The sequence below is a fragment of the Achroia grisella genome, unplaced genomic scaffold, assembly GCF_030625045.1.
Source record: "Achroia grisella isolate CSIRO2021 unplaced genomic scaffold, CSIRO_AGI_Agris_v1 utg152, whole genome shotgun sequence".
NCBI lineage: Eukaryota > Metazoa > Arthropoda > Insecta > Lepidoptera > Pyralidae > Achroia > Achroia grisella.
In genome coordinates this window covers 885,715-957,803 of record NW_026712648.1, presented here as the reverse complement: position 1 = coordinate 957,803, position 72,089 = coordinate 885,715, and the positions used below count along the sequence as shown (strand labels likewise).

At 30.9% G+C, this 72,089-nt stretch overlaps 1 protein-coding gene and 1 pseudogene across 1 annotated transcript; both read right to left on the bottom strand.

The window, feature by feature from the left end:
* Positions 1 to 33,412: 33,412 nt before the first annotated feature.
* On the bottom strand, positions 33,413 to 34,248 carry LOC131840955 (uncharacterized; annotated as a pseudogene).
* A 17,781-nt stretch (positions 34,249 to 52,029) lies between these two features.
* On the bottom strand, positions 52,030 to 53,568 carry LOC131840954 (uncharacterized). Its single transcript, XM_059189175.1, has 2 exons — positions 53,272 to 53,568; positions 52,030 to 52,932 (listed from the first exon to the last, which is right to left on the bottom strand). Exons 1-2 carry the CDS (start codon positions 53,566 to 53,568, stop codon positions 52,150 to 52,152), a joined length of 1,080 nt encoding a protein of 359 aa, XP_059045158.1. The 3' UTR covers positions 52,030 to 52,149.
* Positions 53,569 to 72,089: the final 18,521 nt, after the last annotated feature.

The following is a 72,089-nucleotide window of genomic DNA, read 5'->3' as shown; positions in this document are numbered from 1 at the left end:
TTGTCATTTTCTTTATTTTTAATATTTATCTAGATGTGTAATCCGTTTATTTAGATAAAAATATTTAACACAATTCGCGATAACAACATATACCTACTAGTAGTATATGTATTTAATCTAATAATCCTCTAATAACCTCCACAGCTTCACACTATTTATTATAAGGAATGAACGCCTATAAGTTATCACTTTCATTGGGGCGGGCTTTGTCAATCTCAGCTATAAAAGAATTGAATAGTTTAGAGAATTTCTAAATGCACTGTATACTATTGAAATTAATATTATATATACTTATATGAAAGTGTTTAGAAAAAAGTCAATACAGTAACAGTGGAGAACAAGATTCTTAGAGTACCTACGGTAGCGTTAAAAATATTATCAAAAATATTAATAACTGCATTTAATTACGATATAATTTTACGTTAATGAATACATTTTAACTTTCCTTTAAATAAGTACTATGTATCTACGAAATCACGGTGAATGTGTAACTCAAAGCTTCAAGAAACCTTAATTGACGGAAAGGAATAATGTGATTACGCTTCCGGCACGTACGTATTCTAAACTCACGTATCTAATATACGTATATATATATATTAATTATATATGTATATCATATACACATATAACGAAATTGTAAACGAGCAGTCTGTATGTGATATTAGGAGAAAGAAAGATTTCACTTTACATTCTGTTTTAGTTCCATATCAATCGTTTAACAAACAAAAAACATTAATTAATTGAAATATTAATAAGTTATTTAGATACGAGTCGTACGAAATCGCGGGTATAGCTAGTATCTCATAATAATGCCATTACTATGAGATGTGTTTGCGCAATAGAGCTCTTTTACAATACAATTGCTCTATTTTAAATAACAGCATTTTATTTTATGTTTAGATGACTTTTTATAAAGTCCATCTCAGTTAAAATATGATTATATTAGCACCCATGTAACTTCGTCTGTGTCACTTTACATTTATCATTATATTTCGCGTAATTTGCAATCTTTTTAAATTATAGCCTATGTGTTATTCTCATGTATAAGCTATATTACTGTAAAATTTCATCAAAATCCGTTCAGTAGTTTGAGCGTAAAAGAGTACAAACATCCACCTGTACTCACAAACTTTCACGTTTATAATATTAGTACATAACATATTTTACGTATGTATAAATCTTTTGAATTCTTGCAGTGATAAAATGAACCCACATGTAAATGGCTCGGCTCATAATTAGAGTAAAAGCGTCACAGAGAGTGTAAGGCGGAGGTCTTTGAGGTGCTTACACACTGGCGGAGTGTGTAAGCACCTCAAAGAACACTTACAATAGGTAATGTACTTAACGCGCGGTAGTGCCTAGTATCGTCATTACTTTGAGGCGTCATATAGAATAGAGAATGTATGGAGTAGACGTGATTTAATAATATTTGTTACTTAGTATTCACTATATCATAAATGTGAAACGTTTTCACTTTACACTTAACGGATCTTAATATTAATAATATTTGGTGTGAAGACACTTTCATTATCACGAAAACAGAAATAAGTTAATTTTTATTAAAAAAAATAGACTTCATAACGAACAGGTGCTAGTCTTCTATTAATTATTATAATAAGAATATAAAAAATTATAACAAAACAAATCCAACTCTTAACTATACAGTTTCACAAATGCATATTAACGGCATTTGATATAATATCAATACAAAATCTATTAAACTATGAATACTAATAATAATAATGCCTATGTAATTAAAAAAGGAATATAATGAAGGCCTGTTATAAGAAATTATGTTTTATTCATTATTAAAACCTCAATCAAACGACTGAAGTAGTAACCTAAACTATATCATGATTATAGGTTTAAGTAATACAAAGAGCGATAATTTAACTCTTTGTAGTAATCTTTTTAATGAATAAGGTGCTTATTATGTACAACACTTATCTGCATATTAAATGATTACAATGGGTTCTAAATAGAAAAGAAATAATAACTCCCTATAATTTCTTTCTATTTTAGAAACGCCCCTTTCGGACAATTCTGTAATAAATATATTTAATTAATAAACTTACAGTCACCTAACTGATAGACGCCATCAGATGTATTTACCTGAAATTTAAAGAAAAAATATTTATTAAAATATATTTATTAGTATCGCAAGCGTTTCCTTCCACGCAACCGGTATTGTTGTTATTTTACTTATCAATTGCCACAAGTATATTTTTTTGTCCATACACATTTAAAGTAAATAGGGCATTTGAGGTAATAAACAAATAATTTGCCTTATATTTAAAACTATAGTAAGTTTTATTCTTATCAATTAAACAGGTCTTTTGTCTAGCGACTCTATACTTTGTTAGCCGGTTGCGCCCTCGGCAAGATAAAGTACATTTAGATAAATGGAAGAGGCAACCTTCAGCCGGGTGGGCACTCTGGGCTAAACGACAGTCTTAATTTCCCAAAGTAATAATTAAGAGTGAAGGCTGCTAGGGGCGCCAACAAACTCCACTACAGAATGGTGCTAAATTTTTAAACATGCCCTAAGCACCAAGCGGGATACATTGAAAGTTAATTATTGAATTAATTAAAACGTTTGTAATACATTGCTTTTTGCAACGAGGATTATGCGAGTAACAAATATAATACTATACTAATACGCCGATTAAAAAAAAACTATGGGCTTATGAAAACTACAATCAATCTGTATATTTTTACCGATTGCCTATAGCGGCGACCGTTTGTAATGTATAATTTTAATTTACTGATTTTGTTCTTTATTTGTTGTCCGTAACCAATAAATAGTCATTACTATGTTTGGATAAATTAATCAAAACAATTTACTTTTCTATAGGTCCAATAAAATTGTATGACAATGGAAAACTTCTAAAAAGTGGTCTCCGTGTGACGACTGGTTTTCGTTTGGTGATAGAATAACAATACCTACTCTAATTCTTTTTATATGAAGGATATGGTAAGGGATCAAATAAAAATTAATATTTTACTTAGAAATTTAGCTGACAGCCCGACACATCATCAATAATTTACTGAGGTTAATTTGGACTAAACAAATATGCCAGGGACGTTTTACTATGTCTTATATGTAGCTTTTAAGTAAATAATTATAGGATTTTTAATTTCATATTGTTCGTTTTGTATATTACAAATAATTAACTAATGTTACTCTTTCAAATATATCAATGTTGTTATTCCCGTCATTCAGGTGAAGCAATATGTTGAATTATGTTAACAACTATTTCGTATTTTATCCCTAGCAGCCTTGTACTGTTGTAATTAAAAATTATAACTATAGTAGCAAGAAAACAACAATTTTGTTATACCTATTTTCATAAATTTCTCTCTCTTTTTCATTCTCAAAATAGTATTACTGTTAACTTTAAACTCAGAGAGTAAGTACCTTTATACCAATTGTGAGCAAGTTTAATATTCGTCACGCAAACCGAACTCATGGAGTAATCTCATAACATAAGAAGAACTAAATCTATAGAGGACTTGTAACATTGAAGTAAGTTGGAGGTCGTGGTTTTACCTCTGTTCTGAACAGACAGTTCGTTCACACTATCTCAATGATGGTATAATATATTGTTTATATATATGTACATATGTTAAATTACATCATTTCTATAGTTTCCAATCAGATACATTTGATTTAGGACAGTTCTGTAAAAATCGCCTGAAATCTAACGTAACTCATAAGCTTGGTTACAACAATACACACAATAGTCGTACACAATTTTATTCTAATTGTATACAACTGGGCATCATTATTTGACAAGATTTAGTAGTTTCTATAGGGAAATAAAAGTACAATCGTCGTTCACCTTTTCTTCAGTCAGTATAATATACCTATGTAGATATCATCGCGTCTAGATAATACAAGCACATTTAATTAAAAAAATGTTTTTGTAAAGTTACTAATTATTTTACTTTAGTATCATAGCTGCAATGACTCGTTTAATTTCTTTAAATATTTTCTCCTTCGTGTTTCTAATTAGATTAGTGATTGCACGAGATAGGGAAATAGAGCCACCCCATCGCTAGTCCTCTTAACTCTACAACTCTGATCATAATCATTTTACTTTATATTAAAATTAAGCCCGTGAGTACTCGCGAAATTTAATTTCAAGGGTTTCGTATTAATTTCACGAAATATCAAGGTGCCGTTTAATTACTAAAGGACCCATTTTGTACCAATGAATGATTTAACGATATTAATGGCAGCAGGATTGGAAAGTTTTGCAAAAGTTTTTAATGAGTTATTACGTTAGAAAGCTAATAATAAATATTCCAAACTCAACTCCCTAGATATTACCATTTACGTTATTTACATTTAATAATTTCTAGGCTGGTCTTCAAGTTACTATAATAAATCTTGTATATTCATTAGATCTTATTGTGTGGTGAAGTTTAGTTAAAGTTATAGTATACAGTTATTGATCGTCATCAAAAACGTTTTTTTAATAAATATGAAAATCATGTACGAAAGAGTAAATTCAGTATAGAGTACATTAGTATACATCTTTCTTAGTACGAAATAAGTAAATCATATCAAGAACAATCACTCGAATGATTAATGTATTATAGATCTTTAACAACTTGTATTACAGACTATATTTCTTAAAATTCCTAAACGATCTTTTTACTAATTTAACATGAAGTCATCCTAGTTCTACATTATTTAATTTGTCTTCATGAAATTATACATTAAATTTCATAATGTACCCAGTTCAAATCAAATTAGGTTACTCAAATATACTTTTATCTGCAAACTTCATGATATAATAAATTAAGCTTCTTTAAACAGATCTGATATTTAACGGAACAGTATTCAGACTCTTTGCAAAGTTTGTTTGTTTTATTTTATAGTTTTTTTTATAGCAGCCTTATTGTGTACCTCTGGGAGACAATTTGTACAATGCGACATTGAGAGCGAGGAGTCGGCAGTAAATTATCCAGTTTAAAACGTGTTCTCGTCACGGATACATTTGTACGTATCCTACTTACTGTTCTATTGATGAGAGCCATTTGTTACAAAGTGTTCGCAGATAAAGAAAATAGAGGTAGGTTTGTAGTAACTAAGTTTCCACAAATTTAATAATTGTCAAGTACCTTACAAAGTACTTACCTTTTTAATACAAAAAAAAAGACTTTTAATTAATTTATTTAATATGGAACCAATACAGAAAAAAAAACTTAACCTATAATTTTTAAAGAGAGTGATCGATATCACATTGTACGAGGATATTAAATTGCCAATTTATGACATGTACATCGAAGATATTAGGTACTTAACTTAATAACTATGATAATATAGTCAAAATGACAACTTACTTTTTCTGATGTTATTTTATTAGAAACATTTCTTTGTTACAAGTTCTAAAAATTTTAGACTTTATTTAAATCTCAGAATAACTCAGTCGTACATAGGCAGGACCATTTCTTTTTAATTTCCGTGTCTAGTACAATTTATAAAACATCTTATTCTGTAAATAGTATTCTAAATATTATCCGATATACATAATCATATGTATCAAAATAACTTAAATTATAGGCACATGTTATACATAGGCTGATACACTTTTAACTGAAATGAATTTATAATAAAAAATCTTGAAATACAATCAACAATCTTTATAAAATGTGTACACACCTAAAACAAACGCAACGTGCAAAAATATTTTCTTTCCTGTTGATTGCGCAGCTCTTTGATCCAAAAATGAATCTCGCAAATCAGGCGACTGAATTCAACGAAGCAGACCAAGTCAAATAGGCATTGCGTGTACCGAAAGACTTCCAATAAGTGAGGGACGGGCCAATATGGGTATATTAATCTACTAGTAATGCGGTGTTCGGTGCCCTCTGGCGGCATTTGAACCGAACTAAACTTGGTTATATTGATGACCTCGTTTTGTCTCTGTCGGTTGGTCATTTCGTCTGTGTAACTTTGTACGTGTTACAGTGGTAACAGTATGCGACCTTTTGAAACGGACGCCGAAGGGTTTGTGGGCATTTAATTCAGCTAGATTCGATTGTAATTTGCTAGTGGGATATAAATCACCAGCTGAAATTGTAGGTGAATGTACAGTTAGAGTCATAATGGTAGCAAATAGTTATAAACAAATTTTCACCAACGTAGAATTTGTACAAAGCCGTCAACGTTGAAGGGCTGAAACCTTTACATACAACTTACAATACAATCTCTTTAATGGTAAACATAGTTTATAAAGTAAGCTATTTAGCAACAGATGTAGTAGGTGACCAAGGGTCCTTAGTATTTACTCAGACTTGGCAGTGAAATTACAGGTTTTAGAGGCATCGCATTTTAGTCGTCAGAAATAACACATGTCAGTAACAAAAACATTGCAAATAAATTCTATTTTAACTACAAAAACAAAACAATTATAAGTATAGAAGATATGTTTTAATTAAGATCACTTAATGAGTTTACAGAATACGAGTACTGCAAAAGAGTTAATTACGAGTAGCCTTCGTAGCTAATTTAAATATTGCACTTGTCGTCTGTATGCCAACTATTCTCATTAAGGAGAAGTGCATGTGTGGAAATAATGCCTGTTCTTTTTAATATGATGGAGTCTTGATCCTTAAGTCTATACGTGTAAGATTCATATTTATATATACGCATTTCTCTTAGTCCTGCTGCATGTTCTATCCGAAATGATGTATCTACATGGATTCAAAAAATGTTCAAAGTATCCATAATATTGACAGTTAATTTTATGGTATTCAATAATAAGTGTTGTAATTAAATATCGTTATACGATTACACCTGAGTATATTTTCAATTACACTACGAACCTACTTTCGCATTGCCAAATTAAATCTCTTTTTTAATATTTACTATTTTAATTGTCTTTTAATTACTATTACCAATTTATTTAGTCACAGTTATTACCAATATATGCATATACAAACGTAACTCTTTTTTTCCGAAAGGGCATAGAGAAACAAAATGTTTTTTTTAATCTTCATTAATTTAGAAATTTTGTCCATTTTAGTATGTCAGTCCCATTGCACCTTAATCTTTAATACAAACAAAACTAATATAAACAAAAGACAGCGAAATCAAGAGATTTATCTTGATTTTTCAAATAATTTTATTCATCCAGGCTCTTTAGCTTATTCTTCTGGTAATAATAATAAGAGAATTAAATATCAATTACCTTTTCTTTACGTCAGCTGTTTCGTTAACGAATGTCTCTAAACTAATAAAATAAAACTTCTTCAATATTTGCCACTAAATCAAATTTTAGCAAACGCTCTGATTAATTAAAATATTCCTTATTTATTAATACCCAAAAATTCTATTCAAAATTATATGTACGGTTAATTTTCGTAGAAAACACAAATAATATTTTACATTTCTATGAGAGAATAAATAAAAACTTCTGAAGTGAATATTCGAATCGTTCCACCTCGCTTGGTTTAACCCCAAAGCGGCATACGTTTTCATAACGTTTCGAAACCTTTTTATCTAAGAGCAAAGCCGTCGATAATGACGCTCAGGACTACAGCCGCTGTACTTTCATTAAGTTTTCTAGTCCACAAACGTTCTATTAAAACCGCTACCCCTATACCATGAATGACAGAGATAGAGCAACTCTTGTTCTGGGATAAAAAGGACAAGAAACACTCCCGTAAGTTCCCGCACTTGATCCTATTTATCATGCGCGAGACTTATTAAAGCGACCTATACGCGTGTTGTTATTCTACAGGCGAAACTTTAAAATGGACATAGAAAACTCGGAGTGGAAATTTTGTAGAATCATTCAAAAATAAAATGGAAGTTAATACTTACATTTTATTTTTTAAGTAATAATTTAAAAGGCATATAAAATTAAGTAGTATTCTAATATCTTTAGAAATTATATGTTTAATCTAAATTTAAACTATGTCGAAGTAATAACTATCTGTTTATCTGTTGCTTTGATTATCATCAATAGATTGATGCTGATTTACACGCGTACGGAATCATGGATTAGTACCTATTGTTTTTTTTTATTCTTACGTTTATTTATTTTTATATTATAAAATATATTTTTATATATAGTACCATATAATACCTATTAACCAGTAGTAAGTATAACTGGATGTAATGTATGAATTTATATAAAAGGTTAGTCTTAATGGATAGTCAAAATAATTTAGTCACTTCCTCATACGAATAATTTATTCTATAGATAGGTACATATTATAAATTAGATGTGCTGTATTGTTTCACCGCAACTTATGTAGCTTAGACTACATAATAATAAACTACCTGAGTGTGAAGAGAAATCTTACTAATATTACAAAAGCGGAAGTTTTTGATTATGATTGATGTCTGTTACTCTTTTACGCAAATACTACTGAATCAGAATAGAATAGATAATAGAGAATCAGAATCACATAGGCTATAAATTTCGGATAAAACCGCCGGCACAGGTATTTAAACTGATAAAAGAGTATTCGACTCAATACTTTTCAATGTCCAACAGATTGTTGTTACCATTCATATGTAGATTGCAACAAAAAATCCAATAAACAAGACACAGGGTACTCAGATCTCCCCTTCATCATTATTGAAAGAATGTTAACATAGCAGCCGGCTTATTCTGGGGTTCATTTTACCAAAAGAGTTGGACTAACGAATGGTTACCCTACCGCGGAGTGACTCTCTCGTTACGCTTGACACTTCAATTCGGATTAAAATTTAGTTGGAAATTTAAATCGCCAATTGCGCGACTACGGTCGTTAACATTTCTAACGTACGTACTTTACATTGTTTTTAATTAAATTCCGAATGATTGAAAACATCACTAAAGAAAAAACTGAGTATCTACACATATTTCAATTATTTAACATTTCCGTGCAACTTTTTAACGTCACTTAATTACAAACAAGAACGTTTTATAAATTGTAAAAATAAGTGAATAAAAGATTATTGAGAACTTCTTGATTGTTTTTACAAAAGAAACAATTTTATCATTATATGTGATAATTTTTATTTTATAAATTAATAAAATAAAAATTATCACATGTAAAAGTATAAAACAAAATAAATCGATACATTTGTGTATAATACAAGCATATACAAAACAAGACACTTACTGTTTGGTATTGATCAAAGCAAACGGTACTGTTTATAGGTAATAACGTATCGTAAAACTGCTATTACCCACGTATCGTCATATATCGGAATGCGAAGTATTCGCATATTAGCTGGCAACCTGGGTTCGCTTCTGTTTTTCCACTTCCATGCCACTTAGCACAACTTCACAGAGGTGGATTCATATTGCCGTAACCGATGCGTTTGTTTTGTTCAAATTTATTTTATCAAGTAAACGTTGGCATTCCGCTCAGTGGGCTGAATCTAATACGGATGCGGGCGAGAGAGAACCCGCGGGATTTTAATGGTAACTAATGAGCACAGTTATTTGGATAATTGTTTTATAACGTTGATTCACTCATTACGACGTACACTCGTTTCAGCTTTATTAAATCTTACGTATGAAACCTACTGAGTAATACTAACGAAGATAATTATTCTGTTTTAAATAAATTACCTCGCGAGTTTGTTTTAACGTTTTTTCATATATAAGTACTTATATTGCATTATAATATTCGTCAATTTGTTATCATTATTAATTCATTGTTAAAAAAATATTTTGAAAAACTAAAATAATATAGGCATTAAAATAGTATGTCACCTACAATCAGTATAAATAAATTCGTTTAATTCCGTCGTGTTTAATTTATGCTCTGTCAAAATGCATTACGTATATGAATACCCGTCAATAATTACAGCAAAATAGCGCACTCAACATCCAAATTGCAGTATCATGCGTCGCGTCCACGTCGCCTACTGATCGAGTGAACGCAATGAGAGTGTGCCCAGTGATTAATCGTGTTTTCATTGCTGTCGCATCCATAATGACATAGTTATGAGTCGCTTGTTCAATCAAGCCGGTTTCAATAACAATTTTTCATTCTCGACATACTAATTAAGTGCTTTTTCATAAATTTCCCCGCACCACAATGTTATCCACGAACAAATTTGAACTTTACTCTTTTGGGGATAAGCCCGAAATTCTGTAGCAATTAGTGTCGTGTAATGGCAGACTTGAAAGCGACATCCTTAGTAACAAGTGTAAAATATTTTCCCCAATCGTTGTACCTGGTGCCCCCTAGGGATATTTCAAGGGTGAATAAGCTCGAATAATGGCAAAGGGTACAATATTTTAAATTTCAATCGCTGCGGGCGTCCAGACTCCCCGGGGTGGCGGGAAACAAAGATTTCACTGACTTTTGCTAAGTGTTATAATAAGTTATTGCGTTTGAAAATGAGTAGTTGCATACATTACATGTATGTATATAAATATATGTACATATTATTAAAAGACATGTAACTGTTTTATTAATTAACTGTTTAACCTTTGGGATAAAGGGTAGTGAATCATTAGGGCACTATGCTATCAAAAATGTCTTATAATTATAAGAACTACAGAACTTCGTAAGGAAATAATAAGCTAGAATAAATAGCGCTTTCTAGACCCAAGCTATTCGCAGCTTATATTATGGGTACTAGACATTAATGTAAATGTTTGCACTGCGCGAGGATTCGATTCCGCGATCATATAGGATGTAAGGCGGTGCGCTTAACCGTTCACCACCGAGATCTACAACATCGTACGCAATTTATATACATGCTTATGTACTTATATATGTATTAGACTTCTCAAACTGCATAACTAACTACTTGTAATTTGAAATTCGGTAACATTATATATGGGATAAAGTTTAACGTATAAATATAGATAAACATAAAAACTTAATGAATATTAATAATTTTGTATATGTGAGATTTTCTAGATGATGTCACTAGTCACCCAGTGACATCATCTAGAAAATCGATACTGAACTAATAATATTGATCGAATGATATAGTTAATGGCTATGCAAGTAGTTATATGGACGTAAAGTTGATGGAAGAGACTAAATACGGACTTCACTTTCGTTGGGGTCATGTGGAGGAGTTGGTGGCATGTAGACTATATTGCGACTAGTTGTGTGGAAGTTCAATGCTGAGTTGGAGAAACCGTCATGTTTAACTCACAGCAGAGGACACGTCTCTTCTGAGTATAGTGAAACTAAAGTTGGTTTCACGGTAACTATACACTTGTAAATCGTAATTACATAAAAACCATGTTAACATGTTATTTACTAAGAACATTTGCGTGTAACAGGGTAGTATGTCTATAGACAAGGATAGGTATATATGTTCAAATGTAACAGTGCTGGCAACATGTGGGAACATGTCCATTGTATCATTATTTATTACATTACACGATCTTGCTTACGGTACATATGTATAAGACAATATTGTATACGGTTAGTAACCATTATATATATATCATTTCGTACAAAGTTATATTTGCCTATCCCGTATAAGATCGGGCCTGAAGATATAAAGATAAAGCCTTTAATAATATATTTTTTTTTATTAATATATATTTTTAAGAAGTTTTAAAATTATTTTATTATAGTTAGTTAATATGGATTTTGCATGGTAGGTATGTGCACGAAATGAAATAAACATTCCAAAAACTTTGTATGGTTTCTTTTGACAAATTCTAATTATAGAATGTATACGATATTTATACAATTTCAATGCGACCATGATTAGATTTCATTGTGAATGTTTAATCTTGCATAATTATTATGACGATTGCGACCCAAAGTGATGAAAGAAGACAAAATAATTCGCTTGTTATAAATATCATAAATATTAACTTTTGACAAATGTGGAGTAATCAATCGATGTTTCTTCCTCTCATTTGCCCGCAACCCCTCTCATTCGCCGAGTAATTTTTTCCCCGAGATTAATTTTGAAATCGTTATCAACGCCTTACGATTGCCTCTGAATTTGTAACGCCAGAGTTCACCTTTTCACTCAAATCGCAAATTTTATGCGTCGCTCAGATAAAGTACCTATAATCATTATTATAAGTCATAAATTTGATTGAAATTTGGTCACATTTTCAGCGACGCTTATCGCGTAGCTGCAGTCGGCTTGAAAAATACTTTTCACCCCCCTATTCGTGATTTGAAGACTCCACGGTTCCGATCGATTTGCTTTTAGTGCTGTTCTGAAGGTGTTTAATGTCGAAATTTGCATACAGTCCGTATGCATGTAAGTATTTGACATAAAAGCAAAAAAATATGAGCGCCTTCAAATGGATTCGGTTGTTTTAACAGACTATGAAAGGAAATCAAAGTGTAATAATTATTTTCATTCATATGTAAAAACTTAAGAATTACAGTGTCAATGTTTATTATACATCCAATTTTATTGGTTTACAGTTTGGAATATCTAGTCTGAAAATAAAATAGTAGATACTTCTAGGAATATAAAAGAGAATTTTTAGGAATAAAAACCCACATTGCACTACGGCGACTGGTATTTTCAAGCGACTCCTAAAAAAGAAATTCTCATTTCGATAGTATTGTTTTGTTTTGTTTTGTGTGTGTATAATGTACGCTATACGATATTTTCTCCAAAATTACACGTTTTTTAATTTATTTTTGTGGAACTATCTTTACTGCTTCGGGCGATACTTGTAGATAATATTTTTTATTTACATCTATAAAAACTTATTATGTATTAGGCGAAAAAATGTAATGCTGGTTTTGTATTAATTTTATCTATTAGTAAGTACTATTTATCGTAAGTGATATGAGAATTTAAATTACAGCATCAAAATATTCTTCATGAAATGTATGTAAAGAGTTAGGCGTTATATAATTTATTTAAATACAATAATTAAAGCAGAATAAAACAATATAAAGTTTTGTATGTACCCTTACATTTTGTATCTATTTATCTTTTCATCATAGAAGGGCTAGAGAAATAAAATAACAAACAAAATAAATAACATTTAACGAAACAAAACATTCCTGATTCCATTAAAGAGATCTCGTTAGAGTCTTAATGAATCTATAGAGAGTTCACGGAGCGGACCGATGCGATGAATGAAAGACGAAGGGGGGAGGGGTTACTGTCGCGCTAATAATTTGCGTTTAGACTCGACATAGAGACCTCGACAATTGTACATCTTACAATTAATAAGCGGTAGCGGTTCCGGGTCATTTCTAATAAAAATAACAACTCATTTCACATTATCACAACTCTATGTTAAAGTATTAGAAATGATAGAAATAAGACTTAATAGCAATCATGTAGAAGTGCAGGAAATAATAATTATTTTACTTCACAATTTCCGCTACTTCTATAATCATAAATCTAATTAATGAGATTATTTTTATATTGGACAGAATAACATAATTCATTTTTTAATATTTATAGTTAACAAATAGCCTGTCAATAGATAATAATAATTTAGTTACTCATAAATAATGCGAATCAAAACACCAGTAACATTAAGACTACTCTGTGTTCAACCGTTAAAAATGATAGAAATAAGAGTTGATAGCAACCCTCCAGAAGTCAGTGCAGGAAATAAAATTTATTTTACTTCACAGTTTCCGCTACTTCGTTGGCGTGGACGTTTATTTTTATACAGTACTTTTTATCTGGACAGGCAACTGAAATGACATGAATATAAGCGGACTCTATTAAAATATTTAATGTCTGGTTATTAAATACTCTTTGAAAGTATAAGTCGACTTTAATATTATTATACATTTTATTTATTTCAATAAAATCAATATTAAACCTAGGTAGACTAATATAAATTTCCGAACATACTCTATACACAATTATATTATATACATAATATAATAGTTCGGAAATTCAATCAAAATATAATATAATATCCTTCAAAATCAATTTAGAGGCTAAAAAGGATTAAGATTAAACCTCATTACAAATTTGTAATATTTGAGTTAGTGCCGATAACTCAAATATTCACAATTTTTTGGAATAATAATGCTCATGCGGCAATATCATATGAGGGTATAAAATAAAATATGTAGCTATGTACGGTGTATGTGTGTACAAAAATGTACCTATTATAATAAAAATTGACTAAAATGTCCTATAATAATGATTTTACGTTTTAAAATAGAAATAATAGAAATCTAGTCCGTATTATTTTTGTAATAGCAGTTTTATATAAAATCTAATAAATATCATATATTATTTAGAATATACTAAAGTAACTGATTGTAAGATGCGTGTAAAACATTTCGCCTTTCACTTGCAATGGGTGCAGTCTCTACATCTATAGTTCTGAGGCATTGAACTGTAATCGTTAAACACTGTTTTACTTTTGGATAACATTTATATAATAATGCTTTGTTACAATTTGATGTCTCGTGAATCTACTTCCTCTAAGCCAATCAGTGCACCGATCTAGACGTGTACCTGTTTATTTTTTTCAAGTACTGTGAACTGTCGTTGTTTGTCATTCAATAAATAATTTATATTCAATAAAAAGATTTCCATTAAATAAAAAATGAAGAACGATTACATTTCACCCATGATTGAAGTAACAAATAAGCTGACACCTACGTGTTTGAAAATAATATTAACTATAAATGAAAATAAATTATAACCGTGATAACGTATATTTGATATCTACCTACTCGATCGTGACTATACCAAAACGTATATGTTAAATAAAAATGTGTGTCTATTTATAGATATTTTAGGATTTCAAGTTATATAAAATAGTCAGTTATTTTTTTTTATACACGGGTAATTTTATAGTACACTAGCGGATTCTGTTGATGTCTTCCTGCCCGAAAAAGGAACCCAATTCATTTAGAAACCCCTTGAAATTCGCCATCAGTACAGCCTACACGGCTGTACTGATGGCGAATTATAATTTATTTTTCAAGGAGGAGTGAAATGATGAACATTGTATATACATTAAGATAAAGTATTTACCTTGTCATAGATACTATTCGTGTAGTCACAAACTGACTGAAGCATAGCAATATTAATGTCATTAGGTGTTTGTAGTATCTACCTTCACTAAATTATCTAAAGAAAGGTATAGAATAAATTCACTGAAATTTTATAATACACTGGAAATATGATTTATTATTATCAATTAATTTGTAGTTTTTTTTACCATTATAATATTGGCTTTACCGGGTGTAAAATTATTCACGGTATTTATGCATACAAATTGTTTAGTTACTTTGGAGTATCTACCATTTTTTAGTCATTACAATGCTCGGATGCGTTGCAGTCTTTGATAATACATAATATTAGTACGTAATTGTATTTAAGGAATATTTATTATGTAACATAAAATTTATTAAAAGAGAATATAGTACACTAGTATTTCTTATGAACACTCAGTAGAATTAATGTTATTAGAATGCGAATTATATTTAGGTAGCGAGCAGGCGGTGTCGCGGGGTGCCTCGTAAACTAATTGCATTTAGAGCGATAGAGCTCTCGGAGAGCCAGCAAGCGATGCTAATGGACGGTATTAATTAATAGCGTCCCATCAAATTTCAACTTAAGTTAGAATATCTATTTCGAGAGTATTGGGACTAATGAATCATGCGATCTTATTGTAGGAATTTCGGATACTACCTAAATTCTATAATTAACTTACCTTCAACCTGCCTCATGCGTTAAATTATTGGAGACCACGCAATGAAATATCTAGCATAACCCTTTCCATATTTCGCTGAGCCTCATGGATCGCTCTTGGTTATGATAGATGTACATAAGACAATAAATTCTCAATAATGCATACAGCGCCATCTAGTTTTCAACGGATAACTCCTAGTTATTCTCTACGAATAGCGGCGGACGTGACTTCATATTTATTCTATCATCCACTACAGGTACAAGCGTATACCGTTAACACATGTACCAATATTCATCCATTAATAAAAAATACACGATCCTAAAAAGATATGGTGTTGGTTCCCAAACGCTGTCCACCCTGTTGGGTTCGTCGAGTTGGAAGGCATCTAATTATGTGAAATTGCCATGTAAAACAACTGCCGCGATAATTTGATGTAATTATAGCATGTAATTTGACAGATACCTACCTACTAACATATTCACGACTATTACAAAAAGTATAGTTTCAAAGTAGAGTTGTTATCGTCACTTTTTCGATGGTACTTGGTATTTATACATGGAGTAATAGCTATTAATAAATTAATAATAGTAATATCAAATAGCTATCGAGGTTTGGCTATCTTTTAAATTATTTAAAAAATATTATAATTTGATATTATTGATTACGTTTGTTACCATGTCATTATGTAACTTAAATATTGGGTGTCATACAATGTGTCTCAAATCTATGATAATTCATGGCATTATATTAATTTTTGTCGTTAAACATGAAATTGCAAATGGTATTCGAGTTTTTTTAATAAATGATAATGGAATGACAGACATGCCTGCGCTAATGGCGCTGGCATACATTTTCAGCTGGAGAAACATTAGATGATTAGATTAAGAAGATTAGTCAGATCAGTTTACCCACGTGGTCCCCACGTCCCCAAGAACGATTTTGTCTACATCCGAATATTAACTTAGAATCAAAGTACCAAAGTGTGTTACATATTCATCCATACTAATATTATAAATGACAATAGTTGTCTGTTACCTTTTCACAACTAAACGCTAATTAATCAAATTAAATTAAACGTGATAATAAGACATACGGTACTATGAGAACGAATGTAGACTATGTTTTGTTTACAATGAAGTATAATATAATAAGGTCGCAGAAAGCAGTTAGTACGTACCTATATAAACAAAAATATGTTCATATTCAAATCACGAAAAAGATATCGAAAAGACACGAAAATGGTAAAATCGTGATGTTTATCGAAAATCGCAAAAGATTCCCGCATCGACTTGCTTTTGCATCAAAAGGACGACAAGTGGATCTGCACTTAGTGAAAATATTTGAATTCAGTCATCGAAAAAGTTATTTGAGTGGCGAAAACTCGATCGAGATTCACCGTGAGTTCTATATAAGAATAAGCTATTATATATTCAGTAATATAATAATATTTATGAGAATTCAATAAGTTAAGTAAAAGAGAAGTCAGAAAGATTTTGACACATGGCGTATAATGAACTTGGTAGTGCTTTTTTAATGTAAGCTTTTCTTTGTTTTATATGTAAAAATACTATAATATTTTTATACATATATTTTAATATATATAAACTGATTAACTCTAATATATAGTACTTTTCGACATAAGAGAAATGACAGGCTGACGGTGCGAGATTTAAGTAACCATCGCCTAAATGTATATATATTAACAGTACTACGAGCACCATGTTATCATTTGACTACCGTGATACAACATATGCGTTGCCATTTTCAAAGATTAAGATGCCATAGGCATGGCATCTTCTTCATATCATCTCTCTATCATCATGCAATTTCCTACAAACATTTTCCGCTTGGAGGCTGAAATCGGTGAGTTTGTAGTACCCACGCAAATGACTGTTATTTAGTCGTATTTAACAAACACTGTCTATATCGAGTAAAACAATATGTTTGCAATATTTATACATAGATATTATTTGAAAGAAAATCCTCCCTATCCCTCGACAAGTATACCTACACGTTAGTGCTTAGTTACAGAAAATGACCTTGTGGCTTTCAAATAAAGTCAGAACAGTATGTAATAAATAAATTGATAGTTCTTACAAAAAATAATACGCTCTGTTTTAGATGGAAAGACTGATTTAATTATTTTTAATTTCATTTTTTTATTATAACATAAAATTATTTTATGACACCATGGCGCTTCTTAATAACATTTCTGAAATACTGCGTATAAAAAAAGGGTAATTAAAACTGATGAGTTTTACGCGATGAAGTAAAGAGTGAAAAGTTCATTGTTAATGTTAGCATATAAGATAAAAAGTAATTTCATTGCAATAGTAAATTTAAGTATATAATTAAATGAAGAATTAATAACCCTTTATATTATATTTTTACACTTTTAAGATGAAGTGAACTTATTACATACGCGCGTTATGTTATAATAATTAAAATATACTTATATTGTTACTATTATTATAAATACTTGTAACATTTACTAATTATAATATGTGAACGTTCATAATTAACAATTTGAATATGTTAGTTCATTTAAAAAATATCATATTCATAGGATTCTTCGTGGAAAAAGAAGTGCATGTATTTCTAATATTAGTAGTAGTAGTTGCGAGTAGTACTCATATTGAAAAATGTTATACATATTTCGTTAGAAAAAAATTAATTCTTGTACTTTTAGTTTTTTTGTTACTGTGTTTTCTTTGGATATTTTTGTTGATCTGAGTACGTGAAACTAAGGTATCTTGAGTATTACGATTTGGTCTTCTAACTTGGCCTTGGCTTGGCGACACACAAGCGGACTGGACCACAGTTCTCGAGAAATACTCGTAGTTTCGGCTCCTGCACGCTGTATCCATGGAATACTAAGAAGGTCGTCTCTCAATTAATGAATTTATTATTTATTTATTTAATATTGATGTTTCCCAGAACCATTTACAATCTGTGTATGTGTTTGTGTGTTTGGATGTGGAAGCACATCCAAAAGCAATCCGATCTTAGAATCAACGAATATTAGGTTCTAATACAAACATTTTATAGTTTTAATACCTACAGACATACCCCAATTTCAATTTCACTTCCAAGAATTTAATATCGTTTCAAACCGGCAAAATAATACGAGCATGTCAGTTGCAGGAAACGCAATCACGTCTATTAGAGAGACGTAATTAAATATTGAGCTTGTTGTGACGTGTCTATGGTATAGAGGTAATGTGGCTTTCGCAATTTCCATTACATTAAATGGTGAGATTGAAAAAAATATAGCACGTACACGAACTCATATCGCAGTATTCGTAGCTGTTCTAAAGTTCTGATAACTATATACGAATAAAGAAAATTACATAGTAAGTAAATACAAATTTTAACGTATAAGTTTTTATAAACGCAATAATAAACGATAATAAATAAAATATTACATTAATATTTGTTTTTCATTGGCAACTTTTAATCATTCTGACTTCCATACTTAACTTAAAATTAAATCATAGTATATAATTTCAGTCATTCAAAGTATACTGTTAGGTACTGTCATCTTCTAACGTGGAGGAAGGGGATTGTTATTAATGACCAGTAGCCCGGTATCGATCTATTAAACATCTCAGGATAAATACCATGAGGTTCGCATGTCATTCATCCTTAATTGTTAGTGACTTCGCCTAATATGTTAACACGCTAGCTACCTAATTTCAACTGATGTCCTGCAGTCGTATAATAGAAATGCAAGCGAGCTTGCATTCCTAGTAATTATGTAAAGTGAAGTTGAAACTTCGCACCGTTTATACGACTAAAATAAAAATATTGAAAAATGTTTCATTTTCATCATTATTTATCTAACAATACTTGCAACAATTCCAAATTTTCAATCGACAGCATTATTATTTTAGTAAATATACCTCTGTAACAAATAGAGGGATGTACGTATATAGTAATTACAGTTATAACACAAGAATTCCATTTACCTTTTTAGTTCGGGAGACTTAAAACTACTGAGTTGTCTTTCTAATTAGCCTCATGTCAGTTGAATAAAAACACAATCATATACCACCCCGTCACGTCACTTTACAAATGGAATTATAAACGACACGTCAAACGTACCCATTTTCATGGTAGATATGTATCAGAAAATTGCTCACATTTTGTGGCAAACACAAGAGAGCCCTCTGTCGTGACTACAATCAAATAATTGGTCAGGTTATATACGGATAACATCAAGTCAGTAACAATAGTAATCTGACGTTTGATAAATATATAATATAATTGTTTTAAATTGTAATGATGTTGTTCTTATTTTTTTTTATTCAATTTATTATACGAAATTTAATAGTGAATGGGCATGCTTCGTAATTTTTGGATGAGAGAAAATAATAAGAAATATTAAAAATTATACACAGTGAGAGATGATCTATAGTAGGTTTATGATATCAAGCCCAAAAAGAAACAAGGAAATAAGTCAACAGAAGAACACTTCACAAAATTAATGACATCAAGGGTCGGCAAAAGAGGTACAGAATTTATATTATTAATAGCAGTAGGCTTGTTACAATTTATAAAAAAACTGATGAATTTACTATTAATGTAATGAACCATTGATATTGATGAAGAATGAAATTATATAATAATTATAAAACGAAAATTTTAGGTTAAATTGGTACCAAATTCGGAATGCAAGTATGTTTTTCTCAAATTTGTATCAAATAACATATGTACATATTACAATTATCATTATATAATTAGTAGGAATATGTTAAAGATCTCTTAAAGAGAGACAACCATAATAATTTTATAGCGACAGTGTCATTCGGTAATTTTATTAATACATTCGATGAAGTCAAAGTCACGTTAATGCTATTTGCTTCACAAAATGAAATTGGATAAGCATTTACGTTGCGAGTTTAGAAGCACCATCGACATAGCTATTTAGGTATATGAAATTAACACAAAATCGCCGTTAAACAAAATACAATTCTGCAAAATAGATATTAATGTGGCACTTTATCATAAAGCAGTGAGTGTTTTTGATATTAATTGCTCGATACAGCATTATCAGAATGGTACATTACACCGAAATGTTTGCAAGTATGTACCTCAATAAATAATGGTCACTAAGCTGATTAGCATAAAACGGAGTCGACATTCGGTGAATTGCCCTAAAATCTGTTAACAAATGGTAGCTTTGCATAATTGAATTAGCAGAATGTAAACTCGGGCATATGGAGTGCGAAACTGAAAAAAAATGAATGTTTGGAAAAAATATGTTATCAATGTATTCCTCCCATTTGATGTCAACATTGTCTAACATTTTACTGTATTCTATTTGTCTAACTCTGATAGGCTCGCTAATAGCAATACCTACTATTTTATTTGTTATATTTAATCGTGTATATATAATATTAGTATATATATATACACGATTTATTAAGACTATTTATTCTATTTATATTATATATGCTAGTCATTCCAAGTTACAGGTTTTAAAATGGTTATTGTAAATTATCTACCCAAATGTACGAAATAATCCATCTATTTCATTATAAATTTTTTACTGTTTATATTCATAAATATCTGAAATAAATTATATATATAATTTATGTATTTTAAATATGTACACATGATAGATGTTTATACGCAATTGTTCTTGAAGTCAGATAAGCTGGCTGTCTGCCTTCTGGAATGTCTGGCTTCCCTTTGGATTGTGGTGTGTTTGATTCCGTTAGCTTTCCACAGGGACCACGATTAGACTCGGCTATTGTTTCTCTAAGCACCTTCTGTTGTTAGTAATTCCGACTGCTGTACGGTGCATTCCCTAGCTTACAACGGTGCCCATTGAAAATTGCGGTGAACTGTAATTATACAGTAATAGTTCGCAGATTAATGTTATCAGAATCATTAACAATACTTAGGTATAATTTCTAAGAATTTAATTATATATATATATATATAATACTATACTGGGAATGGATAATGAAAAGAAACACCAATTCAATGTTTCAAGAACATGCATCTGAGTACTGGGTCTGTTTTTTAGAAAAATGTCCTTTATTTTTAATCAGGTAATATTCATTTTCGTATAATGTTAACGAATTCCAAATATCTGTGTTTAATTTTGTTCACAGTATCGTTTATAAAACAACACATTTTTATTCTTGCAAACATTATAAGTATCTTACCAATCGCTTATTCTTAAAATCGTTAAAAATGTCAAAGTAAAATATTTTCTTTGTTTGAACGATTGGAATAAAAAAATAGTAATTAAATTGTATTGTTTGATATTTTAATGATATAGTTTAATAATATATCGTGTGTATGAACATAAAAAAAACTATTATTCTATAATGATAAGTTATTTGTTGATATTTATAGCCTAATGCGAAGTTACTGATACATGTATATTAAGCTTACCACTTTTCCAGAAGTGAATAATTATTATTGTTGAGAAAACTTTTAATATTAGTATATTTTATTTTTATTTATTATTCTCTAATCATAATTTAAAACATATATACATAGTTCATATATATCACCCTCCTTTGTATGATTCTATTCTACTGTTATCATTAAAGTCCTCATTCAATATTAAATTATTTTGAAACACGTATTTAAAATACATATACCTACGGGTAATCCATATACTCATAAATGCTATAAACTCATATGAAGGTGCTACGCCTGTGCGTTTATATTTGCATAAAAACATCAACCATAGTAGTTGAGTAGTGCCGTGAGAATGAAAATAATGAACGTGTACGTTAACTAAAAAGTTAGTATTTATAATTGAAGAGATTTTATAATTTTATCTGAATTAGGTGTTATTTTGCGGAAGTCCATTTCATTAAGCAGTGAAGAGAAAACTATCTGGCTATATGTTAGTGTATCAAGTAAAAGAGGCTGGAGGAATTACAATGAAATGTGTAGATTAAAAAAGCAGGGTAAATACTAAATATGGGCAAAATTAGAAAATTATGAACACTTCATCTATTATTTTAATTATGTGGATCTACTGAAATGCTTTTGAAAATTTTTTTAGTGTTGGATAGCCTATTTATTGGAAAAGTCTCTACATAGCAATCAAGCTACGAGTAAAAGGAGTCGCGCGAGACGGCTAGTCAAATAATAAATAGTGTCGTAGGTATCTGTGGTATAGGTATATACTTTATTTATTGTTATTATCTGATCATTGTCATCATTAATAAACGGTGGTCTAAAAACGTACATGCTTACGAAATTGCGGCAAAATTGTACAAAATAAATTATTACAAATAAATAATTGAAGAAATTATGTTTATACTATTTTTATATTTATTCTTTGATCACACGGAGGAAATTAGTATTGTAAAAACACAAAACTAAATCTTATATTTTTTAACCATCGTAAAAAAGATGTTTGTAGTCGTAGTTATACTTTCCAATACTTAGAATTTCCATGTAATTGCTTAATGCCTACGGCATCGTGACGACGAAGTTTCAACAACGGCTTAAGTTATAGAGACCTAGAGCTAGGTTTTCAGAAAACTTTTTCAATATAATGCCATGAATAACCCAATGGTAACACTTGCACAATATAGCAATTACTACTACTATTTTTATACCTTAAGTAGTAGAAAAAGTATTAAATGTGTTAACATTTTGTCATAAATACAATTTATAATTAAATAAATTTATATTTTTTGTTTAAACTCTAACTACAACTTTCTGTTTATAATAAGATTAATGAAAACGATATCCTATTAAATACTGCATTATTACTGCATTAAATATTATCTTGAATAATTAAATTGAACTTATGTTATTATTAGGCCTTCAATCATTGGCTTTTTTATGTTATGTATGTATGTAATAATAGTTTAAATATGTTATATAATAACAATATTAATTTTACTTTATTTCCACAAAATTGTATATATGGACTTAATGCCTGATGGCATTCTCTACCGTAAAACTTCGCGCTGTTCAGAGATTATAAAAAAATATTTAATACAATACAAATATACAGTACATTTGAATTATGACATTAGATATCTATGTAGGTCCTTACTGAATATCTGAAACATCAAATCGTAATATGAGTATTAGTTGTGTATTATACGAAATTCAAAAATGTCTTAAGAGAAAAATCATTTGTAATCAAGAAATTGTAGTAATTGATCCCATTAATCGGATGATCATTAAATAAATGTTCATTAGTTACAAATAAACATATCCAGATCCACTGGTCTATAAATTAACACGCAAACATATTTCTGCGAAGCTAATCTAACGACAAGCCCAAGTTTGCCTTATCTACCACGTATAATTGGTGTTTTTTGTGAAAAATTGCCTTTGCTAACTTACTATTTCATTTTATAATTGTTTAATCGTGTTAAAGAGCTAATATTGTGAATACAACTCGGCAGTTTGCTGACCGTTATCATAGTACGAATTGTTGTGTTGCTATTGGGTGTAATCATATTAAAAATATTGTTAATGGCTTTTGCATATTCATTTGTTTTAATAAGTAATTTGTCAATATTTAATTAAGTTAAAATGAATAGGCTGACCTTAGATTTACACTTATCTATGATATATACTAGTTAAAACATTAAAAATTCGATGTGTAAAGGAATAATATTATCATAATAAATAATCCTGGATAATTAACACAACGCCATCTAGTCCCATGGTAAGTAGAGCTTGTGTTATGGGTACTAGACAACTGATATAAATACTTAAATATTTTTTTTATATACATACATAATATACATAGAAAACACCCAGACTGATAGAAACAATCATACTAAAGAATACAAACGTTTCACCGTCTGTGGAATCCAACCCGATACCTCAGGAAGTAAAGCGGTGTACTAAACCGCTAGACTACCGAGGCCCCCAAGTTATTGTTGAATAAATAGAAATAGACATACAGATAAATTATATATTAGATTTTTCAGCACACATACAACAAAATAATATAATATATCACAAAAACAGTAAACAGTAATAAAAATGAAATAAACCAGTGCACGCCGCAAATGTCACAATATGTGTACTCGCATTTTACTGATGCTGTGTGCTACAGTAGTGCAAATAGGCCATATCTCAGTATGATTTTTGTTTAGGGAGAAAACACTGATATTCAAATATAGCCTGATATATAGAATATGTTATTTGCGTTATACAACATGCGATAAAAAAGGCATATGACATATATATAGCTACACAACTTATACTTATTAAACTCACCAAAATTGCTAGCAGAAACGTATAGTGACCTAAAACTATATAAAAATATGAATAAATATTATAAAAAAGACAAGCCTCTGTTAAGTAGGCTTAACATAGCTTTATCTTTTTTATAAGTTAGTATTTCAGTTTAAGTATTTTTCTTTCGAGTTATCACCTTAATTTAAAAGAATATGAGTAGGTACGGATCGCGTTACATGTCTAAAGATTTATGGATTATACGCATTAGAATAATTCAATATCCTAAAATTTACTGTTATTATTATTAAATACAGTAATTTAATTTCAAGTTACGTAACTTTATTAAAATAACAATGTACACAAATATCAGCTGATACCTGCGAATTCGACTACTTTTTGAGATAAAAGATAACCAAATGTCATCTATTCTTGTCACTCAATCTGTCTTTACATCTTAATAAGATCCGATCAGCAGTTTAGCCGTAAAAAGGTAACAAACATACCGACAGATATACTTTCATGTTTATAATATTACTAAGTATTATGCCGAATATTGTGATAAATAGTCACGAAAACATTATTCTCATTCTTAATGTAATCGTAAAAATAAATATCCGCACATTTACATTGCCATATGACTAAATCAGAAAAAAATCAACGGTATAATAGGTCTCTCTTCACTTGATTCATTTCATGAAATTTCATCTATTTTTAAAAACTAGATACTGTGTTATTTAGTTATACTAATATTTTATTACTTATTTATATATACTTATATTTTAAAAGCAAAATTTGGGTATGTCAATTATATCTGAAACTGTCCTTGTAGTTTACACCACCTCCACCCAAATCGTCGGGATTTCAATTATGGTGAAAACGAAAACAAAACACTGTGTGTCTATTATTATTACCTATATTTACGGATCACTCTGAAACTAAATCAATTCGAGACGGCACCAGATACTCCCCCTACCACTTTGAATTCAAATACACCCAATGAAATGTATCACTACTTCCCCAATTGACATTGACAAAGCTTCCGACGCTATTTTGGATAAAAGTCGTGACGGCATGTTTATATTTATTTATAATAATTGTATTAATTACAAAGTGTTTTTAATAACTAAATGTAACATCGAGTATTGAATATTTTTTCAAACTTTTTATTAGCGCCATCTGGCGAAGGGTGAGTATAATAATGTATTTCGCTTTAACTTGCCGTACAGTGCCATCTCGCGAAATGTAAATGAACTACAGATATAAAAGCAAACTCAGTTTGTCTAGAGGGCGCTGGTTCTAATTTTGAATTAGAATTTGTTATTGATTGTGTTCTTGTGGGTTCTCCGGTACGTATTTGCCTTTACAAAATCTTCAGTTTTTCATAGACATAAAATTATAATATTACATAGAATGAGAAACTGAGATGTAAAGGAGAGTTTTTGTAGACATTTCTTTGATTTGCCTCTCTGTCGAAAATTTTTTATTTAGATAAACTAAGAATAATAATTCACATTTAGATAAATGAAGTACCCATTCAGTAATAATATTAAATTTAATAGCATTATATTAAATTTAATTAACAGTAGTTGTGTGTAATCGTGTAGCCCCTCAAGTTTAAAGCTTTGATATCACTTGTAAACCTTGAAATGTCGATAATCCATTTATTACTTGAACTTTGAATCGATTCCAAAGATTATGTTACAGAGTTACTTACCTATCTATAGCTTCAGGATATAGGTGAAAGCAAAATTCAAAGTTATATATCATATCTAATTTGTTGAGTGGTAAATAAGGGTCGCTAAACAAGGTAGTTTGTTCGTATAACTTTAATCCCTATTTTACCCTTCTGGGGATTTATTTCGAAACTTTCTATGTACAGCTTAAGAACTTGTATCTATGACACCAAAATCCATCCAATTAGTTGTTACTGATGGTGGATGTAATAAAGTCGAATAGGAAAAATTATAATATATATACCCTGGTTTTATTTATTTTTAATTACAAAACAAAATATCACATTATCACCAGTGAACTAACAAACAGAACTTTAAAGAAATACCATAATTATTAGAACTAAACTCAAGCTTCTACCCGCGACCTTGTCTAGTTGTTTCACTTCCTTCTAGATTGTCTTATGTAAAAGATAATCCATGTCCCTCCTCATAATGAAAATCCATCTTCACTTACGAGTATGTTTAGACGTGAAATATAAAAAACAGATAGACATACAGAACTTAGTCTAATGTACATAATTATCCCTTTAATAATATTAGTATGGATTTTTTTTATTCTATTACACATAACCGTATCAAACACTAATAGTATTTGGTACGGTTATGTGTAATATTTTAACAGTTACCTGATTTTTCAATGCGTAGGTGTATTTAATCATTTATATAGAGACGACACTTTCCTTATAAATTGCACCTAAATTAATAATTTAATATTGCTCCATAGGGCGATGGAGATTCATTTATTCAGAAATCAACCTCTATATTAGCTTTTTTCTGCATCCCCTTTACGTCGCCCTTATAGTTTTGTTTTCTTATATTGTAACGTTTGCTTAATTGAGCTGTTTTCCATTACTATTGTATTTATTGAATACGGAACTCTTAAGAAGAACTAGTCAAATCATCAAAACCAATTCACGTTCGACCATCTTGGTCTTTATCCATCTTTATCTTTAAACATGCACGGAAATACAGTCGAAACAAATATAATAATAATAATAACAAATAACCTCAAAGTCAGTAATTCATTCTATGGTAATTGCGTAAGATTTTATAATAAACTGCCAGAATCTGCACTAAATCTGACAGAGAGGCAATTCAAATCTTATATTAAATAATTTTTGTGTAAGAAAGCCTATTACAGGATAGACAAATTCATAGACGACAACATATCAAGTAAATAACTAGTTTATTAGCATACAACGTTATAATTTAATTTTCTCATTGCTTTCTTGATTTAATTGATTGATTTTAGAAATATGAAAGCGTAGCGGTTTTTGTATTGATTGCCGCATGCATTCTTATGTAAAATGTGAATACTATAACTATCAGATAGCAATTGTAAGTAGCTTTGACGTAGTCTAGTGTTTTGAGTAGTCATGCTCACTAAAATGTCCAGACTTGTGGCGGCGTGGTGGGCCGGGTCATTGGGCTCCCTAAAATATGGTCGAGCGCAGTGATGGCTGGCTCATCCGTCATACTCGTGAACGGGTGCTGCTTGTAGGAACTGGTCTGCTCTAATCACTATGACTGATTTCCTCTTATTAATTGTTTAACCAGTTGGTTATATATTCAATATTTTTTCTATTTGAGTATTTAATAGAATTAGTGCTAATTGGTGGTTTGTATTCACACACTTAAACTTAAAAATGTAAAGTAATAATAAAATTATTTAAAAGAGCAACACGCAAGTTTCTTGCTCGTTCTTCTTGTGATGAGACAGCTTTCCGAACGAGCGGTAGATTAAAAATTGTAATGACTATTCAAAAGTGCTTCAATGTAAGTTTATTTGAATAAATGATTTTCTATTCTATTCTATTCTATTCCTCAGATAATTAACACAGCGCTATCTAGTCCCACTGTAAGCAGAGCTTGCTTGTATTATGCGTACTAGAAAACTGATATAAATACTTAGACATTTTATATTAATACATTCATAATATACATAGAAAACACCCAGACCGAAACAAACATTCGTACTCATGAATACAAGTAGTTGCACTGTGCGAAGAATCAAACCCGTGACCATCAGAAGTAAAGCGGTGTGCTAAGCCGCTAGACTATCGCGACCGTCAACATAAAATTAATTAGCACATATAAGAAGTAAATATAATCCAAGAACTCGTTTGTATGTAAGTAATTCGCATTACGAAATAACCCCGTCCTTATAAGGTATGGGATAGGTGAACTTAATTTGTCTTCGTTCCCCGTGATAGAGGCAAAATGTCCTGCACTCCTTTAGGATTATGTAGTTCATCTTGTCCGGACCTTCTTAATGTTGAGGTACATTCTTCTTGCAATTTAGTTGAATCATGCTCTACCTTTTAAGAGATAAGAATTTGGATTTAAAAAGTAATAGTTACCGAATACCGAAGTTTTCAAAATTCTGCATTACCTGTAAATCAAAAACTAATTTCAATATTTTATTAAATATTTTTAATTAATGTTATAAAGAACAGAAATATCAGTCAAAATACAAATGTGTTTAAATAAATTTCTCTGGTACTTCATACATAAGTAACTAAGTATATTTTGTTTCACTTATAAACGAACTCTGTAGCAATCTTGACTTATATTATTTGATGGTATACAAAATATACTACGTAAGCAAATTAAAAATTGGTAAAGTGGACTATAGTTTAAACAATAATTAATAAATAATAAATATCTAGTAAAAAAAGAAAAATAGTAAAATCTAAACAAATAGTACATAGTTGAAAAAATAAAAGATTATATTTTGGAAACAGATATTTTAAACGTACGAGATTTGCAAAAGTTTCCTAAAACGGATTAGATAGATAGATAGATAGATAAAAATTTTATTCACGTTAAAGGCACACACACACACAAAAGGCACTGTAATAATAAGAACAAAAATAAAACAGATATACACATTACATTAGTGAAGTCAAACAAATATACAGATAAAATAAAATGCAATACAGATAACAAAAAACGGTATGAGTAACGTAGTGTGTGTGCATAGCCCATACGTAAAAAGGCAGCACCTCAGTGTATTGTTTGCAGCATACAAGCAGCAAACCACTGATATTCAGGCACTGCCCAGAGACATACGCGAGGACGCATGTAACAAGACCACAGCTTGTAATCAGCCCTATTACATTATCATAAATATTAATATATTAAAAAAGAAAAAAAAACTATATTAAAACAAGAAATAGGTATAACATATAGGCATAAAATATATAGGAAATTATTATCAATTCATATAATAAAATAAATATGAAAAACAAAAGAGAAAATAGAATTATTGCATAAGAGTGTGAAGTGTTTAAAAGGAGTGTTGAGTGTTGAGTGTTGAGTGTTACCACTATCAAGCAACCAAAACCACTAATCAAATATTGGGGAAAATGAAGAAATATATGTACATTATATGTATAACGGTTACAAAGACAAATCAACTTGACTTTTGTTCCTCCAACAACAAATCTTTTAATTTTTGCTTGAAAGTAAGTTTCGAGGGAATACTTCTAATTGGAGGGGGTATATTATTCCAACATTTGGTCGCTTGATAGCGGAAACATCCTCTAAACGCCATTGTTTTATGTGAGTGCGCTGCCAATGGTGGCCTCAGAGTCCTAGGTGTACCATCTCCATATTGGTCGTGGAACGTGCGAAACCTTAGCTTTTGGTAAAGATACTCTGGGATTTTCAGCTTTGTAAGGTTGAACATAAGCATTGCAAGGTGTAATTTTCGACGTGATTCCATATTTAGCATTGAAGCCCTATTTATGAACGGAGATACATGTGTACGCGGAGGAATATCAAAACAGAATCTACAGCATGCATTCTGTACACGTTGAATCATTCGACGAGTTTTGTAAAGTAATCGAGGTCCGTACACCAAATCTCCATAATTTAGCCTAGATAAAATTAATGATTCGCATAGAGTGATGCGCGTTTTTTCATTTACACAATTTCTTATTTTATATAAAACTTTCAATTTATAAAAACAGTTCTTTACAAGATTCCGGATATGGCTCTCAAAACGGAGTTGGCAATCAAAAACAATACCCAGATTCCTGGCTTCACTAACCTCCTGTAAACAAGTATTTAAAATTTTTACAACGGGATCGCTATTTTTGATCATTTCAATCTGTTTTTTACTACCAAGAATCATAAATTTAGACTTGGACGGATTAAGTTTGAGACAATTATTAGAAGACCAATCAGCTATTCTACCCAAATCCTCATTAAGGGCCTTCAATGTTTCTCTAATTTTTGTTGGCTTTAACGAGATATAAAGTTGTATATCGTCAGCGTAACAGTGATATTTGCAATGTTTAATAACGTTAGGTAGATCTGCACAATATATATTAAAGAGAAGAGGACCCAATATGGATCCTTGGGGAACTCCACGCTTTACTGGTTTCGGAGTGGATACCGAGTATGAGCCATCATGTCTACGTAGTTTTACGGATTGCCATCTGTTGCTCAAGTAACTTGTAAACCATTTGATTGCATGTGCATCGAATCCATAATAGGACAACTTGGAAAGAAGCAACCAGATATCAAGACTGTCAAATGCACGAGTGAAGTCGAGAAGAACAAGTACTGAACCACGTCCAACATCTTGTTCTGCAAGTATATCGTCTGTCACGTCTAGCAGCGCTGTAACAGTACCACGGCCCCTGCGGAATCCTGATTGATGTGACGGTAGTATATTAGTAGCAGTAACATAATGTACAACCTGATTATTACAGCCCTTTCCAGAATTTTTGAGAGAAATGGTAAAATACTTATGGGTCTGAGATCGTTATAATCATTGGGATGTTCAATTTTGGGCAATGGAGTGATTAGTGCCCTTTTCCATTGGGAAGGAAACAAGCCAGTAGTGAGTGACTCATTTACCATATCTGTGACAATAGACAAAGTTTGAGGAAGTGTAAGCAGTACCATATCACGGCTAATACAGTCACTTCCGATAGCATTGGACTTTATTGATAGTATGTAACGAGCAACATCACTTTCAGTGACTGGTTGTAATTTAAACTGGGGTTTTTGTGTGTCAAATTTGTGATATTCAAAAAATGTTAATTGAGATAAAGATACTGTATCTGACCCAGCTTGTGTTAAGAAGTGATCATTAATAATATCGGGGTCACTAAGGAAGTCTGGCAGACATTTTGCTTTACTAGGATCCACTAATATTTTTTCTTTAATATTCTTCCAAAATACCTTACTATTGTCAGCATTAGAATTGATAAAGTAATTAAAATAAGCACACTTTTCATTTTTAATACTATTGATTACCATTTTCTTAAGGTCTTTATAATATTGCTTTTGCACATCAGACCCAGAACGTCGATAAGTGTCATAAGCCCTATTACGTAATTCTATCATACTTCTGATTGTGTCCGTTATCCAAGGAAGAGACTGATCTTGCTTCACTGTCATAGATACTATTGGGGCATGCCTATCAAAAAGAGTCATAAGGAAGGAACTATATTTATCCACCATACAATCTATATTAGGCAAAATCTGAAGTACTCTCCAATTTAAGGCCATAAGATCCTGACTGAACCCTCTCAAATTTATCCTCTTGATAGCTCTATATTCAAAGGTACTTGGTGTTGTTTTGAGTTTTTTTAATGTAACATTAACATTTATCATGGCATGGCCGAGTGATCCAGTGATGTTTGAGACATTTACATCATGTATCCGGCAATTAGTGCATACAAGGTCTAGTAATGTGTGAGAATTAACCGAGAGATGAGTAGGTTCAGTCACCACCTGTTGTAGGTCTAAACATTGCAAAAAGTCTTCTATTTTCAAAGTGCTACTATGAGATCTATTAAGCATATCCACATTAAAATCACCAAGTAGGACAACGTAGTCATATTTAGAAAAGTGTGTAACTGTGTCTGTCAATGCATCTATGAACATATCAATATTCATCCATGGTGGCCTATATGCTGTTCCCACAATTAGACTATACCCGTTCGATCTCGTCGATAGCCATAATTGCTCAATGCCGACGTCAGCATGCTTTTCAGATCGGACCCTTAAGTCTTTTCGTACATAGAATGCAACACCGCCTCCCCTACCACCACGTATGTTTTGAGGGCGTGGTGCGTTACGTAGGCAATAGCCGGGAACCACTGGCGCTCGAGCCTCTTGACCTACTGGTAGCCATGTCTCATTTATCGCAACAATATCAGCTTTAAAACGATCCATTGCTATGAGAAAGTCGTCATGTCCAGTATTCAGAGAACCAGCATTATATAGTGCTAACTTAAGAAATTTAGTTTTATGATTGAATTTTACTGGTTAATAAAATACGTATATTACGATAGTGTATTAGATTTGAGAAATAATAATAATTGAGCTTAAAATACATGTGAATATTATATACAAAATAAACGGAAAAAGAACAGCCAAATAATTGAAAGAGAACATGAATTCGTACATTAGGATCCCATAAACTTTGCAACATTGCTGTGCACACACACTTACGTTTCTGCATAACACTCTTAGATACAACAAACATAACAAAAACATAAGTAGTCCAACAATTAAATATACCACAACGAGACTTCAATGAACCAATATGCTTATTTGTAGACATATTAAATAAAAATGAATCAAAAACAAAGAATAAAGAATAATAGCTATATATATGTTCCATTAAAGTTTCCATTTTGCAAATATAGCACTCTAACTGCTTATATACACTTTCCATTGTACGTACAAAATTATTATAAGATTCCCTATTGAAGAGTTTAGATAATTTAAAATATATATATAGGAAAAAAGTTTTTCTAACTGGTGTTACACAAGTTGACAAATAACTATAATTGTACTTCATGCTGATTATACTCTTACTTATTAAAAAAATGATAAAAACAAAGTGTAAAATATGAAAATAACAAGTAAAATAGTCATCGCCAGATACGTCACTGGAAACATATCCACTCTTTAACTTAGTTAATGGCTGAAGAACGAAATGGATCTGGACCAAAAATGCGTTCGAGATCCTCCTCCGTTTTTAGGCGGAATCGCGGACAGTCATGGCCATGGAATTGACGTGCAAATATTCGACCACCTCTCGTCCACACGTAGCGCCAGTTAAGCCGCTCCGCTAATTCACGCGCTCGTCGAAACAACATCCTGTTAACTCTAGTCAATCTCTCGTTTATGTAAAACCGTCTCGGAACCCCTGGGAGGTGCAACCCCTCAGTAGTTGCACCACGGCGCACTCGAGCAGCTCTCAACAGCTCATCCCGTACTGCACGCCGTGCCAACCGCACCACAATGGTACGAGGGCGAGTAGAGGTCTCTTGGGTCGGTTTCGACGCGTCTGACTGCTGAAACTCCAACACGCGGCCCACGCGCTCCGTACTGATGACATCTTGATCGCTTATAGTAACTCCCAGCTTACTAGCCAAAGTTTTTAAGATATGTGGCAGGCTTTCGCCACCGGTCTCCGGAACACAAGATATATCCAAGTCATTCAGTAAAAGGTCTTGGTCCCTTTCATTTATTTCGGCCTTTAACTGCTTAATGGACTCTGCTAGGGATTTGTTGCCAGGTTCATTATCTGTGTTTGTGTTGCACTCTAATAGAACCAAACGGTCATTGAGTTTATCAATGCGGTTTTCACATTCAGCTATCCTGCCTATGAGCGCAGACAAGGTATCTGTCATAACTTGAAGTTGTTCGCGGTTGACTCTCATATCCTCCCTCAGTTCCTCTTTAAACGATCGCCATCAAATTACCATCAAACCAACACCGCAAAATTGTTTTAAACTTTTTTAAACAAATTAGATACAACTAATAAATTAAATACGTACACCCTAAATACAGAATTCAAAATACTAATACAAATACAAGTGTTTATATATTTTTTATATCGCAGTTTTTTATACCTAAACATAACATAACATACAATTGTTAACTTATACATAAAGAAATAATATGCGTTGTATATTATTAAAAACGCATAGAGATTTGTCCAATAATTACACTTGTGCGGAATAGGTCCCTAGTCTTGTGTAGTAACCATGCCACGTATTCCGGAGGAGTTCTATAATACGTAGCACATGCTACAGTACCTAAAGCAATCAGTGACAGTACGTACTATTTAATGTCTTTTGTCTTTAAACTTTAATGAAATTTGAGACTTAAGATTTCCAAACGAGCAATTTCCTGGACGTTTTAGCCATTGGACTCGTCTGTTCTCTAGGTTGAAGTTGGTCTTAAACAGTTTGGGAGTTGTTTTACATTCATTTGCAACTATGACTGTAATCATAATGAGATTGCTTCATAGATAACTATCTCAAGGCACACTATCACTTACTAATTGAGAGTTATTACAGCCGTTTACATGTAAACATACGTTCTTTATTAACTTCTGATGGAAAAAGGGGTATCTGATGATAAGTTTGACGTTTCTGTGTATTTGTATGCCTGTTGTTGCTTTGTAGCCCAATAAATCGAACGTTTAAGATTTATGTATTAATTTATGAATATGTTTTATCTCTATTTTATAGTCATCTCGTTATTCACTCCCTTTCTTGTTATAATAACTTTCACACAGTTTATCCACATTCACACTTAGCACTTATATTACTTCAAGATTTTTTACAGATCAACCAACTTTAGCTGAAAGTATAGTATAGACAGGAACTGCACTATGGACGTGTTTCATTTCGTACTGACGCCTATGACGCCCTCATGCGTTGCCATTCAACTATTATACGGCGGTAGTTAATATTACCCTTGATTTGAATAAAATGTGTATGGCTATTAATATAGCGGATATGATATAGATTTTACTTTTTGGTAGGTAACCTATTCCAAACGGTTTTAATAAATGAAAGAAGATATTGATGCCGGGTAGGTAAGAACTTCAGTAATAAAAATACGTTAAGGATGGTAATTTTCTGTGTTGATGATCATATGTAACTCTATCTTATTACGTATTGTATAATTTGGTCTAGCTAATATTCAATCATTTGTTAATAAGTAATCATAGTTAAATTCTAGAGATAAATAAAAATATGTTGATGATAATTTCACATCTCTATAATAATAGTTTTATTTATAAAACAAATGAATGCGTAGCGCTTTTGGAAATTAAAAATAAATACAAAAGAGTTTTTATGTCACGTACAAATATTACCTCTTAGACGATTATTGTCGCTCGTTCTCTAACCCTAACCGATCAAGTCATATATTGTTAACATAGCCACCGTTTGGTCATTAGGGTCATTCAGCTGACTACAGATATTAAGCGTTGTTTGATACCCTGACGTAAGTATAATATAAGCAGTTATCTAAGTAGGTCATCACTAATACCTATGTATATGTTTACTTTATCTACAATGCATATTATTATGGTAGATGAAATCCCTTGAGTGTTTTAGAATTTGACGTTTTGGAAACCAAAATGACATAACATTGTGATTATATGGATACTAATTCAGATTACTAGTGGATATGGTAGACGACGGTCCGTCCTACTTTTCTAACTAGACATTTAAAAGTACCGCTGAAATATAATTGTTCTCAATTGTCCAAAATACAAATTTATCAACGTACCGAAAGCAGTGACACGTACCGTATTTCGTTATGTTTTCAATCCATCTAAGAAACCAATGAAATTTTCAGGATTTACGTGACAAACACATACAAATGAATTCTACTAATTAGAAAAATTATACAATTAATGTATAATTAATGTATATGTGAAACCTACCAAAAATAAGATCTTGATGCAAGAATATAGTTTAGCCAGTTGGTCATAGTCTACTGGCAGCTCATGACGTCATAACTCACGTCAGCCACACATCCTGTCCGCACGCATGAGTTATAGGCGACGGGGTGCATTTGCATCGGCTACGAGCTATGCGAATTTTGAGTTAATAAAGCTTTGCAGTAACATCGTATCCTAAACTTTTAACGTAATCTATTTAATATACACAGAAAATCTTAAAAAATAAAAATGTGGAACGTTCTATTAATATAACAACAAGTAAGTTTTTTGCCCATTCTTCTTGTTTTGAGTCTACTTGACGAATGAGTGGTAGAATAAAAAATGTTACTATCAAAAGTATTAATACTACGTTTTAATATAAACGTAGTATAAATAATTTATAATCTAAATTTCAAATACGAATAAGATAATTTCATGTTTAACTTTTATACGTTTTATGATTTAAATTTATTGCTCTAATGCTAGTAATATTCATTGAGAGCCATTCGTCAATTGGACATTTTATTACAATGGTAAAAATTTACCGTAAACTTTTGTTTTCAATGATTTGTTAATTTTGACTATGGAATGAAAATACTCCATTATTTTTTTCAACTTCGTTGCCGATAGCGTTATTATCAAATGCCACAAACAAAGGGTTAATCTATTAAGTCGTTGACAGAAACAAAATGAAATAATAATTTGTCGTCGATTGGAACGTGCAGGATACGTATGTAGGAATATGCCCATCATCAATCACATCCTCCAGGCTCTGGCAGTACATTTAGGCTCCTTAATTAAAGCTCTGAGCAGATGCCACCATTGCTGGCACGCGCCGTCATAGATTTCAATTAATTCCTGTCACAACAAAATTGGCTGACTATTTTATTATTCATCAAAGTTACAATGACAAATTGCTTTTTGTGGTTACATTAAAATGTCAATAAATTACAGTTGTTCCTAAAACTGTAATAGAGTAATAGAACATAAGCCTTAATCTCTATAGTGTAAATAGTCATTCTATAACACGTTAACGTTTATTCTGTCTTTGTCCTTGATAATAGTATTTCAAGTTCAAATTAGGCTAATAAAATAATGTTTAGCTTTGTATACAACATGTTTATTTACTTAGATATTGAACATAATATTATACTTATCAAGATTATTTCCTGATAGATTCCTTTTCATAATATTCATATAAGTGTACTAGCTAACGTAAGATATATCCATCCCTACATGTATTCTTTTCTATATCCTTATATTTATATGATAGGTATAAGAATATAACTATATTGTGAGTGTAACTAGGTAAGTATTACATGTAACAAAAATTGGTGCTTTCAACATTGTTCTTTATTTTGCATTAAGAAAAAATAATTTTAAAAACACTATGATAATGACAACGTAAACTTACCTTACGTGTAAAATCACGGTGGCCTTGTAATGAACGTATGTAATGCAAGTTTATCATTCACTATCAGAAATTATATTATTACCACGACAAATCTTATAGTTAAAAATTTGAGGAAAATAAAATTTATCTCTATAAAAAATCTGTTATATAGTGAGTTATAAACTGTCAAACTCGAACTCCAACCACTAATCGGCTTGTCACTCGCAGGTTACCAACATTGACTTTCAGATCACGTATTTAAAATCTGCATACCACGACACTGTCAGGGGAACCTAAAAAAACATTTTTTTTTTGCCGAAGGAAATCCTCGCTTGTTTTAGATTATTCAACCTCTATTATACTAGTCGGTAGGATAAAACATTTTGTTACATTTGGTAGAAAAAATATCCTAATTTTAGATTTTTTGCTTTCTTTCAAGATATAAACTGCGTTCGATATTGTAGTATCTAAATACATGTTTACGTACATGACCGATAAAAATGTACCTATTTTATTCATGAGTAATTTAGGAATAAACAATTTAAGCTTATACTTGTTCTGAAATCAACATTTTAGCATATCAGGCAATTATATATTATTCTACTCATTAAAATATAAAGCGTATGTCATAATAAGATAAAGAAATGATTTCGTTTTGTGTCAAATGTCAATATGGATTTCCACTATTTACCACTACAAAGAATTTACCTTGAAATATTTGAAACATGTAACCTGAACAGAAATTTAAGATTTTCATTCCGTATTACTGAAAGTGATTGAAGTTATAGTGGAAATACATAATATATGTACTTATAAAATTATACGTTATAATTCTATTTTATATAGTCAATGACTAATATTAATTTATACGTTATTATTATTTAATTTATACGTTGGAATTATTTACATGTACGTACCTACCAAGAAAACAAATATAAGAAATATATTGTGCGAAATTAGAATCTGCGTCTACAGTTCTAGACATAGTGTGTTATACCCGTATACCACAAAGACTTAAAAGTCATTACGTTGTAGTGTTTATACTTTGATGTATATAATTACATGAAATTCTTATAATACATTTGAGTATAGCGTATACCTACGTAATTAACTGTCGTTATCGAAGAACAGGTAATTAGTGTTGCAAAAGGGCTGTTTTGATGATTATGATGCTGACATGTGATTGGTAGACTAAAGGGGTGATTATTCTAACACATATCACCGTATTCGTGATATTAAACTGTACGTAAATTTGACGTGACTTAAAATTAATCTTAAACGTGACGGGCTATACATCGCTTCGGTAATTTAATAAAGAGGAGGCCGAGGTCTGTTCGTGCTACCAAGATTGATGCGGCGAAAAATCCTGAATGAGAAAAGAAATTAAAGAGATGCCAACTCTTCAGAAATATTAAAGGTTATGCGTTTAATAACAAGCTGTTTAGGGCACGCAAAAAATGTGCGCGAGTCAAGGAGGTAATTTTAAAGGCGGGGTAGGTTTACATTGACAGTGATTTACAATGGTGATATTGTAAGATTTGGAAAGTTTTTTTTATGTAAGAAATACTGAACTGAATCATTTTTAAATAGATAGAGAACTTCCAATATTAGTACAAAATTTTGTACAGTTTATAAAACTTTAAGCTATACGTTTAAGTCATCATTATTAATGAGTTGGACTTTTGTTTAAATTGTTTTTTATTCAAACATTACAAACATTGTATAGTGGTTTGATCCTGTATAGTTTACAAGTTTCTTTACCTTACAGATTCATTATTGTATGACGATTCATTGATGTGATGTTTTATTGTAACAGGTTTAATATCTTTTATTTAAGTCTATCCTTGTACAATTTGTTTAGTAATAATAATTATAAAACAAGAGAGAAAAAGTTGTATATTTAGCTTCCTGAAAATACTTCCACAAAACTCCTTACTCCGAATATTTTTCTTTCCTTACTACTTATTTATATAAATATAACATCTTAGTGATATCAAATTACTCCTAGGTTAATGAAGACTGAAGTTATAACACGGACATATCTTGATATGAGGATTGCATTCAACGTTTGTTTAGGCAACTCTAAAATAACAGTCTCTTATCTATATTGATGAAAACTTGTAATCGAGTTTATACGCCCGACACCCTCTAATATGGCAGTACACCGAAACGCTATCAGCGTACAGAATTTGAATGATCTCCCAAAACAGTCATCTAGAAGTTCGCACCGCGACTGATTTATACCGACCGTTACAGCTGAGTGACAGTGACAAATGACATCATACAGCGGTCACGGCCCGTGTGTTTTGCGTCACTTTCCTGCATTCAGGAGCGTGACGTCACAACGTCGTATCTCGTTGTTTGGGCCGCCCCGCGTGTTTGAGTTATGGGGCGTTTGTCTACACCGTGACGTCTAGAAGATGGATTTATGAGGAATAAAGAAGAGCAGATACATCTACTGAATTCTGGTTTGACTGCAATCGGTAGATAGATTTTGAGTTAATATATACCTACTTACCTATGCTTTTTCCATTAGATATCTACAGCGAATTGTAATTAAAAACAATTATTTTAAAACTGTGATTTTTACAATAAATTGCAAATATTCATATTAAGTTCGAATGTTATTTACTTTTTATTAATATTGAATATGTTATTTTCTATCGTTCTAATTGGTATTATATGATACGTGTTAGAAAACTTTAATAGTTATAGGTCACTATTTAAATTGTATGTCTTAAGTCAATTTTGTACTATTATCGGCACAAATCGGGTATAAACTCTCTATGAATTGTTGAACGTAGATATCCCCATTCATAACACAAAGTATGATCTTAGTCCATACCGTATATTTATTGTACTATTTAATAATATACATGTTTATCAATGCCTATCGTAGGCATCGAGTATTATCTGAATATGTAACAAAATATATCATTATTGTTATATGGTTTAATAACATAGTCCGCAAACACGTCACTTACACAAAACGCATTGTCCCCGCGAGACGCAACTTTCATTAACACGTCGAAGTTTTAATTATGATGAATCATGTTTAAACACGTATTTAGAATCGTATTCCTCTCGTGTAATGAGTGAACGTCTTCGTTAGGGCATAATTACAGCGGCCATTAATAACGCAGAGGGATGAGACATGAATTAAATTGATGTCAACCGTCTCGACACTAATATCATAACTCGATAAATTAGGGATTGTTATGTGACATACTTAATGGCCGATATTACGCTGTAAGTTCGATACATCCGTAAGTTCGACTTACGTAACGCAGAAATTTACAATACTGAACACACTTAATAAATATTTTACCGTTATTGATTATATATAAATATTATGAGGAATTAGGACTGCGGACAGTATCGCGTGTCCCTTGGTACATCACCAACAACGAAATTCACAAAGAACTTGGCGTACTAACAGTAAAAGAGGAGATGCTGAATTGTAAAACAAAATATAAAAAGCGCCTTTGAAAAGAAAAATATTAGCCTAAGCGACTAAAAAGAAACAACATTATGTAATGTTTGGCCGTATTCTTAAGGAACAGATCCTCCCGCTGGGGTGGACACTCCATTCTGAGTTTCTAGACTCGAAAAATCTGCTCATAGTTTCGAGACAAATTACAAATAGGAAATGAAAAAAAAAAGTATAAAAAATCATAACAATAATACGTAACTTACTGATGAAGGAAATTTACAAATTAAAATCTTAAATCTACTTAATAATGCAAGTGAGAGTGGTTGGCCATATGACTCCAGTAATTGAAATGCGGTGAAAAAGAAATATTCTTATGGTGACCTCGTACAATCACACGCAATTTAGAACGATCCCCACATCACGAAGGTTCAAGTTAGTATTTTATATGATAATGATGTAACGAAAGAGATCTGTATTCAGTATTGCATGATAGATTAATTATAACATTATTAGTGGCGGTGAAGATGAAGAAGCCTCAATAATGGCAATCAGAGCTCAGGAGGTTCGTAAGTTTTGTCATTTTATTTCCCAAAAAGTCTAGTTCAGCATACGACACTCCCAAATAAATTTCGGAGACTTAGTTTATTACGATTGAAAGGAATGAAACGTCATTCTTTAAATCTATGTCCATTTTATAAAAAAAAGACTAAGATTCCATTTTACTTTCCAGTAAATTATTGCAATAAAAAATAAATGACGACGTTGGCATTTAAGTTTACAACTGTCCTGTGGGCTATAGAATGAATGGACCGTATGCGTGATATAAATCAACCAATGTTTAGAAAATAGTAAATATTTATAATGAAGATACGAGTACAAACAGGGACATTAAAGAATATGTGACAATTCTGTAAAGAAAATACATTTAAAATTGGTAGAAAAATAAATAAATAAAAATGTGCAAAGAGTTTGCAACATGTTCTCCACTGACAAACTAAACTATGGCAGTATGCCATACCAAGAAAGGTTTTAATTTAATTATAAATTTGTTGGTTTTTTTACCATTACATACATAAAAATAGTTGTATTTATCATAAATATATATTTAATGTTGGATGTTGAGGTATAGCGTATGCACATGTATATATTATAGTGTTGGATATATATAATATATACGGACATGTATGTGTATACTATATTCAACTAGCTAATAACAGTTTGATAAATAATGAACGGATCCAGCTATTCTATAGAAGGCTATATTCCGCACTGTACATTAAGTATAAATAATTATAGAGAGTAACTACATACGGATTTTACATATAAAGGAACGTAATTATATGCCCATAGCTTCAAAGGAAAATATTTATCGTTGGTAGCGTTTTGTAGCGGATATACAAATAGAAATTTAAATCTTTGTCTGTATAAATGTACCAGTAAGTTGTTGTATATGCCCGGTTATTTATACTTACGAAATATGAGAGTCACAAAAATAAAATGTAAACATTAATTATCTATAAATATATTGATAATTTTATTAAAATAATAAACTTATTAAATAAATTATTGTGAACGCGAAAGTTTGTCAGTATGTAATTATGTATGGATGTTTGTTACTCTTTAACGCAAAAACTACTTAACAGATGTAGATAAAACTTTACAGTAATATAGCTTATACATCAAAATAATCTTTAGCTATATATTTCACGCGGGTGAAACCGCGAGGACAGCTAGCTATTTATGTAATTAAAGCAGTAGTGTCGATGCGTAGCTACTATTAAAAAACAGATAGATTAGAAGACAAGGACGAATATAGGCTATTTCTTAAAACCAACATACAAAGTAGCGGATAACAGTGATTATTCTATAAAATATTATAGATACATACGAAATAACTGAAATGAAATGAATTTACTTCTTTAACATGAGCTCGAACTTTCCGAGCTCGTCAGTTTCAATGTTAACTGACTCTTTTCATAGCGCCGAGCCACTCTCACACCTCACTGCAGTCTATACAGCTGTTTGTTTATACGTTTCACACGTCCTCAAATACGACGTGCCGCGACAAGTGCTCTAAAGTAGTAAAAGAACACTTTGTATTTCGTTCGTGCTAAAGAACATCGCGTGATGCTGAGTAATCAATTTGTTACAATAAAAGTCATCTCTATTACACAATATAAACATTTCACCGCTATGATGTTAAATCCTATCATATTCCAATAGACAAAATTCTTCAGTTTGCAAGATTGTAAACGAGTAGGTAATTATTTTGTCCACCTGATGGTAAGTGGTAACCGTCGGCCATATATGTACATGGACAGTACTACGGATATTATAATATCATGTAATGTAATTGCAGAGTACTAAGACATACCGTTATACAATATTATGTTATCTGTGGTTATATCGTAATTTCATTGCCGTATCTCATCTCTCAACCTAAACAGCTTACAAAACAAGTTGCTTGGCGCATGAAATAGGTAGATAAAAGTATCTACACTTTTTACAAAGTGAAGTGACATAAAACAATATGTAATTACAAAAGTGCAATATATAAAACGTGAGAGTTTACTATCAAGACTTAGGATACCAAAAGTTTGTGAATATAACTGACACCAAAAACCTGTTAATTTATATTTCTGGCTGACTTTCCGGCAATGGAAAAACCGATAACAAAAAAAATTAACTCTACAGACGGTGTCAGGTACGTCACCTGTCACGTTTGATTTCTAATATGCTTATTTGGAATAACAGTATTGAATGTATATGTTTTTATTTATGTGTAATCGTCATATTGCCATTATTAATTATTTTTTTTGCTTCATCTAATACAAGTTTTATACATTTTTTATATTTTTTTTTCAGTATAACGTCAAAAAAGCATTAAAGAGCGGTGAAAGTGAAGTAGCAAGTAACTACAAAAATGCACTTTATTGTCTTGTGACAGGATTCAGTATTGCAATGAGAATACTAATGTCGTACTCAAGGAAGTAGTGCACTCTTGACACCTCGTTCTTTCCGACAGGGGACTTGGCATGAATCGATATAGAGGTAAGTAGCTATGGTTAGGTAGATAATATAAGATCGTAATTAGTCTGTCCTGTAATTCCTATAGGGTACAGGGTTAGTACCGGGCTTTTGGTCGTTTGACCACAGCAAAAAGGTAAAATAATATAATTTAACAACATTTTGTTTTAAGTTTCTAGTAGGTAAAGATAAATTCTGACAGTGAATTTATTAAACACTGTTAAAAGATATTATTGCGTAGCCAGAGAGCCTTTAAAATTGTATTATGATAAAATAATTAGATTTTTTTTATATTTATATTAATTTAGAAAAAACCTCTTTCGATCACAGAAATAAACCCAATTAATTAATTAATATTAGTATTTCAAATTTGTTTTTCATTTACATGAAATCATAATTTCCAACAAGTATCTACTGATCTCAAATCTAAAATATTACGTAACGTATTTTTTTTATTTTTTATTTTTTTTTTTTATTGGGTTGTTTGGGCTATTGTCAGGTGCTTGGACTTGTAGGACTGCGACCTACATAGATCCATTGGGCTCGCCCTTTTTCAGAGTTTGCTACCTAGAACCGTCAGAGACAAGAATTTAAAGATATTCTTAGGAGCGATCGTTTTTATCTCCTCGGGAAAGAGTGTAAACTTTCCAAAGGAGATATTTCGTTTATGCATGAGTGGGCTACAACCACATAGGATGTGAAGCGGCGTTTCCTCTTCAGTTTGGCAGAATCTGCAGATACTTGTCGTGCATAGGCCTAGCTTAGCCATATGCTTGTTCAATTTGCAGTGTCCTGTGAGGGCTCTAGTCATCATGCATATGTTGTTTTTACTCAATTGCAGTAATCTATTGGAGTATTTGGTCGAGAAGCCCGATATAAGGTCTTTTGAATGTATTAATCCTGGCATTTCTTGCCAGTGATTCAGTGCTTCTCGTTTGGTTATTAATTTGAGATGTCCCAGTTTTAGGCAACGAGGCACACCACAGAAGGGTTCGGGGCCCAGTTGGACGGTTTTTGCCCCTAACTTTGCCAGATGGTCGGCATTCTCATTGCCTTCAATATTTGAATGCCCGGGGACCCATCTCAGTATAATATTATTTCTGCTTCCTACTTCATTTAGTAGCAGGATACAGTTTCTAATAAGTTTAGAACGGATTTCGTACGAGTTAAGTGCTAGTAGAGCAGCTTGACTGTCCGAATAAATGTATATGTTCTGATTGATGTAGTTGAGGCTTAGGATTACTTCCAGACATCTAATTAAGGCGTAAGTCTCTGCCTGAAAGATTGAGGCGTATTTTCCTAAGCCTATATAGTTGCAGATTTTGGGTTTTACACCACATATTCCACATCCTACATCATCTCCTATTTTGGACCCGTCTGTAAACCAGACTAGGTCATGCTCTGAGTGAGACGGTATATGGTTATTTTGCCATTCGTCTCTTCCAGATATTTCGATTTTGTAATATTGTACAAAGTTACACTCTGGTGCCATATTGTCTTCAGGCATTCCCAGAATAGGATCACTCATAATCGAGTCTTGTATAGTTTTTATGGCCAGGGAATGCCAAGATATCCTCCTTTGGGAACTTATTCTGAGCATATTGGCTTTCGCCTTTTCCTGTATGAATAGAGGAAGGGGCGTCAAGTCCAATAATGCGTCTAGAGCTGCTCCCGGCGTGGTGCTCATGGCTCCTGTACGTAACGTATAAAAATATGTCGAAATTTCTTTTATAAAGTTTATTTAATATAATACACGTAATAGGTAACAAATTTACGTAAGCAGCAACAATTTCATTCCATGAGAGTGGAGCAATGAGCGGAAATCTCCTCTGCTCGTTCAGTGCACATTGAACACTTTGCCAGAAGTGAAATTTCACTAAATTGAAAATCCAATATATAGCCCAACGCTTTTCGAGAGAAATTCATTTAAATTGTTATTTAAAAAAAATATTCTTCTTTTTATACACTACGGTAATATAGTATATTTTTATATGATACGGATATGATTTTAAGTTAGGTTAAAACTGGTGTATTGTTTAGCTGAAAATTTGTTTGTTTACTGATCCCTAAAACTATCTGTCGAATATAAAAAAATCTTTTTACATTTTTTACGTCGTGTTTAATAAAGTTTAAGTCTATTTAACGCTAAACATCACAATATTTTGATGTAGACGAAAAACAAAAAAGAAGAAGCAGGTACTAATCAAAAGCGATGTGTGAAGTGTTGCGATAAGTCTATTTTTTTTTTAAATTATTCTTTACCTGAATCATGTATTACGTGCAGTTATAGTTATATAATACATTATTTGTCGTCCTGTCGAATACTCTAAATGGAAAAGTGTGTTTGTTCAGATACTTTCAAGCAATAACAGTTTGCACAATCATCATGAAATTGAAATACACAATATCTGAGATAAAGGCGCAGCCTACTTTAACCACGGTCGTATGGCGGAGGATGCGGGCAGCACCTAGTTTTTAAATATTAATATAAGTTCACTCACACGAAGAAATTGTATTTAGAATTCAAGTCGGAGCAATAGCTATTTACCTTGACATGAGCATTATCCAAGATTAGTCCTTTCTGCAAAATGCCGACTCAACGTCACAAAAGCCAGCCCGTGTTATATTCACAGCGGCTTCTTGCGTGTTTCAGCGTATTCTCTCATCAGGCGCCATCAGGGTTGCCAACTTCAACTTTTTCGCCTCGAACAAAGGAGTTTGAAAACTCCGTCCTCGCACGTCGTCATGTTTTGTTGTGAAGGGGGAGGACAAGGGGATTGTGATAGAGACCTATACAATTAGAATTTGTTAATCATTATGGTGTATCTATGATCTATTATAACTCATTACTCATATAAATATATATTTTTGATATTGATTTTAACTTAAATGGATGATTATTGAATGTCATAAACTACGAAATATACGCTGCAATGGAAAATTAACTCATAATTTTTCAATTTAATCAGTCACTCCATTCCTTCCGCAGGTTTGGAGTACACTTTTCATTCGCTCTTATTCTCTTCCGATGAAGCTATAAAGGCCAGATTACAGCGTTAGAAATAATTCCAAAAAAAAGAAGAGGATGTCCTCGACCCAGTATGAATATGAGTATAGATCCTCGTAAGGTTGGCAACCCTGGTTGCCACTATCTCTCAGCGGCGTTGGTACGCAGTAATTGGTGAGAGAATACCACATCGTGCCGTCTACATTTTTCATACAGGTCACGGTTCGCTCGCCTAATTAAACCTAGAAATATTGACTAGCATTTTCGATTCGATATCAGGAAAATAGGGATGACATATTTTACGATGGTTTGTATTATAAATGTATATTCAAATTCAAATTCAAATTCAAAAATCATTTATTCATGTAGGACATTTTAGCCGCTTATGAACGTCAAATTTTTACATTATAATTTTATTTTTTTCCCTACCGTCCAGTTCGGTATATAGATCCAATTGAGAAGAACTGGCAAGAAACTCAATTGAATTACTTTTTTTTTAAAGCCAGTTTATTTACAATGTATATTTATATAGGTGTCTATGTCTAACATTAAATGAAAATTCAGTGCATGAACAACTATTGCCATGCACACTCGTCATTCAAGTAATCGTTTAGTGAGTAATAGGCTTTGCTCAGTAAATATGATTTAACAGATGTTTTGAATTTATTTAAGGGTAATTCCAACATATCCTTTGGTATCTTATTGTAAATTTTTATACCTATTCCCATAAAAGACCTATTAACTTTTTCTAAACGATACTTGGGGACAGCAAGTTTGTCTTTAAATCTTGTATTAATATTATGAATATTGCTTTTTTTTGGAAATAAGTCAAGATTTTTATGAACATATAGGATATTTGAATATATAAATTGAGAAGCAACGGTGAGAATATTTGCCTCTTTGAATTTCTCTCTTAATGAGTCACGACTCTTCATACAGTAGATCGCTCGAACGGCACGTTTTTGTAATATGAATATATTTTTAATATCTGCCGCTTTTCCCCATAGTAATATTCCATAAGAGAGTAAACTATGAAAATAACTAAAATAGACTAATCTAGCAGTATCAGTATCAGTGTACTGTCTAACCTTACGCACGGCAAAAGCTGCTGAACTTAGTTTCGCTGCAAGGCTTTGAATTTGTGCACCCCATTGTGTTTTATTATCTAGTGTGATTCCTAGAAAGACAGTAGATTCTATAAATTCCAGAGATTCGTCATTTAATTTAATATTGCAATTAGTATTAAAACTTTTAGACAGAGAGAAATTAACACATTTTGTTTTTTTAGCGTTTAACATAAGATTGTTAGTTGTAAACCAGTGCAGGAGACGCCGCAAAGCACTATTTACATCGTCATAATTATTAGTCATTCTATTAACTTTAAAAATCAATGAAGTATCGTCTGCAAATAATACTATGCCGCATCTATCCTGCATGGCATATGGGAGATCATTAATGTAAACTAGGAATAAAAATGGACCGAGAATAGATCCTTGAGGTACACCCATTTGCACAAGTGACCCGTCAGACGTAGCGTTGCTAACCTTCACTTTCTGTATTCTATCAGATAGATAAGATTTTATTAAATTTAAAGCATTGTCTTTGACGCCATAAAAAGCAAGTTTTTTTAGCAATGTATTATGATCAACGCAATCAAAAGCCTTAGAAAGGTCACAAAAAACACCTATCGCATCCATTTTAGTTTCCCATGCAGCAAATACGTGTCTAAGCAACTCTGCACCTGCGTCTGTAGTTGAACGACCTTTGGAAAAACCGAATTGACTATTGTGGATTAAATTATTTAAATTGAAATAACTGACAAGCTGCATAAGGATTATTTTTTCAAAAATTTTACTGAGTGCTGGGAGTATAGATATAGGTCTATAATTTATTGGGTCACTCCTATCTCCAGATTTAAAAAGCGGTATGATTTTACTAATTTTCATTATGTTAGGAAATTTACCTTCATCTATACATTTATTGAAAATAAAAGCAAGAGAGGGCGCAATAATTTCCATTATACTATCTAGTATTTTAACAGATATACCCCATAGATCCTCTGTTTTTTTATTATTAAGCTGTTTGAATATTTTCATTATTTCTACTGATGATGTATGTCTAAAGTTAAATACAGCTGATGACTTGCTAACATTGTCTGTTAGTAAAGTTTCAGCAGCAGACGGGGAAGATTTTAGAGCCTGTGTCGTAATTAATGGAATATTAGTGAAATAAGATTCGAATGTATCCGCGACCTCTGTGTCGGAATTTACCAATTTGTTATTAATATTTGAAGCTATTTTGCTATTTAGAACATTTACTTTTCCAGTTTCGCTATTTATTACTTTACAAGAGGCTTTTATTTTATCTTTAGATTTAGTTATTATTTAACCTAAATAAAGAGACTTAGCTGTATGACAAACCTTTTTAAATATTTTCGAATAAGATTTTACATGTTCATGAAATAAGGGATCGGATATATAGCTTCGTTTTTCGTAAAGTTCGTAAAGATTAGCCCTAGACTTATAAATACCAAACGTGGCCCAGTCACAAAACTTTGATTTTACACTAGTTGAAAAGGTTTTTGTTTTAAATTCACTGTTAGCTTCATGTTCAATTAAATTAAAAATATGTTCACATACAATGTCCGGGTCATATTGAGGTACTATGACACTAGATATTTTATGTTCAATTTTATTTTTAAAACGTGCCAAATTCTTTTGTGTTATTTGTCTGCATGTAATTGTTTGAGTCCCTTTGGATCCCTTAGTTTCAATTATAACTTTTTGTCCATAATGATCAGATCCAAGACAGTCGAAATTCATTTTCACCTTTACTTCACAATTACAAAAAACATTATCTATACAAGTGGCAGAATTTCCTGCGACCCTAGTGGGTTCTAAAAAAAGATTGTGCAAATTAAATGATTTAAATAAGTTAATCAATCTTAAGCTTATTGAGTATATACTATATACATCTTTTATTTTTATGGAATATAATTTATTTTGTTACGATTTTGACAAAATTAATCATGAACTGAAAGGGAATGCATTTTATTCTATATATTGGATTTTATGTACGAATAATCAAAATGTTTTAATGTAAGATAATATTGTAAAATATACACACCCAGTTTTATAGCGACTACTTCATGTATTAAATTAGAATTTCATAATCTATCTTATGGTTACTATGATATGCTTAGCTTGAATTTACGACGCTTGAATGACGCTGTGTGAATTGTCTAGAGTAATTATTATTCTTATAGTATATAAATACCTATTATCGGCGACCTTGTCTGTTTTTAGTTAAAAGATATCCATACCTAAATTAATTAATTTGTATTTCAAATAGTATTTGTTAAACAAATGCTATCATATTTACTTTTTCTAAAAATATGTTGAGTAATTTATTCAGGCATAAACGTAACGTTATTTGACGGCCTAAATAGATGAGTCAGAAGAGTCTAGGCATATATATACTATATACATTAAAACATTTTTTTTCTAAATACTGTATTTCTCTCACTTCAGCAAAAAAATAGTATATATAAATCCAAAACTATAATATAATTAGACTGCCAGTACATCAATCCATGGGAGTCTATTTTTATTTTTAAAACACTACGCATTGTCATTATTTTTTTCGCTTCAATAAGTCGGATGCGTAACGGGTTGGAGTGTCGGCGGGTGTAAATTGAAACACTTGCAAATTTACTCCATGCATTATTCATGTTCCAAATACCCTTAGTGCGAGTTTGACAGATTCAGTTGACGCAAAGTTTTCAAAATCCAAAATGAAGGCGAAAAATAAGAGTTACTAAAGTGAAAGCCAACCACGATTAAATAAAGAATATTTGATAATTGTTCATTTTAATGTTTTAAACTTTCTTTAAATGTATGAGCTTTATAAACATTACTTTTCAGCTTTCAACTCACTGTTTCTTATTGCTAGTGTACCTAAATTATCAATGCTTTAAAATATACATATATAAATATACATAAATTATATAATTTATCACTTATAATATGTAATAAAAATTACATGAATAAACTACTATATACGAGTATGTTATCAATACAAAATAGGAATTCAAATCACTACCGTATTTTCAACCTAATAACGATTCATTGTCAAAAACATGACAGGGTATGAATAATCGAAAGCGTGTAGCATCAAATATGCAAATCACACAGACATTGTAGGAAATACACAGCACATAAGTAAATTAGGTCAACTATTATACGTCTAACAAATGGGTACCCGTCTAAGATGGGCTGCAATTTAAGGAGTTCAGAAGCGCGCAACCTGCATTATTCTGACCCTAATAAATTTAGCAAGTCAAACAGGCATGGTCTGACAAATGAGTTTGAAGACGTACGGTCATTATTTCAAATAGTATATTATAGACATTTATTGTAAGAGAGGCGTAAATTTGACGTGGTTTAATTTAATTAATATGGTCTGACAAGTTCATTTGTTTCTCAATTTATGAATGAATAGAAGAGGAGAGATTTTGCAAGTCTCACTTATAGGCGATATCGCTCAAGCCAAAAGCACTGAATATAGTCTGGAGATACTCGGAATGTTAAAATGAAATACATCTTCCATAAAACCTTACACAAATTCAAGTCATTCTGTAGTACGCTTCATCAGTTTTATTTCAATTTCAATTGGGATTTAACGGTCTTATTATTAACATTACATTTATAATTCATGATAGGTAATAAACAAAAATTCCCGGCCTTAAAACCTACAGAAGTGAAATGTTAATTTACAAAACACATTTTCCTTAGAGAGTTTACGTAATTTCTTTCTCACCAAGGCGTTTCCTGAAATAAATTACAAGTGTAAAATTCTCAGCAACAAAAGCGAAACAACAAAAGGCTCGCGGCTTGTAACATCCGGACGACCCTTCCAAACTTAGGCAGCCTGATTACGGATATCCGAGCAAAAAAAATAAAAGGAGAAATAATACGCAGCCATGTACAAAATCCAAGTGTTTTCAAACAAACCTCTGTTGTGTTATTAATATTAAAAATTAACAAGATTATCTTATAAAATGCAATTATTTTTCTTTATTTATATGTTCTATAGAGCATTTCCGAGTTAGCAGTACATTTATGTGAAAGTCAACATAGTCGAATAATGCGGGTTGAGGAATATAATGTTTTACATATAGGTGAAATCTTGGATCTCTGTTGAGATAAGCGTCGCCACTAACAGTTGGAGTGGGCGCTGGTGGTGCTGGACTACTTGAAGAAGTCGGTGAACGTGGTGGAGTGAAAGGGCCTCTACCTTTGTCAGGACTCGGTGGTCGTACCCTTTTCCACAAAAACGGACGTTTATGCTGCGGTCCATGATGAATTGCTAAATACCTCGTGTCCACGCGTTGGGGTAACGGTGCTGTCAATTGATACATTTCCGCCAGTGATAAATACCAATAATCAGCACCATCTCCAATAACGGGAAATAATATTTTATTTGAAAATCTTGGTCGATATTTCTTTACAAATTCAGAGTACTTGCGTTTTAACCTCTTCATGTATTCCGTGTAATGTATAGATTTTAATAGTTTCTCAAATTCGGAAAGGTCCGATGTTTCTGTGTTGGAGTACACGCCTGCACAAACGTAAGTTCTCAACAGATGGTGTAATTTGAAAACGACAAAAGCTAACCACTGTCGAGCTTCTTCTTCCAAGATCCTTAAGTCGTCAGCTCTGCTTCGAACTCCAAATTCTACTGCTTCAGCAGCTCTTCTCTCTCCTCGTTCTGTGACTGTTGCTAACCAACAACGATATGCTCGGTAACAGAACTTGGTTCGTCTTGAATAATGTCCACGATAGAGCGCCTGTGTATCAAATATTAATGTTACATATATGTAAATTATGTATAGAGAATAAAAATGGGGGCTAATAATAGACTGATTTTACTTCCTAAGTACTATTCTAATATTGAAATGCGACTATCTACTTGTAGTTATTTTTGTTTATCGCAACTGTGCCAATTAAATAAATACATTTTACGCAATTATTCTTTATTGAAATTATAACCAATATATAAATGGTAAGCTAATATCGTACATGTTTTAGTCTAGTTAAACTAATATATTCTATTTTTGTGTTAATACGTTATATAATAAGCTTTAGAATTCGATAAAAATATAGCGTACCTAAATAAATTATAATACCTGAATAATTCTAGCCGCTCGAGCATAATGTCTAGCATGCTTTTGCCGTACTGCTCGCCTTAATGCTGCCCTATATGCTTTTCGTGCTCGATGTACTCTAAAGGCACATTGTATAGTAATAGCATTTTTTGAAAGCCACCCTATATGTTTTCTGACTAAATGACCTCTAACCATACGTTGAAGTAACAAGACAGCTAGAAATCTCTTGTGACGCCGAACTTCACAAAGATCAACGCGTTCTTGTAATTCTGCATAAAATTCATGGCGTGTTGGTAGCAAGCGGCTTACAGTAGCCATTTATGTCAAATTAATTGAATGGATTCTGAAATGACATTGACATTTACTTTTTCGAGACGGTTTTGACAGCTTAGGTTTTTTTTCTGGACAATTTGTGGTAATTTCTTTTTTTTGCTAGTTGTAAATATCAATAATTATTTTTTGTTTTTAATTGATATAATTATGCGATGTGATATACAGATAATGGACCCACTATGGATTGATCCATATGACGCTTATAAATAAATTCAAGCGGGTTATGGCAAGTAGTTTCATATCCGAAACCAGAAATTAGAATTATTTGCATTAAATAATATACATACATATTTGCATGCTTGGGGCGTTAAAGAATATATGTTATAATACTTATCTATAAATTTACTATTCTTATATAGAATATAATAATATTATTATTCTTACACTTGTAATTTTGAAAAAGTCTTCATATAAAACTGGGGAAGAATTTTTGACAGATTTTGGTCAAAGTTCTTTATAGGTTAGGATATGTTATTCGAAAAAGTTTAATGTATTCTACATAATTATACCTATCTACTCACAATCTGCATGCCCATCAAGTTGTGGTACTTTTTTATTTGGGACCCTTATACGAGGTTGCACAAACAACGATACGAGTCCTATTTGAAGAGTCCTCCTTCGCTCCCTTCAGCTCTCGCTCAGGTGGGTTTGTTGTGAGACATCATGAATAATTCAGCAATCAAATTGGCAAGGTGTATACGTTTGTTTATTTATTTTTACCCGAAATTTAGTGGTAATTTTATATACATTATGTATGAGCTACACATAATTTGAAAAATCATTTTGTTAATAACATTTTGAAACCATTATTCCTACCTATTAGTATCTTTCTCTTTATTCAAGTTATTAATTTGATATGCCGTAGAAAATCACCGGGAAATTTATTTTTACGGTAAAAAAGGAGAGCGCTATAAATTTATGCAACGTTGTTAATTGTTTATAAGAAGTTAGCAACTCTTTTCAAACCAAGCCACTGAGGGATTTGTTGCTGTTAAATTATTAATAATGTACTACGGGACTTTTTAGCCAGTAAAATAATGACTGCGGTGAATTTTTAACGGGAAAAATCTTTTAAAATATTTATCAGTAATATTTTTTTTATGGAATCAAATATTCCGATGATATTTTATTTACGATTTTACTGGGAAATATACTATTAAATATTCAAAGTTAATTATGTTTATGTGAAGCTCAAAAAGTTCCTGTCTGTCTGAATATTGCGTTATCTCGAGAAATCTCTGTAATATATAAAAAATAAATACACTTTTCTGTATTTCTCACTACTGTATTTTAATATATGAATGTAACAAATATCAAATATATTGTCATGAATTAATGTTATTTTTAATGTTTGGTAAAAAAAATATTCTTTCTATCTCTATTGTCAGGTAATATACATTAAACAAATCATAAGGCAAATCCACTTGATTTCTGTCGTTCTTTAAAATTGGAAACAAATATAAGAACAAAGGAAATTGCAGATTAATGTAAGTATGTATGTGTAAAATATATTAATACTTGACCTTTAATACAAGCGACTTTATTAATACTGTTAAATTCAGTTATTAAAATCTCGTATGTACTTGTATATACCTTTGATTCACAAAAAATATTTAACAAAATACGAACTGTACAAATCCTAAAATCCAAAATCCTAAAACAGTAACATTATAAATGTAAAGTATCTATAGTCAAGACTAATTATGTACGTATTGAATGATGGATCAAACAATTGTTTCAATCAATCACATTTCCTTTCATTCCGTGCCCCTCAATCGAACACTAACTGCGTCAAATTACAGACACATCATAATTTTGTTCCCCGTACAAAAGCCACACTATTCTTTAATAAATTACATATCTATATATAGATAGATTAATATCAAACAGTTAGAAAATTATGTTTGGATGTATATATGACGGTGCCATTCATAGAATTGATCATATCATAAATCGAGATTGTGGTCATTTACGATAATATATTTACATTTTTTCATATTAAAAATTTGTCATTTTATTATCGTCGTTTATGTATTATATTAATGTTTAATAGAAAAATAAAATTTAATTTTTATGTACCTAATTAGAATGGCTGATGTCCTGATAGTACGTAGTAACCGTTGCGTCGCTTATATAACTATCAATTTATTACAATCAACATTTTTTATTACATTGTCTGTGTATGTAATAAGTTTAATTTGTGGTTATTGTCAAGATTTTAGGTAGTTTACATTTTCTTTATGTAATTAAAATACCAAATTCGCTGTCGGTCCACCTGGTGATAAGTGGTACTGTTGCCTATATAACTAATCACTAAGAACGTCACGTTATCAAGTACCATCCGTGTTATCCGTGTTCAAAAGGAATAAGATGTCATCTCACTATTTAAGTTCTTACTACGAAGCTTGGCGTCCAAAACAAAAAGGTGAAGATGAAATACCAATACTAATGACTTTTTTTATACTAGGATGGTGACAAATCAGTATACCCATCTGATGGTAAACGGTACCGCAAACTTTACAATTCTACCTAGATTGGTCGGTTTAATTTAGGAATTTATTTATCGAAATAACATTGCACTTTTTTCAATAATTATGATTATTGTGTATTATAGGGTGATATCATAATCTTCTAATGTTTTACTAGTAATATGGTTCTATGAGATTGAGTAGGGCGAAATAGGTGGCCCTATCAACGAGATGGGATTTGCCCTACACTATCTATAAGGCGGGCCAACACCGTAGGAGTTATGGTAGACTGCTAACGCTACTCCGGCAATGGCGCTTATAGGTAGATTATGAGGTATTTCAGTGGGTAAGAATCCCACTCACCCTCTCGTTACGGATTTGATGGGGGGATGATCTCTTAAAGATTTTTCAAGAGTACATTCAAAAGAATACTAACTACTGTGAGAGCCCTAGTGGTTTATTATCCTGATATAAAGGTCATGAGTTTCAATCTAGTCGATATTATATCATTAGATTACAAATGTTCATAAAAGTAATACATTTACATTATAATGCATATTATTATTTACATTTAAGCAAAAGTATCTGTTACATTTATAGTCGCTATGATAAATAAAATAAACATAATATCAACATGTCGGTAAATAAAGCAGTATTAACGTTGTTGGCGGTGAATAATTATCCAATTTTTGTTATTTCCTTACAATATCTGACCACACTTTATACAATAAAAATAATAATGTAATTTAATGTTGTTTAGTAAATATTTTATATTAACAGATATCGGTTGCATTTTTAGCTATTTATTTTTAGCTGGTTCTTCAAGCTTCATAATTAATTCATTCGAACATACTAAGATACTTCAAACTTTTAACACCCATCTACTTGCGTAGGAGTCCTGAAATAACAAAATTAGAATTTTGCAATTAGTCTGATAGCAATAATTACTATAAGTGCAATAACTGGATTCCATTTTCCTATTACACGAGTATGCATTCATACTAGTAGTCTATTACTACACTCTTGCATTAAATGGTATTATGAAATTCTAGGAATTCTGCATTGCAGCATCTCTGTAATCGTGTAAGTATAATTAGTAAAACGTTTTACAGCTCTACGTAGAACCGAATTTCTGAACTCTACGTAGAAACTTCCTAGAAGTATCTAACAAACTTGAAACTCTTACTACTTCCAAATAGTAACAATATAACGTGAAGGTTATTTGCATGCTCTGTAAACTATTCACGTATTTTGTCGTTGTAACTAAGCAACGATAAATAATCAAAGACATAGTAAGTTGTAATCAATTTGTACATAATATTTGTTAAGATAAAAAGATATATGACAAGCTTAAAATGGCGAAGATCGACTGTTTATCTCTTAGTCTATATTTCACGTATGAATAGCTGGAGGGATTCCAATGAAATTTTCACACACTTTTTTGATAAATCTATGTATACACCGAAAAAATAACCCTTAAAGGACGCAAAACGAAATTAAACATGATTTTTATTAGGCATATACAATTTTATTACTTAATTATTGAAATAGTAGATATATACATTAGTAGATAAGCATCGAATAGACGGACACTCGGGTTAAATAGGGGATTTAACCCGACGAAGCTGCAAACGTCAATATCATTAGGATAAATCAACTACGTAGATTTGCTATTGGCCACTACTGAATGACGAAAAAAGGCATTATAATGTTTTGTACAAATTACTAATTTCATTAGTCGTGGTGATTACATATGATGATTTAATATTTTACATATGATGCCTTGTATAGGCAAGACAATTATTTCACGGATTTAATGTACCTATATAGTTTTTGCCGATTTCTATATGTTATTTTCTATGTCTTGTCACGAATTTATTTCATGAGCCTGTTATAAATGTAGTACAAATAAATACATATATTTTATCAAATTAGGTGTTACTTTGCGGAGGTCCATTTAATTACTTAATGCATTTATATAATTTTGATAAATTCCAATACCATTAACTTGAATATTTGTTATGTAATACATGCTAATGGCATGGTATTAAACAAAATAATATATATTCATTAAGTAATAAATATCTGCTTATATTATAACTCAAAACTTATGCAATGATAAGGCTCAAAAAATATTTATAAAGCTCGAAAGTAACGAACAAACACATCAATCGGCCATGAACAACAATAAATATAGCTTTTAATAGTCCATTTTACAGTTTTCATATTTTGTAAACACACGAGTGAATCGAAAATAATAGTCAAAGTCAATACATTCAGACTCGATTAATGTATTCCAGGGAAAACGGTATTGCAGTTATATATTTTTTAATTAAAACCGTTTTTTGGGGATGTATTGTATATATTTTATGAACGATATAAGACTTTATAGAATTCGTATCTTTATATAGAATAAAACAAAGTTCGCTAATCTTTTAGTACAAGTTTCAGCAATAGATATAGTGATTTAAGAGTACGTTTTTTGTATGTATATATATATATATATAAACTTTACTCTTGTATCACTATATTTATTTCTAATGATAGAAATATAATTATAAATATAATTTATTTCATTATCCTCTCTCTCTCTCTCCTGTGAAGGAAGCATCGTTATGAAATTATAAATTAATCCGAGAGACAGCGGAAGGCCCGTAGGAAGACATAGACTATTACCAATGCCTCTAACTACCCTACATAATATAGTGGTCGTGACGTATGTAATATTGGTAACGAACCACCTACTTATAATAATAATAATCTCAGAACATACAGCGTCATCTAGTTTCCAGTTAAGCCAGGTAAAGCTTGTGTTATGGGTACTAGATAACTGATATAAATACAAAGATAATTTTTTTCGTAAATATATATATATATTATACATAGCGGCCGTGCGAGGAATCGAACCCGCTACCATCGGAAGTAAGACGGTGTGCTAAACCGCTAGATCGCCGAGGCCGTCAATAATAAAAAGTAATATTATAATAAAAAAAATATTATATTTTATTACACACAACATAAGATTATAAATAATTATATGACCAATACTTTTAAGGGAAAAGTTAGTATGTCATAAAATTCGTAAATTCTACGTATACGTATTCTATACGAGAGTAATCCTCCCCTGGCTTGACCTACTTCCGTGATATCTGTGAAAATATTTTCATATTAAAATATAACTTGGGCTTTTGTCATTATCTGATAAATGGAGAATTTACTTACCTGAATATTTTATAATAAATTTCAGTATATATTTTGTATATATTATTTCGGTTTTTGGTCTTTAATATGCTAAATATTGTCATTTAGATGTGTTTGAAAGTAATGGAATGGACTACTAGACCCGTTTGATACCACGTAGATGGCAAACAAGGATACAGCCCATCTGATGGTAAACGGCAACCATAGCCTATGGACGCCTGAAACCAGGTGTGACACATGCGCATTGCCGACCCTTAAGAAACCTTAATATACCCGTTTTAGAAAACCCATGCCGTATTCTCTCGAGAAAACTTAGGCAGGTAGTTCATTCCACAATCTAAGTGAACGCGAGAGGAGGCTCTTCCTCCTCTATGCGGTCCGCCCTTAAAACTATCATGGTAAATTTCTTATATAATCTTGGGTTGACTTCGGAATGATAATCAATAAATAAAGACTTTTCAGAATTGCTTGTGTCGAGTATAAAATTGTTTAGTCAAATTGTGACCACCCTTCTTATACAATTGAACAAACTAAGCTACTAACGTAGTAGTAGATACTATCTAGTAAAGTATAGATATGTAATACGAGAATAAAATCGCTATAAACAAGATTTTTTACTCCCAACTTGAGATTCATATAACGGGTTGGCATATGCATAGGGAAAAGATATCTTCTTCAGCATAAAGTCAGCAATGTTACACTTACGTGAGTGCATTTAAATTTATAATTTCTTGTTATTTATGCATAGTAATTTGAACTACCAACATTGTTTCAATGAATTACCATAAGTAGAAATAAGTAAGTTATTTCTTAGAAATCGCATATAGTAATGGAGCTCATTTATTCGGACCGTTGTATATTGAATTGAATTTGCTGGCGAACTCATTTTATGAGGTGCCGGCTGGGATGCCAACGCATAAAAATGCCATAATTTTGTATGCAACAGATATGGCGAGCTTTATGACTTGCACAAGGTATAGTGATGTTTTACTTGTGGTATAAACTCGGATGCAGATGTGCATTAGCCGTCACATGTGCTCGTAAACATTGCATAAAGATAATGTGAAATTGAAATTCTCGAGTAAATTACCAGGGGGTTTAAAATGCAGGATTACACGGTTTGCTTTCGCTAAATTCAATATGCCACTTGCGTTGAGAGTTTTATTTTTACATACTATAATATTAAAATTGGTGGATAACAAATTGTATTACGATTTGTGTACAGCCTACTTTTAGACGCCAAATTTCCGCAAATCAAGCACAAGAAAGTTGCGTGTAAGGTTTGTAATATTAATTTATTAAGAGTAACTTTTTATGTGAAATGGAGTGTGAATCTATTTAAATCATTTCTTATATATACTACGATGGTGGTAAACAAGCATACGGCCCATCTGATGGTGAATGGTTACCGTAGTCTAAGGACGCCTGAAACAGTAGGAGTGTCACGTGCGGGTTGCCTTCACTTAAGATACCCACGTAGTTCATTCCACAATCTAACTGTAAGCGTGAGGAAGGTCCTCTGAAACCGCACTGTAGAGAGCACCACTTAGGTTTCAGCATGTGGGGATAAATTATCTGTCGATAGCGAGCGTTGCGATGGTAATAGGTGGCCGAGAGTATAAATCTAATATTCAATTATAATGTATATCGGTTTCGATGATAATTTTATAAGTTACATCAAATATAATATTTTTTTTGTGATTAGATTTCCAAGGGATTACGATTCTTTGAAATTACAATATGTTGTAAAGTAGGATACAAGATTAAGTAAAAGAAAGAATGTATTATAGTATAAAATATTTAGCACTTAAAACTTCTTACTTTATTTAATCTGAAAGTAAAACAATATTATATTTTCTAATGCTAATATGTCAAGGAAGTAATAAAATCGCTGTGATCTTTTATAAAACCTTGATCCTGTCCGGTACTTCACAACTGAATTTCAATTTGAGCATTTTTTTTTTATAAAATAAATCCGAACTCCATAAGTTTGAAAGGTGATGATAAAATTCTTTGAAAGTTGACATTAGCTCTCGCGGGCTGACATCATAACTGGGTTAGAGAAAAATGAAAACTTTAGCAATATGGTGCGCGGGATAAAGTTTGTGAGTTGCGTTCAGTAATAACAATATAAGTTTTTATATTGTGTAATAATAAATTAATAATAATTTGATGCTCTCGTCAAATTAGAAGCTGTACTTATATAATAACTATAAATGTAATTTGTATTTCTGTTGTACTATATGATTTGTAATTTATACGTCTTTAATTAAATATCGTCATATGGGTACTCTCTGTCCGGTTGACTTTGGAGAATACCGTTAGGCAATAATATACACGTATATAATTTATTTTTAAGCAGAAAAGGCAATACAATTTAAAATATTTATATTCAATGAACAGATGAATATCTTTTTACGCAGTAAAATATTTTATTATTTAAATAGTATTATAATAAGAAACATTTTCTATTACAATAGATTAACTAACCTTTTTGATCTCTTTCATACTTATCTCAAAGAAATTTCCGGCATATTTTATGAATGCAAATACACGGAATCAAAGGAATTTAAATGCTTTATTTAATTGGAGGATTTCTTTGAAGATAAAATTGAGAAGTATTGACCATTGTGAATTGAAATTATGTTTTATGAAACCTAATAAGGTTTGAAGTAAAGTGTCTCCATTTTTATATACTAGAAAATGAGATAATGGTGTAAAATCCATTTAATGTCTTAATACTTTGATATTTAAGTACTAGACTACTATAATATTTTACTAAAGTATTAGTATCTAAATTATGTTTAAAAGAATCTTTCTTATTTGTTGTTTATTATATTGTTCAATATATATATGTATGTGAGTGTGTATCAGGAAAAAGTAGGATTTTTCTGCAATTTAATATAGACTATAAAATTTATATTTTATGTTTTAGACTAATAGATATCTTTTTAATGTACTAATATGTATATATATACATATGTAATATATACTCCGTTGTACACGTATGCAATTTTCCAGGTCATTTTGTAAACGGCACGCGGCGTTCACTTACTGTAGCAATTTAGTATCGGCATTTTACAAAGTGTTTGTAGATAGAGGGATGATTTACATACAGTCAAACAGATAGCAACAAATAATTTAAATATGAAGTAGTTCAAATTACTAATATCCAGAAATTAGTACTGTATAGGATGATTCTATTATGACTATAAAATATTTCAGTAAAACGTAAACTTTTTCATATGTCTTTGTCTGGTAATTTAGAAAATATATTTAAAAAAGGAATTCTGTTGTGGCAGCGATGTGGCACAGATGGTTTGCAATATGTGCAACATATGTGAGTACTGCCAATGATCCAGCTGCGTGCATTTATTGTTTGGATAGGTACATGCGTTTAAAATTGCACAAATATTAAAAACTATTAATTAAATTTTCCACCAACGTTAACCGTAAAGTAGAATTTAACGTAAATAATTAATGATAAAAAATATTTACAAATATGATTTTCTGTTCATTTTTATAACAGAAATTCCTTTCCTTTGGGAAAGTATAAGAATTATACTCTAATAGTAAACTAATAGATCTGAAATCAATATTTACAATATTATTCCAAATAGTAATTTAATTGTTATTTTAATATTACATTAAAACCTATCATTATAATCGAGTCCCGTACTGAGCTTGCATAATGGGTACTAAACAATTGATAGAAATAATTTAATGTTTTTTATTATATATATGTATAAATATAGAAAACAATCTTAGTGATTAACACAATACATGTTTGTATCTGCGAGGAACAGAATATATAATATATATATTTACTAAACCGCCAAACCACCGAAACTGAACAATAAAGTAATATTGGAGTAACAGAAATATCGAATAATAGAGAGCTATTTTGTTAAAAATGGCTTATGAAACAACGTTCAATTACTTGCCGGAAAACGCCTTTCTATAAAGCATCACGAGTCAGATTTACCTCTGAATGGAGCGGAAAATACTATTTTTAATTTATTTCACACAACACGCCAAACGATTCGCGCGTTTTTCCAATAAACGAAAGCATTTTGCTCACGCCTGACTTTGAAGCATCCTTCGATTGGAAACTGGAAAATATTTCCAATATTTCCCACGAAGAACATTTTTTGTTGTGTTCAAAAGAATGTGTGTACATGAGTATGTAATGAAATTAATTTTGTGTACGGATACTGAAATGAGAACACATCGAGTTGAATAAATATCGATATGATTCGATTATCAACTCAAATACTTACCTGTTATTTTAGGTATTTATCAATTATAGTTATTATTTATATTATATATTTTGCATCAGCTAATATCTACCCTATGTTTCGAGATGAAGAAAGAAACATATTTTTGCTATTATTTTATTATTTTTGCTATTTATAAATCCCTAGCTTAAACCTAGACCACAATTTGTGGCATCATATCATGATTAGGAAGAACTACTTAGATTATGATCTAACAAATATTTGATTTTGATTGAAAAAAGTTGGAATAAATAATACAACACATACTAGACAACAGAGCATAGTATTGCCTAAAAATAAAGACAACATAACAATACATTAATGACACAGAATAATTTACTTCTCACAGCTGTTTCGAATCTAAGTAGCACTTGAGTTTTGATATTAAGCAACTGATAGAAATATTATGTTTTTTTACCAAATAAACACCTAGATCAATGCAAGCAATCATATTCATGAACCTAAGATAATAATGTAATAATAATAATGCTTTATTTTGTAGATACCACATAAATTCAATATTTAAGGCAAAGTAAGAAAAATATAATTTAAATCAATATGTAATATGTGACTCATGCTAAATATAATGATAAATGTGAAGTGTGAACTTCACATTTATCATTATATTTCTGCAGACGAAGTTGCGCAAATCAGCTAGTTGTATATAAGAAAGTGTGAGTATTGTTTTGAATAATAAGTGTGGAGGTGTGTGAATATGAAAAAAGTTGGAATAAATAATACAACATATACTAGACAACAGAGCATAGTATTGCCTAAAAATAAAGACAACATAACAATACATTAATGACACAGAATAATTTACTTCTCACAGCTGTTTCGAATCTAAGTAGCACTTGAGTTTTGATATTAAACAACTGATAGAAATATTATGTTTTTTTACCAAATAAACACCTAGATCAATGCAAGCAATCATATTCATGAACCTAAGATAATAATGTAATAATAATAATGCTTTATTTTGTAGATACCACATAAATTCAATATTTAAGGCAAAGTAAGAAAAATATAATTTAAATCAATATGTAATATGTGACTCATGCTAAATATAATGATAAATGTGAAGTGTGAACTTCACATTTATCATTATATTTCTGCAGACGAAGTTGCGCAAATCAGCTAGTTGTATATAAGAAAGTGTGAGTATTGTTTTGAATAATAAGTGTTGAGGTGTGTGAATATGAAGAACGTTTGTATAAGAATGTGTGACAGTATTTGTGTAAGAATTGATAAGATATCTACCCTATATATATATTATAATACTTAGTAGTGGTTCATAAAAACACGTATAAATGGAAGAAGAATATACAAAATGTAATGTGAACTGCAGTCTGTACTATTGTAATCAAAAACCAGCTGCATTAGAAATAGTAGTGTCAAACTAGGTTTTGGAAACCTATCTATTATGCACATAGGTTTCCAAAACCTAGATAGAACTCGCACTATAAACAATTTTAATTAAAAACAAACTTATACTTAAATATTAAAGAGTTGAAATGTTAAACGATGGGGCGAATGAACGGTTCCTTTTTGATGCAAATTTAATGAGCTAGACAAGGGAGAGCTTTTAAAGAGTGACTGACCATTACTGTAGACAAAGTAAAGGCGTGTTCACAGACTCTAAACGTATATAAGCATGCGAGTAAAAACTGGTACACTTTCTTGCTCTATCTTTTACTTCATTCTTATTGGGCTTTAATAATTGTAACGTAATCTTTACTATAAATATAAAAATAGAAAAGAGAATTTTTGTTGTTAGCAAAGCAAGAACACAGATTAGAAAATTTTATATTATGTAGTTTATGATAATGCTACACTATGCACCCGCCTGAGATAACGGTAGCAAGGCATCGGTGTTAGAGAATAGAATCATATAGTTAAGCTAGTCAGACTATTACGGATACTAGGATTTAATTAGGGTAATTTCCCAGCAATACTGCCTGGAGATCGACCTGACTAGCAATTGAGTCACTTGTCATCAATAACTATTTTCATCCATTCATTTACTTTTAAAAGGTACAATAATTGAGAGTAACTCAGTCTATGTATTTTGTCAGTTTACATAAAATTCACAATGCTATGAGTTTCAGGGCGACGTTGGGGCGACCGAGTAGTAAGTAAGTAAAACGACGTAGCGGGTTAGAACTAGTAATAAATAATTGTGTAAGAAAGAGTCACAATATCTGGAACGGGGCCATAAAATCATAGAAAAATATACACATTTGTTTACCCCTTGTGTAACACGAAGACGGCATAAATAAAGGAAATAAATAAAATTTGATATGACGCGCGCCATTGTATTTTTTGGAATATAACACGTTTTTTTTCCTTTTGTATTACAGTAGATATAACAAAGTGTTTAGTATATGATAATACTTTTATTAATAATTTCGCTTCCAGAGATGAAACTGTAGATATAACTACATAAAAATTAATTGTAAGGAATTAATTAATTCCATACAATTAACTTTCATGACATTTAAGTGAACAGTAACCCGCCAATTAGAATCAAAAGACCAGAATAGGTCAATAGTACATCTACTGACCTATTTTAGTATATATATTAAATATGTGGTAGCTACTTTTTAAATAAAATAAAATTATTAACGACATTTACTGCAGTCATAAACGTTATTTCATCTTTACAGAAAAATCCAAGAAGTAAGTTTTGCAATATTTTAAAATCCTCTGTACATTACTTTAATTAATTTAAAGCTGCAACTGAATACCCATATAAAAGTAGATTTATTTTTGGGTACAAAAAGTAAAATATATCTTTTAGTTTATGAACTCAAAAATTTGTTTACCGATTTTTAAATGTAAGAATATTTTAATATTTCATCTATAGAAAGCTAATGGGCTATCGTTGCAAAATATAACTGCTAATATTATACCTTTTTATACCTTTTAATGTTTATTGAACACGCAATTAAAAATAAGCATTAATTCACACCGTTTATGAAATGAAAAATCTCTAATCTCATTCACCGTAACTGGGTATTTATTTTACTTGAAGCACTCCTAACAGGCCTCTAGCTTTTTCATAGAATGTAGAAACCCTTTTAGCATTTTACCTGTTCGTTACGCGCAAATGTTCCATTTGCTTCTAAATACACTAAAGTAGGTTGTATGTACATTATACTGTAGGTATTTTATGTAACTGAAAGCATAGTAATTACCTAATACCTTATTACATAACACATGAGAGCGTTTACTTAAATTTTAAGTAGAATTAAAATATTCTTGAGAAAGTTTAACGAAGAAATATATTGTGTTGTATTATTGTGAGAACAATACACAGGAATGATAGCTTATAGTGATTAACAAATAAGGAATCAGAGCTGCAATAAAAATTCAAAAGAGAGTTTACAACGAAAGAATTGCTACAGATTCTATTTTTGTGTTATTAAGAATAAAATGAAAGAATTATTGGAGGTTCTGACTGTTGCGATTAATTTCAATATCTTTATATTCGAATTAAAACATAACATTAATATTGCCATATATTAACAGAAATAAAATGGTTAATAAGTAAGATGATAAGATATTGTATGGCACTATAAAATACGGAAAATTATTTACAAATATAAGCATTTTTGCCATAATAAATATGTACACACGAGTTAAAACAAAAACGCAGAAATAATTAGGATAGATTATTTGATAATGATAATAATTATATTTAGCGTCGTCTAATCCCAACCAAATTAAAATTGTATTGTATGTATACTAAAAAAAAGGAATATATAAGGAATAGTATGCTTTTTAATTCCATAATAGTGTAAATTATTAGGTAAATAAAAATACCCAGACCATGCAAACAAACATGATCATGAATACGAATGTGTACATCGTGCAAGGAAACTTACGATCATTGGAAGCGATGTGCTACACTGTAACACCATCGAGGCCGTTATTACATAACAGATGAGGTTTTATATGTATATTTATTCTGTATCTTAAACCATTACTGTATTATTACGGTGGAAAAGTAATATATATACGAATGCGTTACTCTAATTATAACAAAAATAGCCTATTTCAGTATGTTTATTTCCGTAAGAATCTGTAATGCTAAATTTAATATTCATGCTAATTCAATTAAGTTATTATATATAGAGTAATTTCACGTTGAATACGTATTGTATAGTCATTGATTGAAGTTATAAGTATACCTATTAGGTCCTTATAAACGTAGAATATTTATTGGGATTCTGCTAAATATAGATAGTTCTTATCCTTTGTTATGATAACTGTCAAACTTTCAGAACTCTATGCTTTCGAGTCATTGTTCGTTCTATGCTTTTCAGTCAATCTCACAAATCAATAATGCTTTCTCTTGGAGGAGATTAGAGTTTGATAGTAGGGACTATTATATAGGCCCTTATGCTAGTAATGTATTCTATTAGATCGACCTCCACACAGCTGCCCTGGAAATGTCTCTAGAGTCTACTCCACTACTAATATAGTAATATTAATAAACACTAAAAAATTCTCACAGCGCTATGTAGTCTCAAACCAAGCAAAGCTTGTGTCATGATTGACTGATTGAATTACTTTTTTTTGTAAGTACATCATATTATGCAGGTATTTAAAAAAAATGTATTATTGAAAACACCTAGACCTATACAAACAAATAACATAATAACACATATTAATGAGTATATTAATATAAATATCAACATCGTACAAAGAATCGAACCTATGACCATCGTTAGTATTGCGGTGCGATAAACCGTTAGACAATTATGTAACTTGGAAGAATTTTTTATAACCAATCAATTATGTATTTAGGCAATAATTAAGTTCAAACTCTACTTTGCTACCCACTGAACTCCTGAACCGATTTTGATGTAATTTTATATTTGTCTGTAGTAGTTCTGAGAATAGGTTGTTATCTATTTTTATATGTCTAAATGATAAGGGTGGCCTAAAAAAAATTTCTTATTTTTAAATATACTTTATTTTATGATTTGGAATTAAAAATACTTAATACTCTAAATATTTATCCTTTTACCATCAACGCCTATTTTTAAATATTCTATTTATTTAACAATAAAACAACGTTTGTTGGGACGGTCAGTTTGTATATATGTTATCTTATATTTTAATATGAAATGTATTTAAACAAACCGTCATTTAGCATCTTCAAAGGCGAACTAAAATGTATCTCAGCAAACAGTGTTATTCCGTTCCCGCTATGTTATAAGTGTGTTTGCTTACTTTCGCCTCGGTAGGTCGAAAAGCATGCTAGCATGCATGTGTGTCTCAAGGATTCATGCAACACGGCATGTGCAAAACTGCAATATGATACTTGTCTTATGAATGCGACTGAATGTTGAAGTTACTCGAGACAGTATCATAACCAACTTATGACACGATTTTAATTACCACTAATGAGAATCTTGTTAATATTACAAATCTCTGTATTTAAGCTTTTTTTAAAGGAAATAACTTTCTAAAATGAAAAACAGTTAAGTACTGTTTAAAGTTAAAGAGCTGAATGATAGAAATTAATTAATTTTGAAATTCCTTCTTTGACTATTAAGTTCGAATTTAAATGTTCCAGGCAAATTATTTTGTGAGAAATAACATCTATTGTTATAACAAATAAAGTAACTTTTTCTCAAATTGTATGCTAATATAACAATATACCTTCAGTACAATAATTATAAAGTAGTCAGAGATATAATTTTCAACTCTCAACGTCGAGGATACCGCAATATTCGACATGCTCGCATTTCTCTGAGGATTAATTTAGTTTATTTCTGGTGTTTCCATCACCAGAAACAAACTTACTTGGTGTCGGCCATATAAACCCACAAGAACCTAAGTTCTAAGTCTGGGTAGTTTAATACTACGCCACTATGGCCTTCTAAAACTAAATTATATTTATTCTGCAATTTATATTGCTTGTGTCTTCGTAATCTTGTTACGGCGCAAACTAGAATTTAATTATAGTTTCAAATGAAGACAAGACGTAGTCTGATTACATCAAAGTGGCTTATAGTTTTATAATTATCTACCTAAAAGAATTAGAATCCAAATAAATGTAAAGCTACTAGCTGACCCTGCAAACGTTATTTTACTATATAAATTAATCTGTTATATATACAAATTACAAAATTATTATAGTATAAATTTCGATTTTTAGAAATAGGGGTGGTTAGTAGAAGGGTGAAAGTTTATGGTTGTATGTATTTAACACCGAATCATAAAAATATCAATAAAATCTTTAAATAAATATATCTACTGTATACATACTATGTATACTGTATATGTCATTTATATATAATTCGCGTTTGACATTGAATATTAAGAAATTGAAAATAGTAAGCTTAATAATGTATCGTTACTTAAATATTTGTATGGCTTTATCCTCATTCAAGTAAGACAGGGACATTAAGTTACTAGTTTTATTTCATCATTTCCTTTCTTGCACGACTATATTGTGCTTTGTTTCTCTATCTCTAGTCGACTTTATTACATCTGATAGAATTGAGTCAATGAATGAACAAAAATGAACATTACTATTTCTTTGTAAAGTAAGAATTAAGTTGCTAAACTACTTAGGTAACAATTTTACAAACCCATTATTATTATGCAACGCAGAACAAAGTAGAGCAGTACCTGAAAATAAATAAAAACAAACATTTAATTTGTTGTATACAATTATAGGAATATAATAAGTTTGTAAAAGGACGAGACTGTGCATTAAATTACTCATAAAAAGATTGTTTGCTGACTTGAAGCTCTTCATAGAGCTTCAAGTATACATATATATATAGCATACGTTTTTCGTAAGAAGCAAAGAAAACTATTTTATCTGGCTTTCGACACCACTATGAAGGTGGTATGAAAAATAGATATAGAAAATAAGAATGCATATAAATTCTAATAAAATTAGTTATTTGCTATGTAAGTATAAATGACTGTTATGACCTTTGTTTAAAATTTTGTTTAATTATTTGTTTAAAAACATTATTGTTTTTATATTTTTTTATTGACAAAATACTGTAATTTATGAATAGGTATAATGAGCTGAAGAGTTTATGTTTTTTTAGTAATGCTTAAATAATTATATATTTATTGTGCTAATATGATCACAGTTTATTTAATTTTTGTTAGAAAGCGTAACATAATATTGTTTTTAGGTTTTGGTGTTGCTTTATTACATAGCACCCACTAGTAAGACGACGACGCCTAGCGCCTACGCAGGCGAAATAAAATAGCTTCTTATAGCTCGAATTAGGAAGGAATAATTTTATTATTACTGGCTGCTACACGGCGCTGAAGTAGCAAAATTTAGATATTTTATTTTTTCTATCAAAATATATTTTTTTTAATATAAAGCATTCTTAAAAAAACCCAATTCATTTCAACAGCTCTAAGAACATGTGTAAAAAAATACAAACATCCCTACTTTCATAATTATTATATTAGTAAGGATTAGAATACATAATGGATTCGATTTCCCTCTACAATAATATACCTTTCAAGCAGTGAAAATAATGATTCCAGAAGTTACTTTCTATAAACAAAATCTGCTCTCTCTATGATATTAGTATTGATAACGTAATATTCATCAAGGCTATTATAAAGAGGATGCTTTCACAGTTTTGTCATTGTTTATGTATGGTTGATAAACATCCTATGTTTATCAATTAGTTGATAAATTCAGTACAGTCCATTTTCAATGACTCTGCGCATTAAAATATATTTTATTTATTTATTGAAACAGTGTTTAATGTTATGAAATTTAAAGAAATCACCACTAAAGAATAAAACCACCATAAACAATGACAAAACTGTGAAAGCATCCTCTTTATAATAGCCTTGATGAATATTTGTTTGAAATTTGAAAATAATTTTTAAATAAACATTACTTGTCAACTATAAAAAAATGGAAAATATGTCTGCCTTTATAGTCCATTTTTAGAACTAAACAGCTGCCTACATGTTAATTAAATGAGATAAATTGTACCCTGAGCATAACCTATTTTCAATTTTAAAAAAGAACAGATGAAGTCAAATTTAAAATCTAGTCACAAATAAAATATCATTTACAAGTTAATAATTAATAAAGTAAAACTAAACTGAGCAGGTTACGACTAACAGGCTAAACTTTTCCATGTAATCCATTTGATGTTGAAGGCCAATTTTTGGTCTGCCGCGTCCCAATTGTCCTGCATACTGAAAACCGTCCGGGACAAATTTAATTATTTTCGGATGGCGAACTAAACTCATTTACCAAAGTGTTTAGGTCTGTACCACCGAGGTTTTGGAGTTGGCCATTACTTTAATTCTAACTCAGAATAACCTACTGCATTATTAATATTATTCTTATAATTTTCTTTTCTTTATGTAGTTATTACTGATATAATATTTATGTAATATTATTAATATGAAAATCTATCTACCTGTATATTTGTTACTTTTTTGTACTAAACCGCTAAATGGATTAACGAAATTTGATATGTCGTAATCTTGAAAAATAGGTAACGATTATTGTAAAAGTAGTTTGTTAGATTAAAATGTTCCG

Bases quoted from the DNA above. Each gene is read 5' to 3' on its own strand.
- LOC131840954 (XM_059189175.1), bottom strand. From the start codon at position 53,568: ATGGCTACTGTAAGCCGCTTGCTACCAACACGCCATGAATTTTATGCA. The intron at 52,933-53,271 runs GTATTATAATTT...TTTGATACACAG, and splicing joins GAGCGGCTAGAATTATTCAG to GCGCTCTATCGTGGACATTA.